This window comes from Phoenix dactylifera, chromosome 1 (assembly GCF_009389715.1).
Source record: "Phoenix dactylifera cultivar Barhee BC4 chromosome 1, palm_55x_up_171113_PBpolish2nd_filt_p, whole genome shotgun sequence".
Lineage (NCBI taxonomy): Eukaryota > Viridiplantae > Streptophyta > Magnoliopsida > Arecales > Arecaceae > Phoenix > Phoenix dactylifera.
The window spans coordinates 3,240,573-3,311,278 of NC_052392.1; the positions used below are offsets into that span (position 1 = coordinate 3,240,573).

The window sequence follows — 70,706 nt, forward strand, 5'->3', positions numbered from 1 at the left end:
GTTTAAGCATAGGGTCGGTTCGGTTTTGGTTCTGGTTTTAGAAAACCGATATAAATCGGTATGATTTAAAAAATATCTCTATACCAACCTGATCCGAACTGTGCACACCCCCACCTATGACGGGGCAATCAATAATAATGAGATCAACCCAGAGTCCAAGCTCACCAAACATATTCACATGCACATATCCCATATTTTAGCTTTAGACTAACCATGGTTACTGTTGGGGGAAAAATGAGTCGCTCCAAAACATATGGGCGCATGGCCGGCACGTGCCTGGAGGCGCCCGACCTGGAGGCGTCTAACTTTAAGACATGCAGCCGGGCCCGACGTCCGACCGGGCGCTCGACTCCGAGACGCCCCATCCGAGCACTCGACCTCAGCATCCTCGACTTCGGAAGCCCGACCTCACCATTCACCTGCTGCGGTCACATTCTTCTGCAGCTCGACCAGGGACCATGTCCTGCTACCGCTGTCAACAATTAATGCGCATGGCCTCTGCTGATCTCCGGCTCACTCAACAATTAATGTGCATGGCCTCTGCTGATCTCCGGCTCACTCAACAATTAATACTATCTACGAACCTCAAGCTCTCCACGGCAGATAGTTGAGCTATTCTGCCACGTCCGATCAGCCATGACGACTCACTGACTCCGGCCTGATCTCCCACGGCAATGCATTAATTCACACGACGTGCTCAATCATGACGGTAACCCGTTCGCCCCGTCGCATCACAGGTACACCTGTACCCCTCTATAAAAGAAAAACCCCTCATCCTAAGAAGGGCTGGACTCTGAAACTCTAGAGAAGACTCTCTCTCTTCTTCTACACATTAGCCCCCTCTGACTTAAGCATCGGAGGGCCGGCGCCGGAAACCCCGGCCACCGGCTTTTTGTAGGTCCCCCGGAGGACGCAGTTCGCCGACGGACCGCCACCCGCCATCTCACGCCGAAGCTCCTCCCTCTCAGCCGAGTGGTCACCCCTAGGTCCACTTTCCAGCAACAGTTGGCGCTAGAGGAAGGGCCCGAGTTGTGGCCATGAAGTTGAAAAGCAAAGGAGCCTCCAATGCCTCTCGGTGTCCTCCACCAAGCCCTGGACACTGTCCAGAACTCACCGTCAAGACCTCCGGCGGACCTAGTCCTCCAAGTCCAGCCGGAACAGTTCAACATTCTGGTACAACAAGTTCAAGCCTTGGCCACGGTGGTCCAAGTCCTGCAACGTGTGGAGCCCTTGCCGCCTCCATAAGTCCAGGTCCAGTCAGTACTCCCCCCAGACAGACTGGCGCCCCAAGGCCAAAACCTCCATGGCTCCTCGAGGGCCAACAACGAGGAGCGATGCTGCTGCCAAGGTTCAGCCCGAGCGTCTCCCTGGAGAGAGCCGCCAGGGAGGGGCCTAGGCAATGGGCCGCAGCTATCAGAAGCTGAGTCAGTCCCGGGGCAGCCTGCACCAGAGCAAACTACCGTGGCGATCCCCCAGGGTGGAGAGCTCGACAGGAAGGTCGAGAAGCTTGAGCGCCAGTTTGAGGCGCTCCACAGCAAGAAGGCGAGGTGCGAGGGTGACTTTGAGTTTACCACCAAGTTCCTCTTTTTCCGCCAGATCGAGGACGAGCCGGTCCCACCGAGATTCAAAATGCCCCAAGTGGATCCCTATAATGGAACGACCGACCCCCTCGACCACTTGAAAAGTTACCGAGCCCTCATGGCATTGCAAGGGTCCTCGGAGGCTGTGCTCTGCAAGGCCTTCCCAGCGACTCTTCGGGGAGCGGCTCGGCTCTGGTTCTCTGGGCTGAAGCCGAGCACAGTGTCTTCTTTTGAGCAGCTCGGCAGGCAGTTCGCCACCAACTTCGCTGCTAGCCGACGTCAGCGGCAGACGTCGGACTCCCTCCTTGACATCAAGCAGAGGGAGGGAGAGTCTCTCAAAGACTACCTCGACCATTTTACCGCTGCAACTTGGGAGGTCCGCGAGCTCGACCAGTCGATAGCCATGTCGGCACATAAGACTGGAGCTCGATCCTACAGGTTTCTCTTCTCTATTGAGAAAAGCTTCCCCGCCGACTTTACCGAGATGTTGGTCCGAGCTCGGAAGTATGCGAAGGCCGAAGAGGCCATTGCCTCCAGGCGGAGCGCGACTGAGCAGACCTCCAAGAAGCAGAAAAGACGCCGCGAGGAGCACGGTCGCCCCAAAAGCCCGTCTCCCCGCCAAAACAAGAACTTGCCTCGGCTAAGGAGTCCACCTCGACAGTGGGGACAGCTTCGACCAAGGTCCCCGCCTCGACCGAGATCTCCGCCGCGGCCACGAATGCCCTCGGGGAGGTACGAGAATTATACTCCCCTCAATGCTCCCCGAGCGGAAATCCTAATGGAGATTGAAGGTCGGGATTACTTCCGACCTCCACCCCCGATGCGGGATACCGGAGCTCGGCGCAATCCTAGGAAGTACTGCCACTTCCACCGAGACCACGGCCACGACATGGAGGATTGCTTCCAGCTTCGAAACGAGATCGAGGCACTCATCCGCTGCGGAGTACTCAACCGGTTTGTGCGGAACCGGCGCGAGAAAAGGAGGCTAGTAGAAAATGCCGCACTGCCCGAAGATCCAAACGTCAATAGGCCTATCGCCGGCACCATCAACGCCATTGGTGGAGGAAGCTCAATTGAAGAGCCAGCCGAGGGAAGGATTCCCCCGAAGCGCCCGCGCACCTCTGAAGCTATCTCATTCTCGGACGAGGACTTGGAAGTAGTTGAGACTCCTTACGATGACGCTGTGGTCATCTCTATGATTGTAAATAAGTTTGATGTAAAGCGCGTCTTAGTGGATAATGGAAGCTCGGCAAACATTTTGTACTATGATACCTACCAAAAAATGGGGATGACAGAAAGCCAACTCCGAAGAATGAATGCTCCACTGGTCGGATTTACCGGAGATTCGGTCCCGGTTGAGGGCGAGATCAGCCTTTTGGTTACGGTCGGGCTCGCCCCCCGAGAAAGTATTGTGAGGATGAATTTCCTTATGGTCCGTCTGCCTTCGGCCTACAACGCCATCCTTGGACGACCAGGGCTTAATGTCCTCCGAGCTGTGGTCTCGACTTATCACTTACTCATGTGATTCCCCACCGACCAAGGAGTAGGCGAAGTGCATAGAGACCAGTCAATAGCTAAGCGGTGCTATATGGCAACTCACAAAGCAAAGCAACCGGCCAAAGCACCAAGCCAAGGGGAGCAATCAGCCGAGGCGTCAACTCAAACATCAGATCGGACACTGTCCATCGAAACCTTGGAAGCGCGGGACGACCCCCGAAAGAAACGGGTAGAGCCCGGTGAGCTTCTTACTCAAATTCCATTAAAAGAAAACTGCCCAGAGCTAACTGTGCAGGTCGGCTCCGGCCTGAGCACTCGCGATCAAGACCACCTGATCAAGTTCCTGTGGACCAACATGGACGTCTTCGCCTGGTCGCCCGCCGACATGCCGGGAATAGATCCCGAGGTCATGGTTTACCGACTTCAGGTGAAACCGACTTGCAAACCTGTGCGGCAGAAAAAACAGAGCTCCGTCCCGGAACGACTGCGGGCAGCGGCCGAGGAAGTGGACAAACTTCTCGAGGCCGGCTTCATCCGAGAGGTCTCCTATCCGGATTGGCTCGCCAACGTGATCCTCGTGAAGAAAGCCAATGGAAAGTGGCACATGTATGTGGACTACACCAACCTGAACAAAGCCTGCCCAAAAGACAGCTTCCCACTTCCCAGCATCGACCAGCTCGTTGACTCCACCTCGGGACACCAGTTGCTGACCTTCATGGACGTCTTCTCGGGATATAATCAAATCCGAATGGTGCCAGAAAACGAGGAGAAGACGGCTTTCATCACCGACAAGGGCATTTACTGCAACAAAGTAATGCCTTTTGGGTTGAAAAATGCTGGAGCAACATATCAAAGGCTGGTCAGCCGGATCTTCAAAAACCAAATAGGCCAAAACATGGAGGTCTATATGGACGACATGCTGGTAAAGAGCCGAACAGCGGAGGACCATGTGACTGACCTCAATGAGACGTTCTCCGCACTCAGAAGGTATCGGATGAGCTCAACCCTGCTAAGTGTGCATTTGGAGTCACCTCGGGCCCAGCGTGGAATCGAAGCAAACCCCGAGAAGATCCAAGCACTGCAAGAGATGGCACCACCAAAGACGGTCAAGGAGGTACAGCGGCTCACTGGACGGATCGTAGCCCTGGGAAGGTTCGTTTCCAGGTCTGCCTAGCGGTGCCTCCCCTTCTTCGTAGTCCTCAAGCAACCGAAGAACTTCTTGTGGTCGGAGGAATGTCAGCGAGCTTTCGAAGAGCTTAGGCGCCTTCTTGCTTCCCCTCCGTTACTCACAAAACCCCAGCAGGATAAGCTCCTTTATTTGTACCTGGCTGTCTCCCCGGTTGCAGTAAGCTCGGTCCTGGTTTGAGAAGAGAACAAGCTTCAAAGACCAGTGTATTATACCAGCCGGGTCCTGAAGGATGCCGAGACTCGATATTCCAGATTGGAGAAAACAATCTTTGCTCTGGTCATCTCGGCTCGGAGGCTTCGGCCCTACTTCCAGGCCCACACTGTGGCCATACTGACCGACCAGCCTATGAAGCAAATTCTGCAACGGTCGGATCACGTCGAGAGGATCGCGAAGTGGGCAGTCGAGCTTGGGGAGTTCGACCTCGAATACCGTCCGAGGCTAGCAATCAAAGCCCAGGCGCTCGCTGACTTTATTGTGGAGTGCACCTTGCTAGACGATTCTGAGCTCGCACCCACACCAGCGGAGGAGACCCCGAGGCAACCATGGACTCTACATATGGACGGCTCCTCGACCTCGGGGGGTAGCGGAGCAGGCCTCATTCTCACCAGCCCGGACGGGATGGTTGCAGAGCAGGCTTTACGCCTCGAGTTCCCCGTCTCGAACAATGTGCCAGAATATGAGGTGCTCATTGCCGGGCTCAAACTGGCAAAGGAGCTGAAAGTGGAGGACTTAAAGGTCTTCAGTGACTCCCAACTGGTCGTGAGCCAGATTTTGGGGGACTTTGAAGCCAGAGAGCCATCGATGCAGAAATATCTCCAAAAGGTGCGGGACCTCATATCTACCCTGGGCTCCTTCAACATCCAATATATTCCCAGAACGGAGAATCTAAGGGCAGACCAATTGTCGTAGCTGGCGACTTCCCGCATGAGCGAGCTTCCGAAGACGACGGTACTCGAATACCTCCAAACGCCCAGCACCGAGGAGCCCGAGCCAACCCTTTGCATCGAGGCCGAGCCGAGCTGGTTGGATGAAATCATCAACTATCTGCAGGATGAAATCCTCCTTGACAATGAGCTCGAGGTCCGCCGAATCAGGCGTCAAGCCTCCCGGTACATACTATATGAAGGCAAGCTCTACCGCAGGTCGTTCACCTCTACCCTTCTCAGATGCCTCCGCCCGTCAGAGACGGACTATGCTATGCGAGAGGTTCATGAAGGGATCTGCGGGAACCATTTGGGAGGCCGAGCACTGGCCCATAAAATCCTGCGCTAGGGATACTACTGGCCCACACTTCAGAAGGATGCAACGGACTTCGTCCGAAGGTGCGACCGGTGTCAGCGGAACGCCAACATCCAATGCCGACCTTCGGCTCCGCTGACCTCGATCGTTGCCCCTTGGTCATTTGCCCAATGGGGGATTGACATCCTAGGACCATTCCCCCTGGCCTCCGGACAAAGAAAATTCCTGGTGGTCTCCATCGATTATTTCACCAAATGGGTCGAAGCCGAACCGGTGGCCCGGATTACGGAGCAGAAGATGCGGGATTTTGTCTGGAAGTCAGTAATCTGTAGATTTAGGCTCCCCCGCATCCTTATATCTGATAACGGCCGCCAGTTTGACAACGTCCGTTTCAGAAAATTCTGCTCCGAGCTCGGCATCGACCACCGTTTCACCTCGGTCGCTCATCCACAAACAAATGGAGAAACCGAGGTGACGAATCGCACCATTTTGCAGGGGCTCAAGGCTAGGCTCGACCAATCCAAGGGGCAATGGGTCGAGGACCTATACAATGTTCTCTGGGCTTACAGGACTACGTTCCAACTTCCCACCGGCGAGACCCCCTTCAATTTGGCATATGGAACAGAAGCTGTCATCCCCTTGGAAATCGGACTTCCCTCACCAAGGGTAGAGCACTACGATGCCAACTCCAACTCCTCTCAGCTTAGGAACAATTTGGACCTCGTTGAAGAGGCAAGGGAAGCCGTCCGAGTCCGCATGGCGAGGTACCAACAGAAGACGGCACAATACTACAATTCCAAAGTAAAGGCCAAGTTTTTCAAGATGGAAGATCTCGTCCTCATGAGAACTAAAGCTTCTCAGCCTACCGAGCAGGGGAAGCTAGCCCCGAACTGGGAAGGACCCTACCGGATCGCACGAATCCAGCGGCCCGGAGCATACAAGTTGGAGTCTCTCGAAGGGACCCTCATTCCACGAAGCTGGAATTTCAAAAATCTTCGGATGTATTACCAGTAGAGCCCTAAGGGGTCCTCGACGATTGGGAACACGATTCTCGTCCCCTTTTCATGTTAATTCATCTACAATTCTCCTTTAATTATTCCGTGCTCCTCCTGACATTGGGACACTTGTGATCCTCAGAAAACTCGGCCAAACTCGGATGCCCGACCAAGCTCGGATGCCCGACCAAGTTCGGATTCCCCAGCCAAGTCTGGAACACCTCGCCACGCCGACGTCGAGCTCAGTCTCGATCTCCCTCAAAGATCCCGACCAAGTTCGGGATGCCCCGCTGAGTCGACAGTGAGCCCAAGCTCCCTCGACCTCGGAAAGCGTCACCAGGTCGACAGCGAGCCCAAGCTCCCTCGACCTCATGCTCGATTCCTCGACTAAGGTCGAGATGCCCCGCTGAGTCGACAGTGAGCCCAAGCTCCCTCGACCTCGGAAAGCGTCACCAGGTCGACAGCGAGCCCAAGCTCCCTCGGCCTCGTGCTCGATTCCTCAACTAAGGTCGGGATGCCCCGCTGAGTCGACAGTGAGCCTAAGCTCCCTCGGCCTCGGGAAGACAACGGGGTAGTACCTACTCGGATCCCCGTGGCGCCCGACAACGACAACGGGGTAGTACCTACACGACCCTCCGTGGCGCCCGACGAAGACAACGGGGTAGTACCTACGCGGACCCCCATGGCGTCCGACAACGACAACGGGGTAGTACCTACGCGGCCCCCCGTAGCGCCCGACAAAGACAACGGGGTAGTACCTACGCGGCCCCCCGTGGCGCCCCACGAAGACAACGGGGTAGTACCTACGCGGACCCCCGTGGCGCCCGACAACGACAACGGGGTAGTACCTACGTGGACCCCCGACGACGACAACACCCCCCGATGTGCAGGCGTGCCCGAAGCGGACTACAGGCCAAAGAACGCCCCTAAAAGCTGACTGCAGAGCGGAGTCGCTTACCTCAGCACGGAGTGCCTGGCTCCGACGGTGCGAGAGGTACATTTCACCCAGCACCTACATCCTTGCATCTACTTGTTTATATTACTAGATGGTCGACAAAATCCCGACCAAGCTCAGGACCTCCCCCGACCAAGGTCGGGATGCTCTCCTGAATCAACCATAAGCCGAGGTCCCCTCGACCCTGTGCATGCTCTCCTCACCACTAATCTCCAGTTCAGTCTTCACTTGTTCCGAGCCCCTCTGAATGAGGGCTCGGCCGAGTCCAAACATCGATTTAAGCCGATGACGGCCTGTAGCGACGACCTCGAGCTCCGCCTGATGATACTCTGGCCGAGCTCGGAAGTGCCAAGTCACTCACCGTAAGTTCCGATTTTACTTGTTGTTACTCCGACCAAGTTCGAGATCAAAAAGCACGAAAGCCCCAATGGTAGCCCGACCTCGGTCTACGATCTTTTCGGAGTCCGACCTTAAAGCTTTGACAAGCTTGTTCTGGAAGCCGAGCCCAAGGACTTGGCCAAATTTCCAGAAGGTAAACCTAAAGGCTTAGCGGGACTTCTTCGGAGTCCGAGCTTAAGGACTTAGAGAATTTTCCTAAAGTCTAAACCTGGAGCCTTAACGCGATCTCTATCAGAGCTAGGCCTAACAACTTAGCGAATGCTACCGGAATCTAAGTCTATAAATTTAGCCGAGCCCGAAGACTTGAAGGAATTTGCTGGAGGGGAATTCAACTCAAACAATTAAGGTAAAAGTTTACCTACTATACAAAAAAAAGAGAGAGAGACAAACACAAATTTGGAAAAAGAAAGTTTTTCATTAATGAGAGCCCGAAGGCTTAGTACAAAATCAAGGTTCGGCCGTACAATGATTTCGGAGGCCGACCTCACTTACAAAAAAGAAGAACAAAAAGAGAAAACAAAAAGAAGAGGCTAAGTCCTACGGGGTAGTTGCAACTTCGGCGCCGGCCTCGAGGTCGTCCACGACGATCACCTCGGCATTCTCAGCTGGAGCCTCCCCGGGTTCTTCCGTCGGTCCGGCCGCAGTCATGGAGGCCACAGTCGAGACGTCGCCAGCGGCTTCAAGGGCGGCATCAGGCACTCCTTCGGGAGCTCCCTCGGCGGAAACCTCCCGAGCGGCCTCCTCGGCTGCTTCGACCTCAGCCCCAGCCGGGCCTTCGGGCCCACCGTCGTCCTCATCGATCCCCCCTCCGGGCTGGAGCAGACTGAGATCGAACTCAGGGCAGAGCCGCTTCAGTTGCCTCTGGATGTCTTTGAAGCCGCGGATAAGTCCATCCACAGCCTCTTCCTCCAGCAGCTCGCGGAACTCTTCCGACTCCTGGAAGAGTTGCACCGCATGTTGAGCTTGCTCCAAGGCCCTTTTCTTCCGAGCCTCAAGCTGCTCAACCTTGAGCTAGGCCCCCCTCGCCTCGTGCTGGTGGACAGCGATCGCGGAGCAAGCCTCGGCCAGACGAGCCTCGGCGGCGCGCACCTCCGACCTGGCCAAAGCATGCGCGGCCCTCTCCTCCTCGAGCTCCACAGCCAACGTCCGGAGCTCGGCTTCGCCGGCCTCCACCCTCGCGAGGAGCTCCCTCCGCAAGACCTCGATCTCGCCAAGTCTCCTCTCGGCCTCCTGCTGCCCCCGCAGACATCTTCGGGCCCGGTCCCGATAGTCTGCCGCCACGGAGACCAGCATGTCGACGTCGTGAAGATGCTGCAAGCAGAGCAAATGAAAGAGTAAGCCAAGGCCAAAAATTGAATACAAGAGTTAAAGCCGAAGACAAACTTACCTGGATGGCGGAGCGATAAGTCCCGTCCACAAGACTGTTGAAGTCCGCGGACTGGAACTCGGCCCGATCGGCCGGGAGCAGCGCAATCCGGAAGACCTGATGCGCTACTTTGGCGTCGTTGAGGGCCGAGTCACCCTCGAAGACCACCCACTCGGGGCAGTGGGGCCTCCTCTCCTGCCGGGCCTCACCCCCAGAGGACCCGGAAGACTGGGCCTCGCTGGGCTCGGCGAGGACGACCTCGGAACCCCTTGGCCGCTCCCCAGCTCGGGGATCGAGCGCCGCAGCCGGACGAGCTGCCGACTGGGTCGCTGCGAAATAGGAGCTGGACAAGCGGGGGCCGCAGAAGTCCCAGCAGAGCTTGAGCCCCCGCGGTCGGTGCTCGGAACCTCCTTCCGAGCAGGCCTGGAGGACCCGGCCTTGGGGGCACCCGCTTCAGCGGCCGCGCCCGCTGAAGATCTGGCTTTCTTCCTGGTCTCGGGTGGGGCCCCACCAGCCTCGGCTGCCCTCTTCCGGAATCGGGCACAGAGAGCTACGCTGTTGGTCACCATCTTCGGGACGTCTGAAAAGGCAAAAAAGAAAAGTCCAGATGTCAGGGAAGAGGAGACGAGAAAAGAAGAGAAAGAGTAAAACGAACGAGACAAAAAATGACAACCACCCTTACCCTGGGGGCACGCCGAGCTCAAGCCGACATTGACCAAAGCGACCTCGCTCACGAGGTCATTTAAAAGAATATCTTCCTCGAGGCCGTAAAGAGCGTCGAGGATCCCCTGCTCGTTCTCGGACAGTTTGGGGAGCTTGTAGGCAGTCTTGAGCCGGGCCTGCCCCCACCTGGGGTCAAACCCCCACGCACGCTCGGAGGATAAAAAAAAAAATTTCTCCTTCCACCCATGAATGGATGTAGGAGCACCTCGGAAGAGTGACCGACCGCCCCGAAGGGCAAGGTAAAGCCACTCTCCGTCTGCCGGATTGGGCTTCAGCAAGAAGCACCGCCGGAAGACATTGACCGAAGCCGGTATCCCATGCGCAAGGCAGAGGGACAAAAAACCGACAATGGTCCTCCACGCGTTCGGAGCGAGCTGCGCTGAGACGAGCTGATAGGTCGCCAGGAGCTCGTTCACGAACCCGTGTGAGGGAAACCACGGGCCGGCCCAGAGTGTTTCCACATACACTCCGATCCGACCTGGGGGAGGCCTCGTTACCCGATCCTCCGACCCCGTGGGTTCAAGGCGAAACCCGCACTGAGGGAAAAACCACTCAGCGGCCATTTCCAACTCCTCACTGCTCAAAGTGGACCCGACTTCGTCAGAAAAGGGAAAAAAAGGCAAAAACCCACCGAGCAGACGAGGGGGAGGCACCTATTGAAACTTCCGCCGGAAATGTCGACAATTCGGAGGAGAGAAACCGAAACGATCGCCTGGAAATGCCTCAGAGTGCCGCCGGAAGAAACTGGAGAATAGGAGAACAGGGAGAGGAGCAACAATAGTGGCGGCCAAATAAGAGCCCTTAGGGCCAGGATGAGGGTTTATATAGACCTCTCCGACGGCCCGGATCGGCGAGATAGGATCCCGCCTCCCATCCAGATCATGCCACATGTCGGCCCCGAAGACCGAAGCGGCATATTCAATTCAGATCGACGCTTTGAATGTAGAGTCAAGGCAGCGTCCCGTTGGATCGCGGAGCCCCATCATGAGCCCACGACGCGAGGACGCTTCGAAAGGCGAAAAGGTGTCGCCCCGTCTCCTCTCATTAAGAATGCCTCAAAGCACGAGGAGCGCTGGAATAATTCAAGACTTCCTAGCCCACACCGATACGGTACAGACAACTACTTTCCGCGCCCGAGCTCGCGAGCGGCTCGAACTCGGAAGTCGGGGGTAGTGTTGGGGGAAAAATGAGTCGCTCCGAAACATATGGGCGCATGGCCGGCACGTGCCTGGAGGCGCCCGACCTAGAGGCGTCCGACTTTAAGACATGCAGCCGGGCCCGACGTCCGACCGGGCGCTCGACTCCGAGACGCCCCATCCGAGCACTCGACCTCGGCATCCTCGACTTCGGAAGCCCGACCTCGGAAGCTCGACCTCACCATCCACCTGCTGCGGTCACATCCTTCTGCAGCTCGACCAGGGACCATGTCCTGCTACCGCCGTCAACAATTAATGCGCATGGCCTCTGCTGATCTCCGGCTCACTCAACAATTAATGCGCATGGCCTCTGCTGATCTCCGGCTCACTCAATAATTAATGCGCATGGCCTCTGCTGATCTCCGGCTCACTCAACAATTAATACTATCTACGGACCTCAAGCTCTCCACGGCAGATAGTTGAGCTATTCTGCCACGTCTGATCAGCCACGACGACTCACTGACTCCGGCCTGATCTCCCACGGCAATGCATTAATTCACACGATCGTGCTCAATCATGACGGTAACCCGTTCGCCCCGTCGCATCACAGGTACACCTGTACCCCTCTATAAAAGAAAAACCCCTCACCCTAAGAAGGGGTTGGACTCTGAAACTCTAGAGAAGACTCTTTCTTCTTCTACACATTAGCCCCCTCTGACTTAAGTATCGGAGGGCCGGCGCCAGAAACCCCGGCCATCGGCTTTTTGCAGGTCCCCCGGAGGATGCAGTTCGCCGACGGACCGCCACCCGCCATCTCACGCCAGAGCTCCTCCCTCTCAGCCGAGTGGTCACCCCCGGGTCCACTTTCCAACAACAGTTACATTTCTCATCTATGATAGAACAATCGATAGTGTCATGTTTCCTGCCCATGATAAAGCAATCAATTGTACCCTGTTTCCTGCCCATGGTGAGGCAATCCATAGTACCATATTCCTACTCGTGGCTAGACTATCTACAATATCACGCTACAGCCCATGACTAGCAGTCCAAAATTAATATGGTTATTCTGGAGCTCACACCCACCTATATATTTCAAGAATGCATATTGATTATATTATGTTATCTTTGGCTTTAGACTAAACCACAGTCACATTTTCCGCCTGTGGCAGGCAATTGATCATGCCGATAATACTATATTTCCAGCCTATGACAAGCCAGTCAAATCACCCCACCCAATAATCCAACTAAGCAAGTCTCATTTATTAGTTAAATACCTTGACATTCTTATATCATAGAATGCAAAATATTATCAATTTCTAAGCATAATTGTGAACTCATATTTTCTATAACAGAGACGCACAACATGCTCACATCACAACATGTAAAGAAAATTCACACAAGTATGCAAAGAAAATTCTTACCTCCACCTTCCTATGACAAAACCCAAGCACCCCTAACATATACAATCAATTTGACATTAATTTGTAACATAATTAAGGAATCTAATTACTCCCACGCACCTACGATCTACCACCTGTTGAGCATTTAAATCGATCATTTAATTTATTTTTTTTTTCAAAATTCTGATTTCAAAGTTCTGATTCAAGCATTGGAATTTGGAATACATAGCATGATCGATGTACCAAGCACCATATAAGTCCTGAATCATCAAATGTATGGTAGTACTCTGATATGCATGTCAGAAGAATGCGCATTGCCGACATCAATCACCGTCCATGTGAATAGATGCCATATCCTTAAATGGTCCTACAAACTTTCCATAGCTACAACAACCAAATTAACCCCACCCCCCACCTTATGCTTCAACAACTGAAGGCATATAGATCCTCCCTCTGAACAAAGTGACTGGACCACTACTTGTGAAAACTAGATTTGTGGCAATCTGATGTACTACTAAATGTCTTGAAATGAAGAATTCCAGCCTTATATTATGATACCCTTCCTATTGTCCTTTTACCTGTCCATAACTCCATATCACTTAGACCCGTGAACCAAAAAGACGGCACCAGCATGGGTGGTGGGTGAGAGAGATCAGCTTGGAATTTCAGAATCTTTCATGTGAAGTATGGGAGGAAGAATCTGTTTCTTAAAAAGCTAAGCTTAGAGTTATTAAGTAAAGGAGAGGGAGCCCAACCACCATGACAGCCCATTGGTGATAGCTACACAAGCATTTCCTCAAAAAAAAAGGGTTTGGAAATCACAAGCATCATCCCTAACATCATCTAATTCATCCGTGACCTTCAGAAACAGACACAAACATTAGCTTTTATGCAGCACCTCTAGCATCCGTGAGCAAGACCACACCCATATCTATGGCTACATAAAGAATATGCACCTGACCCCTTCAATTTTTCAAACAAAAGGTGGTGGATGCAGATAGTACTGAAAAATAGTAGTTCTTTCCTCAACAAAAAAAAAAAAATAGTGTTTATGAGAATAAGAATCTTTGCGATCCCAGTGCGTGCTCCTGGACAAGCTTTGATTGAATTAAAGTTAGAAGATATCCACACATCACACTTTGGTTGTAAAATTCATTGTATGTGGCTGCTTCAGTATTATTGTTATCATGTCTACTACTTTAATGAGAGAAATCTATACGATTATATTTTTTTCATATATAGGTAAATATTCTCTCATGATTAACTCTTGGAGTTGAATTGCCTTTCCCCCTTCTCTCTCTTTCTCCAATCTTTTTTTTGTTAATCACGTGTATTACACGTGCTGATTCAAACTGTTATTCTTATTAGTATTTTGTGTCGGCATGCGAGGGGAGGCCAAGGCAAAGGAGTTTTCAGTGGATCTCGTCATGCGGAGACCCCGCCGGCCCGTGACTCGTTAAATTCTGTTGTCTCTTCTTGCCACCTTTTGCTGCGCTCGCGGCCACGAGAGAGGCGGAAGTACGACTTAAGGTCACGGGACTCTTCTTGCCACCACCGTTTCTTCTACAGTGGAATCATCTAAATTCCTACGTTTCTCTTCAAATGACAATACCGACCCTTGAAATATGCTGGATTTTAATAAATCTTTGGTGCATAGCACTATTTCAATAAAAAAAAAATGTTAGGTAATTGCTTCTCAATATATGTCATAGTAATAGCTTCATCAGCAGCAGCAGCATCATACACTGTAATCTCAGTTTATATCAGTGTAATGGGTAATGGGAGGATGATACATGGCCAGACTAAAAAATATTACATGAACTGCAATTTTACAGAAAAACTTAAATACTTATAAGAACTTAAATGGCCGTGCTTGCGAAACTTAAATATTATACATGGCCGTGCTTGCGAAACTTAAATTAAGAACTTCAATTTACAAGAAAAAGAACTTCGCTGCATTGCATTTTAATACTTATCGCTTGCTCTTAAGCATATCCAATTTAACTTGCTCAATTTGTTTCCTAAATTGTAATGAAGGCAGTGCAACTTTAGTGTGTCATGAGCTTTATGTATCTTCTGCTTCCTCTTGAAACATTATTCTAAAATGTGATACTACAAAAAGAAAAACAAAAAAGCCAACTATAATAACCACTTGTGAATCCCTAGAAGCTTCTACCATTCTACTCAAATTTTGAAAATAACCTATATGAGTCGTCTTGTACCACCACTTACTAATAATATAACCTCATGCCCTGTTCTTCAACACAAGTCTATAGTTGGAAAGCGTAGTCTTTTGTCTGGAAGCCAAGAGAATGGCGAATAGTCTTTGTCACATTCAGACCAAGGCCTAAAAGCGCAGAGAGCGAGAGAGATTCTATAGATTCATGTGAAGTGGAGCAGAACATTAGACAATGATGATCCAATCAATAAGACACATGTCGCCCTCTCATGGGGAGTCTTTTGCCCCCTTATAAACCCCAGAGGCATACATAGCACCCTGACCCTGTGATAGCCTTCACCTCTCAGCACTAAACTCCTTCCCTTCAATTTACTCCCCTCTACCAGCTATACTACTTTCTTTCCCTCCTCTCCTTTTCTCTCGTTCAATTCAAATCTTCCAAGTCCCTTAACTATTGTTCCTCTTATTCTCTGAAGCTAATGGCGATATTTCGTGTGTCATTTCCCATTTTGACAGCGATCACATTCCTTCTATTAAGTCTTCAGAGCTCAAGTGGAAGGAAACATTTCCACAAGCAAAAGAAAAGTCATGAAGAGAGTGGAAACTACATCTCTCAGCCCCCTCAGCTCTCCCCTGCTGATCCTCCAACAGCTAGTGATAACTTCTACAATTCTAGTTCAGAGCCATGTGTTTTTGATGTGAGGTCTTTCGGGGCTGCTGGCGATGGATCCACCGATGACACCCAAGCCTTTCGAGCAGCTTGGAAGGCTGCGTGTGCCGCTGAATCCGGCATACTTCTTGTGCCATCAGATGGCGACTTCATGATCACTTCCACAATCTTTTCAGGGCCATGCAAGCCCGGGTTTGTGTTTCAGGTAAGCATATAGACTTTAAGTCCCTCAGCAATGCCTCATTCTCTCTCTCAGATTGAACTGAGTTCTTATAGTAGCTGTACTAGTATAGGTGGATGGAGTACTGATGCCCCCTGATGGTCCTGACTGCTGGCCGGCATCTGATAGCAAGCACCAGTGGCTTGTGTTCTATAAACTCGATGGGTTGACTCTGAGGGGAGAAGGAACCATCGAAGGCAATGGCGAGGATTGGTGGAACCTCCCATGTAAACCTCACAGAGTATGTCACACTCTTGATCTCATGCAAATTATGTAAGTAGGAGTCTAGCCTCGTTGAGAACTAATTCTTTAATCTAATACCAAATCAGGGGCCAGATGGTACTACATTGCCTGGACCTTGCGATAGCCCGGCGGTAAGCACCGATTTCAGTATAATTTGTTTCTGTTTCTTTGGATCTTTCCAATGATATTGGGTTTCATTCTAACAGTGTAAAAAACTCTAACTTTTGGTTTCTCTTTTCCTTTTTACAGTTGATTAGGTTCTTCATGAGCAGTAATCTTACTGTGAAGGACCTACGGATCGAGAACAGCCCTCAATTCCATATCAAATTTGATGGCTGCGAAGGAGTGCACATAGAAGGCATCAAAATAAATTCCCCAGCCCTTAGTCCTAACACTGATGGTATCCACATCGAGAACACAAAGTCTGTCAGCATCTACAATTCCATGATAGGCAATGGTAACAGCTCTCCTTAGCTCAATCACACAATGAATTCATTTCAAGCGGCAAACATTATTTATTAAACAGAGTGTTCGACGATCAAAACAGGTGATGACTGCATTTCCATCGGTACTGGTTGTTCTAATGTCGACATAGAAAATGTTACCTGTGGGCCTAGCCATGGCATAAGGTACTCCAACTTCTCATACAGAATTTAAATTCTTTGCCACCTATCTGTTGCTATGATCTTCTCATTGCAATCCAATTATCCAAATGATATCACACAGTATCGGGAGCCTCGGCGTGCACAACTCGCAGGCTTGCGTTTCGAACATAAGCGTCAAGAATGCAGTGATTAGGAACTCTGATAATGGGGTCAGGATCAAGACATGGCAGGGTGGGATGGGCTCAGTAACAAGCATTAGCTTTGAGAACATCATCATGGAGAATGTAAGGAACTGCATCATCATAGACCAGTATTACTGCCTAACCAAGCAGTGCATGAATCAAACATCGGCGGTCTACGTAACGGACGTCTCGTACATGAACATAAAGGGGACGTATGATGTTCGGAGCCCGCCGATACACTTTGCATGCAGCGACACCGTGCCGTGTACCAACATCACCATGTCTGAGGTGGAGCTGCTCCCATTTGATGGAGAGTTGGTGGATGACCCCTTTTGTTGGAATGCCTATGGGAGCATGGAGACACTAACAATTCCACCTATCTCTTGCTTGCAGGAAGGGGAGCCTCAGTCCGTCAAAGAGAACCTTAGATTAGTTTGCTGAACTTATTAGTGCTTCAGCTATAGCAATTTAGAGACACAATAAACATGGACAGAGCTCAAGACCCATATGGTCAGCCCTTTATTTTTTTCATATGTGTGACTGTTGTGGGGATTTAGTCATGCTTGGGCGCCCTCATGGAGTTCGTTTTCATGTATTGATTGGAACATATTATGTATGGGCTTACTGCAAAGAGTCATGAGTTCAGGTAGTTTGAGCAGCAAATATTTGTGCACCTGTTGAAGGTGCAGAGAAAAGTAGAAGCAACTTCAATCCTCCTATCACAACCCCCGAAAAGAGACTAGCTAGAAGATGTTACTTGGATTCCTTGGCCTTATACAAGTATACAAAATCTATCCAACGTATACCTGATGTAGGACTCCCGCACGGATTCTCACACACTCCTTCCATCTAAATCATGACATCCTCATCTAAAGGCCCAAATCCATTCAAATCTAATCACAAACACCATGATCGGTCTGTGATTAGCTCTCATGAACCCATACTACAGTGTCCCCCAGCCCACATAAGTTATTTGTTACAACCCAGGACCTCATCCGAAAAGATTAGCCGGAAGGTGTTATTTGGGTTCTTTAGCTCTGTAGAAGTATCCAATATCTACTCAGTGCATAGGTAATATGGGACTATATACACGACCGTGAGGATTCTCACACCTAAAGAGGCCCAAGATTCAATTTCTAGCAGAGATTTCCCCATGGTATTTCTCAAGGGAAAAAAAAAGAATAAAATAGAAAAGTAGAAGCAACTCTTGAAGAAACCCATGGTATCATCTAAAATTTTCCTTATCTTAGTGACATGGTTGCATTTAGGGAACTTCTTGCCCTACAGGTTAGTCCATGGTATATATGATTTGATATTTTTAATTCCAATTTTAATTTATTTATTTTGTCTACTAATAGCTGTATTTATGATTGTTGAGTAGTATTGACTGATGATTTTTTTGCCACCCTTCTTTTAACTAGTCCCGGCACTCCGCATGCGAAGGCTAACTCAAGTTCGACAGACCAACTTATTTGTACAATGCATATTCGTTAGGGTTTAATCCATAAAAGGACTCATAAAAAGATTGTGCTAGGCCTGGCAAGCACTAGTTCATATCTAACTCCTTAACTTGTATGCAATATTAACATTCCCTAGCGGGTTATCCATAAAATTAGACCAAAAGCTCGAAGCAGCCTCGGCAATCTGTCTGCCGAGACAAGTTCGAACTTAACGCGAGAACTTTTATGTAAGTCCTCCGATGATAAACTACAACAGCGTCTCCTAACTTTTTGATACTTTAATTATTCAGATAGCTCTGCTATTTTTTGCACATCATTAATTGCTATTCTTTAGCTTGAAGAGTTGACATTATTTTCAAAAATAAAATTCAAAGTAGAAGCAGCTCCAATCACGCACTTTAATCATCTAAAATTAGTCTATGTGTTAGTCCATGGTATATGACTAGTAGTGTTTATTTTTTCTATTTTTTCTGCTCATATATTTGTACATATTGTTACTGATTAATATTGACTGATGGTTCTATTAGCACCCATCTTTGAAACTAGTCTCGGCGCTCTGCATGACGGGACTAGTTCAAATTCAGCAGACTAACTTGTTCATAATGATCACATTCATTAGGGTTTAAGCCTTTAACAATTAAGAAAAAAATAATAGACATAAACAATACTACAACAAATCTTATAGCATTAGCTCCAATCAGTTATTTGGATCCTACCATCAACTGGTAGCTAGCAAATGCCAAGTGTTTGAGGAAAAAGTAAGCAACTTTTAAAAAATAACCAGGAATTATATATATATATATATATATATATATATATATATATATATATATATATATATATTATATATTGTTCGATTCTGTCCTATGCATATATTACAAACAGAAAAAATCACACCTAAGATAAAGAAAGGTACTGCATGTATAGAGCAAACCGAAAAAATCATTTAGAACCACCTTGTACAATTGAGTGCAGGGGCACAAACAGAATGGAAACCAGGAGCTAAGAAACTTAACAGAACCAAAAAGTTACTGAATAACAAAGAGATTAAAGAATTACACCTCCAGAAAAGCACAGAAAATCTAATATGGAAACACATAGAACACACATGCATGCGTGCGCAGAGACAGAGAGAGAGAGAGAGAGAGAGAGAAAGGGGGGGGGGAGGGGAGAGAAAGGGGGGGGGGGGGGGGGAGGGGAGAGAAAGGGGGGGGGGGGGGGGAGGGGAGGGGGAGAGAGAGAGAGAGAGCATAAGTGTTAGAACTTAATGTGGCTCAGTGGAGAAGCACATATAAACAGGCCTAAAACAAATGGGTGACAAAAATCAGACAAGAAGGACAGAGAAGAAACTACTAAGAAAAAAAAAACTGTTGAATGTTATTGAAAACGAATTAAAGAAAGACTCTTGGATTTTTATGATTAATACAAAATTACATGCAGCCTCCTAAAAGGTTGAAAGAATTTTATGCAAGTCAAGGGTCTCTTAAAGTTTTTTTCTTAAGGGGTCCAAATTGGCATTTAAATGTTTTTGAATCCCTCCTTATTCATGAAGTCACCTTTTTTTAAGGTAAACAATTAGATGTCCTATTCTGAACAATAAAGAAAGAAAATAGATCCTAAGGTTATATAAATAAAAATTAATTGCATAATACTGACATATCAATTTAGTATATATCTAAAATAAGAGCCCGTCAAATCTTCTCAAAGATTATTATACCAAAATCCATCAAAACTATAAGCCAATTGATCCTTAGAAAAGAAATTGCCAGTGCTTTCTTTTCATTACCTTATCATGAGATATGAAATAAGTATAAGCCTTTGGCCAATTTCTAAAATGCAAAGGAACTCAGATTCATTATGAAACGAGGCATAGACCTCATGGATTTTCCTGAAAGATTTAAAAAATCTAAAAAGAACACATCAAAAGAAGGGCAGGGTACGGAAAATAGGTGTTGTCGTACACTTGGTTATATGTGACCTAGGACTGATCCTATTGGTAACATCTCTCTGCTTGGCAATTAGAAGTCTCTCTCTATATCTCTTTTAAAAAGAAGAAGACCTCCTAGTGCAAGAGGTTCCTACCACTCCAAGGTCTTGGGAGTGTCAGACGTACGCAGCCTTACCTCCGCATGTGAAAAGATTGTTTTCATGTCTTGAACCCATAATACCTAGGTTGCAGAAACTTTTGTCAAGATCACAAACTACAATGCCCGATGAAAACTGTCATTGTAGACCAACATATATTTTACATCATTAAGTTTGAAACATGAGTCTAGATACAATAATCAAACAAGAATTAAAGTGAGGTGGTTGATGATATCAACTGTTTTACACTACTGTGGATGGAAGTATTTTGCCTTTGGAAAAGGAAGAAGATCCTAGTTTTCAAAAATGCCTATCCCAGACACCTGATTTTTCAGTTCTACTTTATTTTTCTTTTTTCTCCTTTTCAACCTACTGCTAGTCCTGGCCCATACACCAGGACCTTTTGTTCTTAATGCATTGGCAGGTTTGTGGCGTAAGTTTCAATTTATTGACAAATGGTTTGAAGTGCTTCTTCCCATCTTTATTAACAATTGGTTTTATAAGCTTTTTCCCATCTTTGGCATAAAAAAGGGCATGAATGAGAAAACTCCAAGCCTAATGTGCATGCCTCCTCTCATATTACAACAAGACATCAGTCATAATTAGTCTACTAGACATAAATTCACACAAACCTCTCTTATGATATTTATAACTTGCCTTGTATCATTTTTCATAAGCCTCAAGGCATTTTGCAAGAGCCTTGAGCATGACATGAAAAACTTAACTAAAGCTTTTTAAAAATGCCTCATTAAAAAAAAAGAAAAATAAAAAGAATCCTCCACATTATATTTGCCTTCTATAAACAACAGTATTTGAGCAAATTTCCATTACAAGATGGAAGGTAAATTCTGACAATCCTTCTCCATGAGAACATAACAGAATTAATAGATATGATCAAAGAACATAATCTTTTAACGGCAACCATTTGCAATAAGATTCAACAATGATACAAAAACCAAGCATTTGTTCCCATGATGTTATTTAGCCTCCGCTAATTGGTGGAATAATTGCTAACTCATCACTGTTTCTCAAAACTGTTGATTCTGGAGCATACTCTTCATTCAGTGCCACAACCATGGAGTTATATATTTCCTCTAATTTCGGAAACTTATTTAAAAGCTTACTCATACAGTCTCGGGCTGTGCTTCGTGGTGGCATTAGAAGAGATATATCAGTCAATCCAGTAAGTTCTCGAGCTCTCGCAAAGAAGAGGACCTTAACCTGGATCAATGGACCCACTTCCATCTCCGCCATGTCGCTTGTTTTCTGCATCTTGATCACTTCAACAGCTTTATTAGCATCACAAGCATCTGGTTGCATAAATTTAAAGAAGCAACATTAAAGTTGGTAACTTTATCATGTTTCAATCTGATATATCACTAACTTTAAAGAAGAAACATTAAAGTGGATAACTTTCTCATGTTTCAGTCCGTTATATAACTAAATCCATGAACCACGACCTAATAATCCAGATGAAAAAAGGATTAAAAGATCCTACAGCCCAGACAAAGGTCCAGAAGTTAAAACAAAAGCCTGGAATTCATATAATCAAGAACTATCTAACAGAAAGGAAGCTAAAAGATCAGTATAAGAATCACCAAATTGCTTGCACGGATAAATTCCCAATAAAATACGGGAACAAAACAAAAAATGAAGCTAACGGGCAATCAAGATAGATAGAAAAATCTGGAGGCGAGTTACAAGATAAAAAAAAATTGTTAAAAAGACCGTAAAACTGACTGGAAATCAGAAATCAAATGAAAACCCTATAATCCACCGGAAATTCGAAAATCAAATGGAAACCCTAGAATTCGATGGAGACTGGAAACCAAAATGAGAAACTTGATATAGGGGAGAAGGGAAAGACATGGAACCGAAAAACCTAGAATTTGAGCTGAGATAATAGGATAAAAATCTCACCTTTGGATTCTTCTGCCATGGACGCAACCTCCCTCGCTCTTGAAAAGGGGGAATAACCGATGTGATATTTAAATCACGCATATAGCCTTTGTTCCGGTACTCCGCTAGCCGGGTCTAAGTTGAGTATAATATTTATATTCGTAAAAGTACTCCTATAAAGCTCGGGCTAGTACGTCCCACTTATATGTAATTTTTATATGATCGAGGGAGTAAACAATAAAAGTACTCCCATGTAATTCCCACAAGTGCTCCTATCAATGGAACGTTTTAAATATAGCTCCATTTAAAGAGAAAAAATTACAAACACCTCCCTTAGTTTTTCGGTTGGCTCTCTCCATTTCACCCAACTTCGCGTGCCCCTTTTTCTGGGATTCGATTTAGGGCTTTTTCGATGCATTGGAAGGTACAAAATTATCCATTCTAGAGTTTTCTCAATTGAATTCAGGTACTTGTGAGAAATCTTCATTACTCTTTGATTTATATAAAAAGAGAAAATGTCACTAATTTCTGATTTCATGGCTCCTATTTTTGTCCCTTCCTTTGATGTATAAATGTTGATTTATCTATCTAGGTTTTATGCCCCTCCTTTATAATGTTTCTAGTTATCTATGAAAAACTATCGAAATATCGTGTAAGAAGTATAATTCTGAGGTGAATTCATTCATCACCTAAATACCCACATGGTAAAAAAAAATCGTTGTTGGAAAAGCTGGATTTATTAGAGTGCTTTACTTTATTTTAAGTCTTTTGCTTTACTTTAATATGTCCGCTATCATTCATAATGGGAATTTTTGCAACATGCACCACCATATTCACAAGTTTTGTTTTTTGGGAAGAATTCAGCTGAGGGCAAAGATTTGGAGTTCGAATAAAATCTCAAAGTTTCACCAAAGTTTCGAAAAGAAAATTGGATAACAAAGGAAAGAGAATATTAAGAAAAAAAATGTGGGTTCAAATTTCAATTGCATGTTTCTACATTTAGATATTTTGAAAAAATGAAGCAACAACTGAACCACCAACGGTTCAGATAACAGTACAAATTTGTAATCCAAGTGTATCCCTTAAACAAGTCGCAGATAATCCATGGATAAATTGTAAAATTCATAAACCAATTAATAATCCCTGACAATTTCAATTACCAAAGAATAGTTTGGAGAATCACTGGGCCAATGAAAAACTGCTAATAATTTCAGAACATAATCATTGATTCAGGAAAAATGGTTCATATGCTTCCATCACCAGGAATAAAAGCCTTACAACTGATTTCCAGTCTAATATTTTGATATTCAGATGCTGATTGTTCTGCTTCTTGGGATCCATTTGATACTTAATTGTTCAAATAACACCGTATTTTTGCATATCACTGAATTCATGATAAAGATTTCAACATTTTCCTTTTTCCCGAAAGCTATATAGCTCCAATAAACAACTTGAATAAAATCAGCAAAAGATTTTTTTTTTCCCTGTTTTTGGAGAGGGAGAGAGAACTGAACAAAAGAAATTTTTATAACTCCCTTGTTTTAATGGTATCCTTTTGATACTTTAACTGTTCAGGCAGGGGTTCTGGAGTATATTTGATATTTAGATTGCCGCCGTAGATATGCAATCATTCCAAATGAAAGATGAGGGGAATTTTCTCAAACAACAATGAAGCAAGAACTACATCCAACCAGACTTAGTTATACCTGCAGCTCCAAATACACAGGTGTCTCCTTGATAAGTACTGTTTATCACCAAAACTTGAACCACCCAGACACCTACCTTGATGAACTTTCAATGGCAAGTCTGCCAAAGAAGAGCCAAGCATTAAGCAATTGCTCTCAAAGGCAGCAACTCATGAAGAATGACTTGATGTTATAAGCAGTAATCCTGATGTTACTGGATGATTGAAACCTTAGGTCTCCTAGGCAACTGCAGGGGCTTTGTGTTCATAGTTAAGCATTTTTCTCTGCACATGTATTTGATGCACTGCAGTAGGCTGTTAATGTTGAGTATCTCATAAACAACTTATGAAGTCTTGGGTTTGAAGGTTTCATCCAATAATAATCTTCCTAGGATTCCATTACATCTTTTAGAGCTTAACATTCCACTAAGCATTTACCATAAGACAGCAACAAGTCCTAATGAATAAATCAAGCAGAAATTTTTAAATTTGCCAGCTTATAGTTGTCCATGTACATGGAGTTTATTTGACCATATTCACAGGAACAAGTTCGATATGCTTTTGTAAAAGGATTACGAGCAACTGATTTTATTTATTATTATAGTTTATTAATTTAGGATCTGAAATTTCCTCACTTTATTGCTTATAACTTGAAAAAAAACAATAATTTGAGCTCTTAGATGGGAATTCTTAGCACTCATACAAACCATAAGCAGGAACTCAGCAGAAATGACACAACTTGTTCCACATTTGCTTCTGCAAATACAGAGTTCTTTGCAGGATGCACAAACTCGAGCAAAATCTGATCACAAATATATACACCCTCAAGCAACCGTACATTGCTTGTATCAAACATGAATATTCCATTGACCATCTATCCAAGACACATGAGTAGAAGACTGACCAAATCAACCAAATCACGATTATTATATTCAAGAGAGACAATTTTGGTCTAACAAGCAAATGAGCATCCTTACCAATGATGCCTGACACCTTGGTTCGCCATAAATCCCAACAGCTTTGAAGAGGGAACTAATGTTACAGAAGATGATCAAGGTACTAGGGCAAGGAAGCGAGTACTTCCAAAAGGGAAGCAGCAAATTGCATCTGGGTTTCCTTGTTGATTGTCAGAAAAAGAGGAACATGTACAAAAAGAGACTTAATGCCATGTTGTTCTGCGAACTGGAGTGAATGATAGTAAACATAGTTGCACACAAATCGGCCAGCATCATCTGATGGTATCACCAAGTATCCCATTTTTGCCAAGGCTTTGGTAATCTCATTCACTGGAAGAGAAGTCTGCATTTAATTAACAAGAGGTTCACATTGTTAGCTACCAAACAGAAAGAATATTTCACCTGTATGCGAAAGGATGATAAGTATAATCCAATCGAAGCCTAGAATTCACGTGCCGAGATATATTATTGCCAAGTCACTTAAACTACTTGACCCTATTCATAAATAGACAGAACCTGCATTAGATATAAAAAAGAGATGATAACTTAATCTAGACTGAACTATGACAAATGTATTCACATACTTTATTTTAGAATGATACTTCTTAAAGGAACTTTGAGGACTCAAGCCTTACTGAAAACTCTCTTTTCTTTTTTGGTCAAGGAACAAAATTATGCTTGATCCATTCAAATTCATATCTAAAGAAACATTATTTTTATTTTTTTTGCAAAAAAACCAAAGAGACCTTATGTAATGCTTAAGCAGAATACGCATTTCCAAGTTATCCTAAATAATTGCTGACTACCATCTGAAAGAAAGCTACCGCTGTTTCAAAGAAAATAATAGTAAGATAAGAATAATGATAAAACAATAGCGTACTCCCCTTTCCAAGGAAATATTTTATGATCTTAAGCTAGAATCTTCATTCCTTAATAATTCATGAGTTTATAGTGATGAAACATTTAAAATGAGCCGTAATAGCCATCATACCTCTCGTGTTCGTGAAATGTCTCCATCTGAAGGGATAATGGGGACTCTCTGCAAGAAAAAATAAGAGCCAAAGTCCGTATCATAACTGGTGAATTCAATGATAAACCAAAGCAAGATATGCATATCTTACCTGAGGTTTCCATCCTAATTCATCTGGACAACGAAAAGTAGCTTCATTGATTGCTTGGTTCTCAATAGCAAACGTTGTTGAACCACTGTTAACTCCAAAATGGATCTGAAGGATAACCAGTTAATAAGCAAAACATGCATGTGTTAAAATTAAATATATGCATTTTTTTTTTTAAAAAAAAAAAAGAAACTAGATGCACAATGTTAATGTGGGAAACATCATTTGCCGATAGCTATTTAGGAACAAAATTTTCCAATACATAGACAGTGAGAGATTGCAAACGTTAGTTCTTGATTGAAGTTTCCCAGACAACTGAAATAAATCAGATTATCAAGGAATTGCACAGTAAGATGGTATGCTTGATATGTTTGAAGTTCAGCAGGGCAAATAGTATAAAATGGATAAAGAGTGAGCTTGTTTTTTTCCTAAAATTCATCACATTTTGTGTCTTGGAGTTGGAAAAGGTTATAACTTATAAGTACAGGCACAGGTTGTTCTCATATCTTGATTATGGTGGAGAAAATTTCTCAGGGTTGGCCGAACAGTGAAGTAAACTTTCTGAGTGAAGAAGTTAACATGCCAGTATATCCAAAAATTCAGCAGTTAGTTGCATACAGCAATTACTGAAAGTTCTGAGGCTGTAGGACTAAACTGATGACAGAAATTTAAACCCATAGCACCTTCAAATCTTTTTGGAACACAGTTTATGTCAAGCACATTGGCAGGCTTGAAAACATCATGATGCATTAATGAAGCGAAGTAACAAAAGTGATAAATCTTATGCTGTTTGTAATGTTTTCCCATACAGAAGCAAGCAAACAAGCAATTGGGAGGTGGGTCACTTCCCTTCCAAGTAAAGTGTAAAAAATCACTACTGGGTTCAAATGGTAGCAGCCTACCACCAGCTTTTCATGGTGCATAATAACTGTCAAGGTTCTATACCTAATCCTGTTTATTAGGATACACAGTACACCCAGATAAATTATCATGTTTAGATGCAGACAAAATTTCAAACAAACTTCACAGGAAGCAAAAAAAAAAAAAGCTGTCCAAAGTAAAGAAAAACTAAGGGTAATTATTTTCTTTATACTTCATTGGAAAATACTTATTTGCCCAATATCATCATGATCATAGAAAGCCTTAGATCTTACAGAAATAAGAAAGAAAATAGATAACCGACCAAAATAACTCGCCCAGCATTTGAGGATTCACCGTCGCGGCCCGCTGCAGCTGACTCCAAGATATTATAAAGAGGAGCAAGTGCCCCCTCTCCCGCAACCTCGAGAACATTGCAGCTCCCAAGAACAAGGCCTTTTGGCAATCCTTTCTTCTGCATATACCCCTTCAGATTTCTTACAATTGTTTCTGTTGGGTTCTCTGACACCCCATGAAATTGTTTGAATCCAGTAACATGAATTGTTGTCACTGAAGTCCCTTCTGAACCCATTTATCGATAATATTAACTATGCTTGACAGTGTATTTTTTATTCGCAACTTGGTTATAAATGAAAAAAAATCTGTTCCAGCAAATAAAGGAGGAAATCTTAGTATAGCAGTACAAAAATTGTAGTATAGAAATGATATCAAAGAAAAAAATATCATCTGAGAACAGATTGCATTCTCTCAAGCAATAAAACCAAAATGGAGGAGGAATTGGTACACCAGGCTATCTGAAAGGGTAAAAACATTGTTGCCAAGATTGTAAAAAAGAAGGGTCCCAGGTAAACATATAAGTAAAGTGATGGAAAAATATCATTAGAAGAGAAATTTTTTATAAAAAAAAAAAATCCATCATATAAGAATTAAGAATTGCTGAAAGTAATACCAATCATAAAATTCAAGATGTCAGAGGACAGGAAGAACAAGCTAAAATAAGTTTCCCTCACAAGAAAAAAAGAAGAAGATAAATTGTTACCAAAGCCACAATATTTTTCCAAGAAAGGGCTCACTAAGACCATAATCAAAATCTGAAATTGAATTAGTATGTAAGCCTGGCTACACAATAACAGAGCCCAAATTAAGGGATGGCCATTTGAAACCCAGGAATTATTATGCATAATTTTTATCATAGGATGAAAACCCAATCCAGAACAAGAATAACTGAAGAGGACCATAGCCAAAAAATTTCCAAATAATCAGAACGATCCACCGCCCACTGGAATGATGAACCAAATTAGTCCAATGAAAGATCCCAATACCCAAAATTCAAGAAAAAGAAGGCATGAAACAGAACAATTAGCAGCAAAACAACATATAAAAGATGAAAGCTCTCACCTTTCACGATTCAGATGACGGGAAAGAGGTTGGGGGGGAGGGGGTTGGCTGTCAAGGAAGTGAATCCTTTTCAAAGAGATTGGCTTGGTGGGATGATGAGGATAGAGCTTAGAACTGATATATACTATGATGACGGAGGAAAGCAATAATATAAAAGGGAAAGAGATAGAGATGGTAGTGGCTGTGGGCCTCTGCTAGAGACCATTGTAATTGTAAAAAATGATTAATGGATCTTAATAATATAGAAAAGTAAAAAGATGAGGAGAACGGTACAAAACATCCTTTGAGTCAAGTGACTGTTTGGATGACTCCTTTGCTTTATTACTTCCTTTATTTCCTTTCTAGATTTTTTTTTTCATTTTTTATATTTTATGCAAGATTTCTTAGCTTAACTTTAATGAGCATTGATGATTTTACTTCTTTTTTTCTTCACAATGGTTTAATTCTCAGAGGTAGGAGAAGGAGAGTTCTTCAAACAATACAACAGCCAATACTTCATACTCCGTATGTAGCCAGCTGGATTGTGACCTATGCGGCTCATCATTTCGATGGTTTTCTCTACAAGAATTACGTGTTTGTTTTATTTTTTTGTGCCATATTTTTTTTCTAATTTTGTTAACTGTATTCATACTCGTCGTGTGTGATGCGTTATTGAACCTATAAAAAAAGAAAAATTCTATGCGCCATTGAGTGGGTTAGGTTTCAATGGCACCACAGCTACATATATATATATATATATATATATATATATTTTGTGGGGATGCCAATCTAACCACCTTGTTTGCCCACCTACCTCACATCATGCGCCTACAATTCTACACCACATAGTTATTTGATCTCATCTCTCTAATTAAAAAGCTAACACCTATAAATAAATCCAACAGGCCATCAATAATTACGTGTCAAAACTGGTCTCTATTATGACCACTACAAGTTGATTATTTGACAACCAACGTAGGCACGACCTTTTTTATTATTTTCTATCTGTTGACGTGAACTTCACGTTGTTGGGAGGAATAATGCAACTGCTTTCTGGACTTTGGAGGACATGATTGTACACCACGTAGGTTCCCATCCGATGTGGCATGAGAGGATTGGGACTGGAGATTTCATAAGGCAGTGGCATCAATGCCACGTTGTATGGAATTGAAAAGAGGGAAATATAGCGGTGCGGCGTATATAAAATTTTTCTTTATTTCATGTCATGGATTACAAGGGATTAGAAGGGCGCCAGTTTTTGGACCCATGGATTATGACGATGGAATTGGGCCAAAAGGCTCGTGGTTGCAAGCTTACATTACCGCTCTTTGATCATGATGGAATTGATCGCGACTGAGAGAGAAATATTTGTTCTTTTTAGAAATTTCTGGCCAAAAGCTCGTGCAGCAGGAGATTCAATGATGACATCACAAACAACTTTATTAGGTGCTTTATTAGGGGCGGCTTGCGTAGCTCAAGATGGTTGTATGTAGTTTGAAAAATATCAAGAACTATATCAAATTGCACCAATTTATTTAAACCCATGTCCACATCGGACAATATCATGCTCCATTGGACAAAACACAAAGCTAGCTAGCCTGCATTATTTTAATTACATGTGTTGCACTTGCAAGAAAAACTAATGGAGAATCAAATACGGGACCTAATCTTTCAATAGTAAAAATGACTCCATGAAAATCTTATCTCATACATTAAAGGAGGGTGTAGAGCATTCTTAGTGCTTTCATCTCTACAGGCCCCTTCTTCTCTTCTGGTTTGCCACATCATCGTGTCCATATGTCTCCGCACACGAATCCTCACATACTTCTCCGTTCAAGCTCCGACGTCAGTATCCCCTAATCTACATATGTTATTAGCCAGATTCATTCTGATACCATTTGAAATAATCCAAGACTTCACCCAAAATGCTACTCGGAAGGTATTATTTAGATTTTTTCATTCTGTATATATATCTAAGATCTTTTCGGCGAATAACCGATGTGAGACTAAACACACGCTTGTACACAGGTTCTCACAAGAAGTTCGTTGCGCTATGAGGTTCGCCAGCCTGCCCATCTGTGTGCTCCATGAACTAAAAAGAAACAAAAAAAAAAAATGTTAATCCTCCGCCTTCCTTTCAAAGCAGAACTATTTAGATTTAAAAAAATAGTGCATCTAGAAACCCTGCAAGCACATCATCATTAAAAGTCGAAGTATCGTATCGGATCTAAAAACTAAGTACATGAGATCAAAGCAAAACATGCAACTTCGTCTAAAAAAAAGTGGGGGCTCACGAGGTTGGATGAGCAGCACTTAATTCCATTCATACCTTCCTCAGTCAATCAAGTGTACCATAAAGCTATATATCAAACCTCCATTGGAGGAAAGGAGGAAAACCCCTGGGTTGTTATACTCAAGTGACGAGAATAGGGAGCAACAGTCCAAGTCTCTGTCTTGGCCTTGTAAGTCTCCTGCCTAATAAAGAATGGTCATCAAGCATACTAAACCTATCGCCTTGGCTATTTAACATCATCGGAAAGAGTGTTGTGGCCCATACAATTCCCGACATCCTCTCCAAACCCCTCTGGGGGTGTTTGGTAACCCCAACAGAATCACCACGGTGATCTAAATTTCCGATGATCTAAATGCTGGGGTGATTCGATCCCCGGTGATCTAAGATCAATATGTTTGGTAGGCCATGGTCCAGTGATTAAAAATTTCCGGATATCCATGAATAACTTGTTTGGTATGATATGGAGATCCAAGATCACCGACTACATAATACCATAGGATCACTATCCTGGGGTGATCTTGAATTTCCGACTTCAAAGACGGATATCCCATCACCGAGTTGGGCGGTAAGTTGAGAAGTGGAGGTGATTTAGGATCACCGCCACGTAGGATCATCGTGGTGTAGCCAAATACGGTGATCTCATCATCTTCATCCACATCACCGTTGATTCTAGGATGTTCGTCACATACCAAATGCTCCTCTAAGCTTTCGATTACCTTCCCCTCTATTCTTTTTTTTTTTTTTTCCTCAGATAGGTCCATGTGGGTGGCTACTGTCAAGACTCAAGAGTCACAGCCTTCCAATCCCACTTCTGATTTTTTGAAAAGCTAGTAGAGAAAAGGAGAGTATAGATGGTGTGACACGCATCACTCAAGGAGGTGTGACCTTTTTTTTAATAAAAAATATATGAATTTCATAGTGATTTGTCTTCAAGGTGATATTGTGATGTTTTTTTACCAGGTAAAAGAAGAAGAAAAATTACTGGTGAGAAGAGTAGACAGTGGCACACACGTTGCTCAAAATGGCTTTTTTTTATATGAAAAAATTTCAATAAATTTCACTTCAGCAATGGTGAAACTATTTTTTTAACCGATAAAAAAATTTGAGCAGCAGATGGAGAATCTTTTTATTTTTGGACAGATTTTTGAAAAAAAAACAAAAGATGAAAAAAATTTAAAACAAAACCACTAAGTCTTCAACCTTCCTTTCAAATCAGGATTAATTAGATTTAAACAAAATAAAATGTAATCCCATCCGAAAAGGATGGGTCACATGTATTAGTAGCGGATCTTGTCTTTCTGGCGTTGATACAAGAGGGATCAGTGATTGAGGATTCGACGGTGAGTGATGGTGGGAAAAGACAAGAGGGGGCAGAGAGAGACGAGCTGATAGTGAGGGATGGTGATTACCCTATCATTCCGGCTTAGATGGAGAAAATGAACCGAAAAATATAGTGAAAATGGTGAAGGAAATTGAGAGGGACCAAGCAAGGCTGCAAATAAGTCCGGTTGACCTATGACCTGACTTGACTCAACTTGCTTAGACTCGACCTAATATGTTTTAGAGAACCCGTAGGGCCGGGTCGGATCCTAAAATTGGATACGTTCTATTTTCCGAGTTGGATCTAGGAACACTGAATTTAGACCCGACCTGTTCTGCCCCATTTGAAATTTAGATAATTTTATATTTTCAATCTTATGATCCAATCCGACCTAACCCGAATATATAAAATTGTTTGGGCCTGCAGGCCGCAACCCACAGGAGTGCAAACAAATTCTGAAGCCATGAATGGGTTGATCCGAACGGAACCTAAATTTTTTAGATTGGGTCCGAGTTAACATGGACCCGATCCGACCCAAATGATCCGTTGGGTCAAAAATTATAATAGTGGCCTGACCCGACCCTCTATTGGGTTGGATTTGGGTCTAAAATTAGAACCCGAATAAAAAACCGTATTGGATAAAGTTACTCATGACTCAATCCAACTCAACCCATTTGCACCCCTAGGAGGAAAGCAGGATGAATATATCAACTGCGATAGTGGTGGAGAAGCCAAAATAGGAGCATGCAGAGCTGGACGTTGTTGTCATTGTTCTATCACAACTCTAGCATGTTGGAGAGCGGCCGAAAAAAAGGTAGGTTGTGCAAATAGCTGAGCAATGGAGGAGAAGGCTGTCGGATCTAGGTGAACGGCATAGGATCTTCGTGGAAAAAAGGGCTGAATGGCCTATGGTTCCCATTAAAGCCTTCTAGGCCTAGGCCAGAGCTTTCTACAATGAGAATCTCGATGGAGTATTGGTAGAGAAGAGGTGGCCATGGCAAATTGGCAAGTGAGGAAAGAGGAAGGTCGGGGTTTCGGAGGAGGAACAATGGAGCGGCCTAGGGCTTCTAGTCTATTTTCTTTTGAGGGAGCGAGACGCTCCTCTGCGTTTGAGTGGGGCACGCATCGGCCAATGGGTATTGCTCTTCTTCTTCTTCTTCTTTTTTCTAATGTTTGCATAAAAAAAGAAAAAGCATTTGACAATCATAATTTTTTTATGCAAGCATACCGGCATATTTTTTTTATGAGGTTGCTCGCATAAAAAAAGACGTAGATCTTTTTTGTTCTTTTTATGCGGACATCCTCATATTTATTTTTATGCATAAAAAACTCAAAAAAATATATTTAAAAAATCCTAAAAATAAATTAAGAAAGGTAAGATCAATAAAAAATATAGATAAATAATAAAAAAATATAGTATTAATTTAGAGCCTGCATTGCAATGCGACTTTCTTGCTAGTTTTCAGCCCTCTTTTGCTTGCCTGCTCCATTTTAATCTTATAAAAAAATATTTTCTATCCTATTAAAATAGGTAGATAGATTAAGCTCCTTTTACATAAAGAAGGCATTTACTCCTATTAAATCAATAATCAATAATCAATCATCCGGAATGAAAAATCCACATAACTAATAATGATTTATACTACTAAAAATATCTAAAAATAAAAAATAAATCAAATAGATTAAAAAACTAATGATAATACATTAAAAAAAATATAGTAACATCCCTTCAAATTTGTCGATGTAAAACTGATCCCTCTATCTTGAAAAAGTCTTAAAGTGGTCCTCCAACTTATTTTTTTCGTTACAATCTCATCCTTTCATTCAATTTAATTAAATGGATTTTACTAAAAAACTTCAAAGATTGTCTAAATACCTTTGGCATCTAAAGTGAAAATGGATAATGGGAAGTGGGATATTGTCGAACACTTGGCGGGCGGCATCGAGGAGCCCGCAGCGGGCGAAGGCGGAGGCAAGAACGGTGCAGAGGACGAGGTCCGGCTGGGGGAGGCCGGAGAGGAGGAGGAAGGCGTGAAGGCAACTTGACTGGGACGACGACGGTTTCATCACCAGTTCACCACCGCCGAGCTCGGCCAAACCAAGGCGCAAGCTTGGCCACACCCTCACCGCAAAGGAGCTCGTCGGGGTATCAGCTTCGACGAGTTCTCACAACCCATCACTCCTGCCACCTTCGACAATTCCCAGGCTCGATCCTTTGACCTCTTCCGGTAGGCCTCCATTCCATGACGTCTCCATCATGCTTCCTTTATTTCACTTTTCCTCTCTGTGCATGCATGTAAATGGAGTTTGATTGCCCGGGTTTTGAAACGAGAATTTGAGCGGAATCAGTGAGAATGGGCACTGGAGTTTGATTGCATGGTTTTACAAGTCTATTTCTTATCAAAAGCAGCATGTGGGTGCTTCAGAGTCTTGTATGTCTTGCTCGTGAGGGAAGAAAAATGAGTTAGTTTGTTCTTCTTCTTGTTGATGCTGAGTTCTATCCTATGATAGTTAGTATCAGTATGGTTGGAAAACTAATATCGCACCCCAATAAAGGGTTACCGGTGCACATGTTTAGTTCCACATTGATTATTCGCTAAAAAAAATTTAGATACTTATACAGAAATAAAAAGCTAAAAAATTATCTTTCGACTAATTTTTCTACATAAAATTTTGAATTGTGACAAATGGTATCATAACAAACTCGACGCAGCGTTTATAAAATATTAAACATTCTTGCTAATTAAAGTAGAATAAATTGTGCAATCATTTTGAATACAATTGAATTTAAATTTACCGTTTTATTTCATAAGGAGCCTAAGATAGACATTTTGACAGCCGAGTCCAAATGTATTTTGGTCTTGAGAGATGCACCATATTTCTCCTGTCCAAAATGTTCTTAAGCTTGTAGCTCAATGATATACCCTCCGAGCTTATAATTAGAGGGTAAGGTTCGAAACTCCAAAGGTGTTATTCATTTAAAAAAAGAAAACAGAACCTGAGAGATGTTATCCGTCAGGCATTTCAGCCCTCATTTGAGTCTTGTTTGTGTTAGGCTCTATGAGTGGCTTCGGCCTGTTATATATCAGAGATGGAGAGAGAGAGAGAGAGAGAGAGAGAGAGAGAGAGAGAGAGAGAGAATAAGTTCAGAAATCAAAATGAATAATGCATCATACAATCTTACATATCAAGAAGGAAAATCTTGAGACTGATCTAGTTTTCCATTGGAGTTACTAAGAATGAAATCCGAGACATTGAGGCTGGTTCTATCCAATTACCAGACATTCAAATGAATATCACTCAATTCAAGGTCTATCCATTCTCGCAATGGCTCAAATTTAACCACTTACATTATGAATCATAATTATAATATTAAATCTTATTATTTCTTTTATTGTAATTTAAATATTTAGATACAAAATTTTATTTCTTTGGATTTCATATTTTGAATAATTACCAAAAAGCTATCCAACTTTCCACCACATTTCTAAGCAGAGGTGGCAAAACTCAACCCAAAGCCACCAACCCATATGAACCTATCTGAAATAAACAAGTTCAGGTTGATTGTTCTTTAATTCGGGCAGGAAAAAATCAATCAAAAATAACTATTAGGTTTCACTCCTTAACCTGATGGATCATCTAAGTCGAACTAGCTGGAAATTAATCGGCTCCCAAACCTAAGAACCATGTGGAAGATAACTTACTAACTAAATATAGTCTGTTTTTGTTTGTTGATTTACCTTTTAGTTATATATATGATGGATGAATAAAAATTTAAATGGATTGATGGGTAGGTCAGATTTATGTAAATAAATTGGTGGGGTACGGTCCACATTTTCCAGCTTGATTATTAATGGATCAAGAATGGATTGGGAGTTTTTTTTAATCCAGATTTGCTTCGACCTTACCTATTGCAACAATTGCCACGCTATCTCCAAGGTAATACATGTTTTGATTTTTTGTTTCCCTCTTTCTTTTCTTTTTTTGTTTTTTGTTTCCCTCTTTAACAGCCTTCTTCTTTTCTTTTCTTTTCTCTTCTTTTTTTTTGGTCAAAACGGCAAATTATATAGCTCTAAAGTGAGTATATCCTGCCATATCACGAGAAAGTAAAGAGTACAAAAAGGAGGGAATATCTCCTATAGATGTTCAAAGGAACTCTTTAGAGTGCCGGGCGACGAAGGAGACGATCCAGTCTGCTGCCCTGTTCGTCTTCCGAAATACGTGTGCTATCTGGAAGCCACCCAGAAGCATCCACTCGGCACCGAGACTCTTCTCGCATATGACAACTCCTCCCAAGCAGCCCGAAGCTCTGCCCCTACAACTGTAAGTCCCGGCGTGCGCTGATCCCCAGCTGCCATCAGCCTGCCTCAGGAGTCTATGATCACAAATCCAACACCTCCAGAAGCACCATCCACCGGCATGCTCCCGTCGAAATTCACTTTGAGAAAATTTTCTTGGCTTTCTCGATCATCCTGTCTCTTCTTCTACATCCATTTTAATCTGGCTCTAGCTCTCTTCCCCATCTCACCGACCACGGGCCACTTGCCGTTGACTCCATCGCCACCTCCATGATACCCAAAAACATTGATCCGTTAAACTTATCGGCTCTAGTGTTTTTATATCCAAACCCGGTTGTTTTGTGATTATCGGGCCGGATTGTCGTTATTGGATCTCCCCAAGCCCTCTAGTCCGATCACGTGCCGATCACGTGCTTCCCCCCCTCCTCTACTGCAACCCGACCTCTTCACCTCCCCTTCTCCACTCTTCGCTTCGGCCGCCCTCGCCGCCGCCCCGATTCTCGAGGTAATCCCTTTTCTTCTCACTTAGAACTGTGCTTTTGCGATCGTAACAAATCGATTCTTGATCGGATTCCGTTGATATAATCTCACAAAATGAAATCTTGGTCCAAAATCTAGTCTATGACTCGATGTTCTTTGCCTTCTTGATCGAATTCTTGGTATTTTTTCTGAGTGTTCATGATAAATATCTGAATCAAGACATGTATTGATTGGAATTTAGTCACTGTTAGGGTTTTTATAGGTTCTTCGATTATTTAAGGTAGGACTTATGATTGATTGTGATGATTAAATGGCGAATGTTTGATCTCGCAGTGGTTGTTTGCAAGGTTAAGAAGAAAAGGAGATGCCTACGCTGCAGGCAGCATTGCCCCCTGAGATTGCTGATAATGTGATCAGAGTAAGAACTCTGCCTCATTTTTTTTTCCCTCATTCGAGAACTGGAAAAGATTCCTTGATCAGTAGTCTTAAGATTAACTCTTTTTTCTTTCTTGTAGTTGTATCGCGAGTGCCTAAGAAGAGCTCGCTTCATTGGTCATCAGGTTTTTCTTCCCATCTCCTGTTTCTTTTCTTTTCTTGTTTTCCAAGTTTTGGCCTTCTCCCTCTCTTATGATTCATGAAACATGGTTACGACTAAAAAATTGGTTCCCCGTGATAATGAATAATGGCAACCAAGCATCTAAATTATAAATGTTGTTGTGTAGATTGTGGAGCCGACTGATTTCTTTTGTGTGGGAATTAGGTGGTTGGGAGTGGGGCGTGTATATTGTTATATTCAAGATTCCATCTGCTTTCAGTTCACCAAGTAGTGTTGCATTACAAAGAGTAACTTATATCATATTAACATAAAGTAGTATGTTATTGAGCAGAAAACTTAGGGCTTGATGGTATATTAGTTCTAACGTAATCTGATTGCTTTGCTTGCACTATCTCAATTGGGTCAGCATGTGTTTTACTTTTTCAAACTAGTAAATTGGTACATGCAAATGCACATCTTGAAAGGGAAAAAGAAAATATACCTTATGATAAAAAATGCTTATTATATTTGCATTGAAGTGGGTAGGACTTTCGATTCTGTATTAATATCTGGCCTTAGAAAACAATACCTTTCTATTAAGAATGAAAGGAAGATACCACACTAATTTGAAAAAGATAAGTAAAACAAAGGATTTGTGTTAATAAACATGGAAAATTAAAATAGAAAAGAATCAATGGAGAGTTAAAATGTGGGTAGAAGTTAAATCTAAAGGATATATTTTAATTGAAGATCAGACATGTATGTCAATAATAAGTTGAAACTAACGTATGAACTAATTTAATGTGGATCATCAACATGGAGAAGTGAAGAGAGATGAAAGTGCAACCACAAGTATCCAGACTATCCAAAAGTATTATATGTGACCCTCTGCATGATATTATTCTTTTTTTTCTAAAAGAATATTGGAATCAAGGTCTGTTGTGTCGAAACCGGGGCCCGAACTAGTTGCCCGGCAGCATGGATCGGTATGCCTTCATACCATTCTATGCCGGGCCCGTTCTGATACAATAGAGGAGGCAGGGGAGAGGGAGAACGAGAGAGAGAAAAAGAGAGAGAGAAGGGAGAGAGAGGGAGGGAGAGAAAAGAAGGGTGGTGGAGGCCAACGAGCCGTACGGAGGAGGGGCCCCGCTTCTGGGTCCTCTGTTTCGTTCGAAACAGGAAGAAAACAAGGGTCTTGGAGGGGACTCCTTTTTTATTTTGTGATTTTTAAGTGAAGTTGGCAAATCGCGTTGCCAACTTCACTTACAAATCGTGAAATAAAAAAGGGCGAAATAGGGAACCCGGAGGCGGAGCCCCTCCTCCGCCTCCTCTGCACGGCTCGCCGGCCTCCGCAGCCCTCCACCAGCCGGCCTCCACCGCTCTCTCTCTTCCTTCCTCTCCCTTTCCCTCCCCCCTCTCTCTTTTTCTCTCTTTCCTTCTCCCCCTCTGTCAACATCTTTCATTTCAATTGACAAAACCATCCCGTTCCGTCTCCGGTACGGCTCGGTACGCCTCGGGATGCCTGAAACTGTCCGGTTCGGAATGGTTCTACCGACCATAATTGGAACCATGGACCATGTGGTGATTGCAAGGATATTATCTTCTTGGTTAGTTTATAATTTTGGTCCGTTGGGTCACATGATCTGCTAGGTTTCTTGAATAATATTTTGAGAGTGGAGCAGAGAGTTTCTCAGAGAAAAATCAATCCTCATGGAAAGTTTCTTATTAGATTTCTTACAATCTGCTATTCTGATTTGGGTCATGCATTATCATTGGTTTTTTTAAACAATGGTTAGGATTAATTTAACAAAATTGATATGTTGTATTTTAAAAACTAAACCATCGAGTCTGATATTGATAAAAAAAATTCTGCTTTGAGTACAGTCCAGATTAAATTAGGAGACTAATTTTGCGACTTCAGTAGTCAAAATTAACTCAAAAGAAAAATCAAAGGTTGTAATAAGTTGTGTTTTAAAAAGTGACCCTTTGAGTACCTTACTAATAAATTTTTTTTTTTTTGCTGCGAGTAGAGTACATATTAAATTAGGTGACTAATTTTGTGACTTCAGTGGCTGAGATTAACTCAAGAAAAATAAAAGACTGTGTTTTCCTCTGAACAGAAATTATTGGCACTTTTATATGTGATATAGTTATTATGCTTTGTTGTTATAAGTTAATAAAGGCTTCCTACTTCAAGCTTATAGAAATCATAGGTCAGATGGGCATTAGTTAAAGAAACTACCAGTAGGGCTGCAAATGATCCAGCTGCTCATGTGCAGCTTGGGCTCACCTTGACATCAACTTGGTTCAAGCTCAGTTGAGTCAGAAATGAGTGGAGCTAGAACAGATTTCAAAGCTTTGCTTGACTAAAACTTGGCCTAGAGATTAGGGGGGGCCGAGCTTGAACAGGTTTTCTTGAGCTCAATACGAGTTCGATCCAAGCTCGAGCAGCTTATTTATTTTCCAAGTTGAGCCCGAGCAGCCTGCTACTTGGCTCCACTCAGCTCGTTTGCACTCCTAACTACTAGATTGTTGCTTTGGATGGATTATAGCAGCAATGTGTATGGCACCTGATAAAGTTTGACAACCACTTCTTGATGTTTGGTTAATAATAAACATTTTATGATGTTGAATTATCCTTAGGGTATTTAGATACTTGTGTCATTCACAAACAAACAAGGATGCAAAATAGTGGCACAAAAGGTCCTTCCCTTACTAAGAACAGCGAGATTTTACAAGTGTATACTTTATTGTGGTGTATTTTCACATAACTATTTGTTAATTAAACGCCAAGCTTATATTTCCATGAGTACTTATTGTTCGAGATGTTGATGGAAACGATTTTGGGCACCATATTATTTTGAAAATGGTAGCATGTAGTCACATAAATCATCTCATTCACTTCCTTTATCAGAGCTACCTGCACCATCGTAGTTAGCTTCGCTTGTTCTATCCATTCCCATTAGGGAGAAATTCATTCGGTTGAGTGATATTAATGATATGAGATATTTCATACTTCTATCATGAAATCCCTATGCAGTCAGAATAGCATCATTACCTGCCAAATTACATTATCAGGTAATTGGAGATGAATGGGATTTACATGAATTTTGATTGTGGTTCAAGAAATATAGACCTAACAAAGTTAGAATTTACCAAAATATACATAACTATTAAAGATTCAGAAATTGACCATGACATTGAAGGATTCAAAAGGATGAGGTAACTTGCTAATGAGTATACCTTGTGTTCAGTCATGTGTCAACAGATACACCACTGCCTGCAATTAATTGCATGGACTAGCACATGAAAACTTGGTAAAGACTACTGAATTCGTTCGAAACAAGAACTGTTTATGAAGTTCATCTTTTTGTCAAAGAGGATTGGAGGGAACTTTTGGCTTAGGTATGTTCTCGAGGAGATATAGTTTCATGGATCAATGGGCACATTTTTTTAAGCTGGATTTTTATGCTTTTGAAATGCCGCATCAGAAGCCCATTTGTAGCTACTGCTATAGCTGTGTCAGAACAGTTTGTTTTGAAGCATCATTCTTGAATAGTATTGCATGGTTATCAGTTGCCATTGCATACATGTTGGATATCGAAATAGTCTTTTTTTTCTTTTTTTTGGGTTAAATGTATGTGTTTAGTCCCACATCGGTTATTCGCCGAGGAGATCTTGGGTACTTATACAGAAATAAGGAATCCAAAAAATACCTTCTGGATAGCCTTTTTGGGTGAGGTCCTAAGTTGTTACAAATAGTATCAGAGCAAACTCGGCCAATAGCCTATGTGGACTAAGAGATACTGCAATACAAGTTCGTGAAGGTTGATCACGAGCCGATCGTGGTGCTTGTGATTAGATTTAAATGCATTTAAATCCTTAGCCTGACAAGGACGTCAGGACTTGAACGGGGGAAATATATGAGGACCCGTGCGGGCGTGTGTTTAGTCCCGCATCGATTATTCGCCAAGAAAATCTTGGATACTTATACAGAAATAAGGAACCCAAAAAAAATACCTTTCGTCTAGCCTTTTCGGGTGAGGTCCTAGGTTGTTACAACATGGGTGGATGAAGGGTATAGATAGCTATTAAAGCTCTTAGTTTCCAACTTTTGTTCATATCAGTCAGTTTGTAACACATAATTGCTAGTGAGTTCATTTAACAACTAAATACATGTAGTTTATAATAGCTAATTCTGTGTTCTGACTGCAGTGAACTTTTTTTCCTAATACCATTTCCTTCAACCAGCCAAACAACAAATATCAGAGAGAACCTAAGAGAAAGTCTCACCAGGATTGCCTGCAGCATTTTTCAATTCCCACAATTTTTTGTAATACTACAGTAATTGCCTATACATCCAAACTGGATAATTGTAGTTTAATGTTCATAGGAAAATCTTATTCTTATAGGACAATACAGGAGAGCAGCAGACTTAAGTAGCTCATTATCTGATGGATTGTCAATTGATTGAGTATTGAAACAAATTGTTGCTTTAGTTGTATACGGTGTAATTAGCAACCTTTATCCTATCTATAGGGTGCTACCAATGAGTTGGCTTGGGTTTGGAAAAATAGTTACATATAAATCTACAAATGGAAATCAAAAAGGCACATTCAGCCATCTCAGAAGTTATTTTTCCTATTCTTCAGTTCTTGTAAATTCTGCTTTATTCCTATCTGAGGTTGCATCCTCTGAAACAATTAGGATTTTTTAATAATTTCCTAGTGCTTGCCATTACTTCCTTCTGATATCTTGCTTCTTGCTTCTCTTTTTTCAACTATTTAAGTTATGAGTAAGGTTCCCTCCTCACTCCTCAGACTAGGTGTTGCATATGAGACATGCTTCTGAATTCATCATTTATCCACTTATAATTTTTTCCCCATGCGTTCTCTAATAATGTTTTAGGCAGCCTGCTCATGTATTTTTCATATTGTATGCCAAAAATAATTCCAGACTAAATGTTCAGGTATAATTATGGCTTGTTAATGTGAGAGTAGTGGACTTTTCTTGGGATAGTGCTGGCAATAATTCGGTGAAAACAAACTGAGGGAGAAGTGATTAGAACTATTATGTGATAGTCTTACATCGGATAGGTTAAGGACTCTAGTAGTGCTTATATACTAGCTTAAGCTTTCTGGTTGGATTTTAACATGCTACTAGAGCCCACGACCCCGCTTGCCTACTGATGCCTCCACATTCCCACTTACTAATTTTGCCCCTCTTCGAGCTCCATCCCCAGGGCTCAACATGTGAGAGGGGGTGTTGAGAACTGGTCCCACATCAGATAGGTTAAGGACTCTAGTGGTGCTTATATATTCATGGGTGTATCGACCTCCTAGCTTAAGCTTTTGGGTTGGACTTTGACAAGGCCCTTCCATATCTTTTTACTTTCCATTTAGCTTATGTCTAAAGTGCAATCAAAATCTGAAGCCTAATCTGTCAAGTAGCCCTCCTTTGTGGTCTTTGTGGAATATTGCTTGACAAAGTGTTTGTAAGCCATAATCGACACAAACATAGAATGCTTGGGTGAGCATATCATGCTTGGAAAGGCTTGAGTACGAGGTCCAGGAGTCGGATTGAGATGCAGAAAAGATAAACGATTTAACCTATTGTTGTCCCTTATGCAATAAGATATGGAAGTTGTAGACTGTGTTTTCTCTAAAAGTGTCCACTTTTTTAGTTTGCTGTGATAGTAATGTAATCTCATGCTTGGAGTAATGCCTAAACTAGTGATTTTATTCTCCTGCGTTTGTGGTGGCCAATGTATGACAAGCAAGAAATAAAATAAACTTTTATGCTTAAAGTTCATAAAGTGCAGCTCTTCAAAAGGATAACTGTTGAAGTCCAATTGTTTGGGTGGATTGTTCTATACTATAATAGCTAGTTGACTGGTATGAAATTCTTAAAATGGAGGTTACCTGCCATATTATGAAGTTTCTTTAAGCCTGACCATTTTCAAGATGACTGATAGTGACTCGAAGAAAAAAATTTATTAGATGGTTAAGTTGGATAAAAGGAATTTGGTCCATCTGTCTAAGTGAGCCAATCATTAAGAGAGAAGATCATTCTACCAACTTGCCAACTACCTTTCATTTCTTTTTACTATGAAGGAATCAAAGGAAAAACTCTTGATTAAAAGAAAATTAATTTAAGATAGGCAAGGAGGTAATTGTACCATAAAAACCATTGCCAAAATCAAGGTTTATGTTTATATTACTTTATTGCATACTAAAGCTCTATTGTTTACTATGTTTAGACTTAAAAGTTAGACATGCATTTGATTTGAAGTATTGGACAGTTCAGCTAGACTTTTTTTGATAAAAGGGAACCCAAACCTCAGCAAAATCTGAATCTAGGGAATTTACCACCAAGCCAGTTAGCCATAAGTAAATAGAGGAAATGTGATGGACAGTTGGAAGAAGCAGCAAAATTCTGATAACCAATGCAGGCAGCATGGGTCGAGTAGTCAGCTAGTTGAGTTTCTTCTCTGAACACATAGGATACGTGGAGACAAGGTCCGCTAAACCGGTACCGGAACCTGTACCGGTCAATGCCCGATACAGTTCGTTGATCGGTACAGTTTGGACCGGCACGCCCATTTTTTTAAATTTTCAAGAATATTTAATTGGTAATCACTCTTTTTAAACTTTTTCAATGATTTTAAGTCTAATTTGATGTTTTCTTGATTTGTTTTTGATTTGTTTTTATGTTTCTATGATTTCGGTTTAACCTAAATGATACATCTTATTGCTTTAAAATTATACAAATCATAAAATGAACAACATAAAATATTCTCAAATCAAATAGTGACGTAAAAATTAAAAAAATAATACAATCAATTACATACATTTAAAGTCCAACATACATACCGATATCTAAATCCTTCTGATTAGCCTGAATCGGTGTTATTTTTGGAGTATTTAGAAAGGGAAAGCAGCAGAAACGCTTTCAAATGCGGTTAGGAAGTCCACACATATCCAACAGCCACCTGATGCTTTAAAAGCATCAGGTGACAATCATTCAAGGAGGAACAGTGTCAACCCGATTTGAAACTGGGTTGACTCAGTGTGAAACGGTCTGTTTGCACGGAGTCTACACTGAACCGACCACCTACCGGCCGGTTCGGTAGGACTTTTGGCCGGTACGGGGCCGGAACCGAAAATATTAGTCGAACCGACCTGGTTTTGCACCGGGTCGGCTTGGCAGTGCCCGAACCGGGTGGTTTGGCCCAGTTCGGCAGACATTGCTTGGAGGGAATGTATAGATCTCTATAGCCTCATTATATCTTGAAGGAGAGGATTATCATGAGAGGAAGAAGTGGCATTCTTAATCCAAGCAATCACAATGGACGAATCTCCATCAAACCAAACATCACAATCATTGCAGGAGAAGGCAGCTTGACAAAGTCCTTGGATCCTCTCAATTGAGCTTTGGGCACATTGCATGAGGATAAATGAACAGCTCCTGCATAAATTATTTGATCCTCATTATCGCAAAGAATGTACCCAGCTCCAGCAGAGTGATTGTTTTTCAGACCATCAAAATTCACTTTGATAACAACACCAGGTGGTGGGTATTGCCAAGAAACTAAACATGGCGAAGAAGATTAGAGGCTCAAAGAGATAAAATGTCCTAGTTTTCCTAGTGTGGCATTTGTGTTGACAGTGTCAACTAGAAAAGCTACCTGTCATCACAAAAGATTGGTGCATCACCCATAAAAAGGAGATTGCTATTCATAGGTGGAAGGTGATATCCAACTTCCAGAGTCCAACAACTACTTTAAGACCTGGGCACATGTTTTGTAGCAGTTGGATGCATGAGACTTGCAGTAAGCTGCCTATGTGAAAAGATATATTTGATCACTTGGAATAGTTTTTTCAACTGCCCCAAATTCGGTACCGAGTACCGTGCTGATTAGATATGGGTGCGGTGTGGTACCGAACCGAGCCAGCCGTACTAGCACTCGGTGAGCATATGTGTACCAGTTCGCTACTACTTTATTTTTTTTTTTCATTTTTTTTATTTTGAAGATTATTTTGAGGTTTGCTGATCTTGAGTTATGATTTAAGGATGTTTTAATGTTGTTTGATTTCATATTGATCCCAAGAGACCATATGATTGCTCAATAGATGCAATTGTAATCATCAAACAACTATTTTAGCTCGGTAGGTAGATATATATTATTTTATGCTCTAGTTTTCATCATCTACATCTTTCTTTCAATCGTTACCTTCTTTTTGAACTCTTGCTTTTGATTTTTATTATTCTTCTCTTACTTTTAACTCTATTGGTTTTGCCTTCAGTTTATAGATTTACATAGGCTATATTAGCCTGATATATAGGTAGACATGACACCTAAAATTCTCGTTATGGTCTTGTTCATAGGCTTATGGATGCACCTCTCTATATCTCTATCTAATTGTTGCTGCCTGATTTACAATCAGTATCTACTAGAAAAGCATTGGTCTTTTTCTAATTTGCTTTTATATTGTGTTTAGTGCACGAGTTAGGGGTCATATTTTATATATGTACTCCAAGTTACAAAATATCTAAAAAATTAATTTCAATTCGAATTTTAATGTAAAACCCTTCTAGGATTACTACAAAATTTTGGCATAATATCTGTTGATTTTACCACTTTTTGGCATATATTAGGCATAAAAATGGGAAAAAAAGAGAAGAATGAAAAGAAAATACCTGATTTGGCTTGGCTTGAGGCTGAAAATCTGCAGTTCTTCCGCTTTCCTGAATTTTCTCCACAAAATCCACTTTCTTTTTGAAGGACAAAAAAGGAGAAGGCCACAAGATGCATTCTCCTCTATTATTAGGGTCGGTAAGGGGCCAAATCGCCCAAATCGCTCCAAACCATTTTGCTCGGTTCATGCTAGTTCGGGCCCCTTACTGACCCGACTTGCCTTTTCGACCCAATACTGCACCAATTCAGGTCAGTTTGGCATATCTTTTTGCTCGGTTCTGCTTGATTCATGCCAATTGGGCTTCTTACTGAACTGACCTGCATGTTCGACCCAATACTGCAAGGTTTTTAAATCACTTAGAATGGGCTTGTCCCAGTTTTCCCATAGAATGGGATGTGCCACCATGTGGCCTTGCCTGTTTCTCCTGTCTAGGGTTGTAGATCCATATTTAGTCATACCCATGCAGGATCTTTATCTGGCATGCATTTGTCTCTTTATGTCGGAATTTAGAATGCGACTTAAGCAGTGCTAGATTTGTTGCATTATCAATATTGGCTCAAATGCTCTTGGGGTCTACCTAACTTCACCACATTAAATCCTTGTAGTCTGATCTCCTCTAGTTTTTCCTCCATGCCTGTCAAAACTTTTTCATAGTAAAAATTGAGACATAATCAAATAAGGAATTAAAGAGGTTGTATTGGTTGATGCCAGCGCAGAAAGTTTTATAGGAAAGCGATGTCCTTGGACATATGAATGAGCTCCCTTGCCTCCACCACAGAAGCAATTGAGATTCAGTTGCCCTTTTCTACATTCTTCTCCACGTTGTTTGTTCTCCACTCCTTTGTGGTTGTTCTGCAGTTCAAACTGATTCCTGATTTTATGTAGGATGAGATGGGTTTACTCACCAGACTTAAGCTTGTTTGGATTTAAATATTTAGCACCCCTTTTCTTAATGTCCTACTATTCTAAGTGTTGCAGATGGTCATTATATAATAATTTTTTTTTTTTTTTTGCAGCAACACAACACTGAGCTTGTCGTTGGCATGGTGAGGCAGCAATTCAAGAAACACATGCATGAAACTGACCCTGAGAAGATACAGAAATTAAAGGATGAGTAAGTTGCTGCAGAACATCACTATTCCTTTTCCTAATTTTATTCTTTGCCACTGAAATTTGTGATACATTCTCTGTAGCGCTGCTAGAGGCCTTATCAATCACGTCCTTTATGAGTCCGAGAAGATGACGGGCCGCAAGTTTTCTGGTTCTAAATGATTGGCCAAAAAATTTGGCATGTTCCTTTATTAATCTCTGGGTGGGGATAGAGGTGCTTGGTCATAAATTTAATGTATCTTAAATGTTAAGTTCATATTCCAGTCTGAATAATGTAATTTTAAAGTGATAAACTTGCAAGAGTTAACAACTATGATAACTCAATTTGACTTGAAATTTGGTCAGTTCAGGTATGAAAGTACAACTTTATTCTTTGTGCCTGTCAGTTCAAGGTACTTTGCTAAATCTGCAATTTCTTAAGGGAAATTTATTTTCCTTGCTCTGTTTCCACGTCATTTATGATCAGGCCCATAGGGCAAAAATATTTACTTCTCGGTCCTTTGCTCTATTGCTGCATATCTTTTAGTCTCTGGCCTACCTCCAAGATAAGGTACAAATGGAAATATGGTATAACTATTTATGAAACTGGTACTCTGTATAACAGACATTAGATCAACTTGTAAGTGGGAGATTAAAATAAAGCCATGAAATAGTAGGTTCATCCAGTGTCTGTTCTCTCATACTGCCTTTGAAACTGCAAGAGTTAGCCCTGTTATGATCCTGTAGGCTTGGTCCTCCAAAATCCTGAACTCCTTTCATTTATGGGAAGGATTTGAACAATTCATTGAGACTCAAAATGTATGCATTCTCTTCGACCAATGGATACCAGAGTGTTGATTTCTTTCTTTTTTTTTTGTTAATCAGATCCTTACTGCAAGCGTGGTTACCAAAACATTGTGATCTCACTGCTGACATACAAACCAAAACCTCTGAGGATTCTGGGCAGACCTCTTTCCTTTTGATTCTATGCAACTCCATGTCAATCCAAAATCTCCCAATTCTAGGCCTTGATTGTACCTAAGTCCATTGACCTTCCTCTCCGCGCAACTACAAGCTGCAAGAGTTATATCTGCTGAAATTGTCAGTGGCCTTGGTCTGCCTAATGGTGTAAACTGAATTCCACTAAATAAATTCTAAATACAATTACCACAAAGGGCTCCAAGGGCTTAAATCCCACTGAAGCTCATTGCCATATTTTTCTCTGCAACCTCTCTGAAATCGGTGAACACTAATTATCTTAATGACTCTGTGTAAGGTACATAATAACTAAACAGGATTTGTTTTTCAGAGATCGCCATTCAATAGAACCTGTCGGATATTCAAATTTCCACCTAATCCATATCTGTAAGCCCTAAATCTGCTTTACGAGACTGGCACCACATTTAATTTTTGGTATTAGATTTTAGTATCTTTTTTTTTTAATGTTTTGGAGCTGGTATCTGCTGGAAGTGGACTTTTAGTTCGTTATTCTGTATCAATATTGGCATCGTATTTCTCCACGACCCCTTCATGCGTCATAATGGCTTTGTTGTTTCTCTTCATTTTATGAGCTTCTTAATGTTCTCAGTATTAGCTTTCTTTTGGTGCTCTTTTTGAACAAAGTCAACCCAAAGTAGCACGCAGTATGCATTTAATGAAGGCACTCAAGTATTCAACATTAGCATCTCTTGATGAAAAGATTTTTTTTTTTTTTTTCAACTTGAAATACCCAAAACTAGAAAAATTATGACACACCTGAAAGATCATAATTTAACAGAGAGGCAACCAAACAAAGAAGAGTGCTAAAGAGTCAGGAACAGTACTCTGCACTCATTGCTGGATTGCCTAGAGTTTTCCCAGTCGAAACTTTAATCTTAAACTGGGAGACTCCAATGTTAGTGGTTTTTCTCTAAAAAAAATTTGTTTGTTTCCAGAGTTTTTATTTATTATTTACAATGGGCATGCACATGTACATGGCTCCTAATAAAGATTTTAAATACTGGATAATTATTATGAACACTGAAAAGTTGGAAAATTAAGCTGCTTTTATAGTGTTGAGATTAGGATTAAAATTAAGATGCTAATGTTCTTTTGAAGGAGTGTTATGCTGAATGTTTTGATGTAATAGAGGGCTATTTTCTCGATCAGATCTCCATATTTTTGTGGATAAAATCAGATTTCCAGTTTCAATGCTACAAACTTGAATAATCACTCTCTCACACATGCATGCGCACACGCGCGCGCGCGCGCGCGCAGAGAGAGAGAGAGAGAGAGAGATGGTCAACTCTACTCCAATGATGACCTTGGAGAATCAAGAAAATTGTAAAAAGCTAGAAGAGACCCCTCGGGTTTTCAGAAGGTTCCCACTGCATTCAAGTCAATGACAGGAAAACTACAACTCCTACATTCAGAAGCCTTGGACACCCAGATCACTGATCCATTGGACACACATGAAGTATTCCCCATCAAGAGAGGCTTCTTTCCTTCTCTCATGTCCCAAAGAAACCACAACCACTGCTTTCTCCTACGCTGTCCCCTATTTTTTCAATGCACTGTGCTCTCAAAAGCCATAGTTTCTGTTGAAGAAAGCATCACGCACTTATTTTTGTATGGTGCCAGCTCTTCTTCTTTGTCGTCTTCAAACATGGGGATTCTCTTGAGCTCAATGTCTGGTAGGATGACAGAGTGTCTATAAAGCAATGCCTTCTCAACTCTCATCAGTATGTCGTCAAAAAGGAACTTATGATGTATAAGATGGTTGGTGGAATAAATAATAGTGATATGACAGAAGCATAATTCTATCATAGAATGCCTTGTGAAAAGGGTAGATGACATGGTCGTAAGCATCTCAAGCAGAGATACTGAGGCATCTTGAATTCTGGCTATGAATACTATTCCAAAATTATCAAACTAAATCCTTCCAGATGCTGTAGCTCTGAAATTGTGAGATGCTTAAGGAGGGCTGCTGGCTATGTTTTGGCCATCTTCCTGAACTGTTCAAGTTCTTGGTGTATTTCTAAGCGAACTTAACCTTATGTTTGATTTCATGCAACTTTTTCAGCAATTCATATTGGGAACATGGATGAGATGGCGAAGACTCACCGGGATGATGGGGATTGGATATCGAAAATAAGATTAGCATCAGTAACTTGTCAAGCCTTTTGTTCTATCAGTATCTGTTCTTTTACCTACCTCGAATTCTCCCTATGTTTCCTTTAAATCAGAAAAAGGAAAGTGATATAATTAATGTAGTAAACAAGGTTTTATCTAGTTCTTTTAGATGATTGCAAGAACACTTATTTCCTTTGATGCAAAGTTAGCCTTTTATATTTTATAACCAGATCTTATCGATCGGCAAAAGTTTGACTTCAGTTATTTGGGAGTGAATGTGCTGCAACTGGATGTGCATGAAAAGAATAACTTGGACCCAGATGAAATAAAACTGACCTGGATCATTTGGAAGCATGAATGTATGTCTATTTTCTTGCTGTTGAACATTTTTTAGATCTTTTTAGGGAATGTAATTTTTTGCACCAACGAAATTAACCTTGTAACCTGTATCTCAGGTCCAATAGGAATCCTTGTAAGCTAAAAATAAAGATAATTTTATGGATTTGTATGTTTAAAACATGAAATTCCTTGCTTCAATGAGTCCTTGTGACCAACATAATCACTTAAAGCACCAAGAGGGGATAATCATCATTCCTTCATAACCCTCATTACAGTACTCATTTCTAGTAATACCATTCGTCCACAACCTGCATAACTATCCTGGGTGACACCAGATAATTTGAGAACCACAATGACAACCAGAGGCCTTACTTGGATGATGGAACTTAGGTTTTGTTGCGGGGTTTCACCTCGGCAGCAGCCCACACACCAGCCGAGCAGAGAAAGCATCTGCGTCCCTCTCGAGGTATTGTCCGCTCTGGGATTGCCGCTTCGGGTCTCCGGGAGGTCGCCCAGGGTCTTTGCCCAATGACAGTCCCGAGCCCTAACGGCGCGGGGGTCTGCGGAGGTACTACCCCTACCCTCACGGTTTTGTCCTACAAAAGGGCCCTCGGTAAGGAGAGGTTATTGAGCCCCCCATTTAAGGCACAGATCTTTCCGCTGATTAGCCGATGTGGGACTAAACTGGGAACCCCATCCCACAACACAGCCCTCCCAGCGGGAAGGTCTGTGCGTGGCCGGGGCCCTTCCTCTAGCGCCAACTGTTGCGGGGTTTCACCCCGGCAGCAGCCCACACACCAGCCGAGCAGGGAAAGCATCTGCGTCCCTCCCGAGGTATTGTCCACTCTGGGATTGCCGCTTCGGGTCTCCGGGAGGTCGCCCAAGGTCTTTGCCCAATGACAGTTCCGAGCCCTAACGGCGCGGGGGTCCGCGGAGGTACTACCCCTACCCTCACGGTTTTGTCCTACAAAAGGGCCCTCGGTAAGAAGAGGTTATTGAGCCCCCCATTTAAGGCACAGATCTTTCCGCTGATTAGCCGATGTGGGACTAAACTGGGAATCCCATCCCACAACAGGTTTGATATTGGAAATCATGCCAATCTATTAGCTTAGTGACAAGAATGTGCTACTTGGTTACTGATGTGAGAATTAAAGTGACAACTGCAAAAGGATTTTGCTCGTAACATTCAAGCTCGTTTGTTCATTGGATAAACTTGATAAATTGAGGGTTTCTAGAAGTGCACTTGGTTTTGGTACCGTGATGGTAAAATTTTGAAGCCTGTACATGCAATACCTGCATTTTTATTTTGATACGATAAAATTACATCTTCTAGAAAAATTTACATCATGGAAAAAGGAAGGGAGATTTCACGGATTAATGTTTTTATGCTTGAATTTAAATGGCCATCATAATTCATTCTTAGGCTCTTGTTGTTTCATCATTGTATGACCAACTAGAAATTCAACACCTTACACAGATGGAATAAGACTTGCTGATCTATGTTCAATAAAATGTCAACACAACATCTTCATAATTAAAGACAAACACAGAACAGGCGAAGCACGGATGGAGGAAACTTGTGAAGTAATTTTTTTATATATATAGACAAAGAAAACTATATGCTGAATCGAAAACGATTCTTGTACTATTAGGGCAATTCCAATATTACAAGAAGCTCCCCTACTCGGAGGATAGCAGGAAAAATGGAGGCTAGAGATTTTACACAATGCATTGCAGTCTACAGCAGCCAACATGGTGAAATAGAAAGTGGTAATATTTTATCCAGCAGAGGCACAAGCATAGTTATATGAACATATCAGCAACATTGAAAACAACCAGAGAGAAAGACACTGTAAATCCATTCCCTCTTAACTACTTTGAAATGGAGCCCCGAGCACCCTCTCCCAACTTAGATGGTCTGATTTCACCTGTTCTTGGACTAAATGGCCCTCTTCCACCGAGACGAGGACTATGCTCCTGTCTGAGTTCACTCACACGGGGGCTAGATGCCTTCTCTGATAACCGGGGGCTATGAATGCTCTTGATTTCAGTGACTGGTGTTCCACTTGAACTTGTCACTTTAGGACTATAGATATGCTTAATTTCACCACGGCTTCTTGTGACTAACTCATCTAAAATCTCCCTGTTCTCTGCCAAGGAGTGTCTTATGCCCGACTCGATCTCCTGCTAGAAGAACAATTACATAACCAGTATAACATAAAATCGCATATGGTAATTGTTGAGATAATATGAATGGTTGAACTAACCGTTTCCAAGTTAAATTGTATAGCTGGTAATTCTTCGTATTCTGCTGCATCTAAATCTGTAAGATGAGCTCCTTTGAAGAGCTTGGGAAGAACGTACTGTCTCACAGGAACCAAAAGCATGATCATCAATGGAAAAAGGACCCCTGCTATAGGAATCCACGTTATTCCGAAACACAATAGCAAGTAAGCAGTCTGGAAAAGCGTAAAAGCAGCGATTGTCTTGAAAGGTACAGTCTCGACGAAGGTGGCATGGTACTCTTCAAGCACTCTGCAAGAATGAAGTTTGTTGTGATAATAGTGTCCACTATTGATTAATTAGAGTTGTTAAGTGAGAGCAGAGAATAAGATTTAAGTGGAATGTACTTGTATCTTCTGCTCGGTGCAGTGAAGAGCAAGAGAATCCTCTCCCAGAACTGGTTTCCAGGTAAGCTTTCTATGGCCATGAAGGCAAAGTAACCCCAAAGAACAGAGGTTGGAATTTTCTTAAGAAATGGCATCGCTGCAACACACCCTGCTACCATCATAGACTGAAGCAGGTTGCTTAGACGCTGTTCTTTGACTTCAACTGGTAAAAGGTCATCAATTTCTTTTTCAATATCAAACACAGACTCATCAACCGGTGCATCAATATTTCCCATGCTTGAAGCTAATTGGATTGTGGAATCCTTTAATTCCTTCAATCCCTGCATTAGGAAAAAATCACCATATATTTAGAGGAACAATAACACTGAGAGCAGCTAGTAATAAATGCTAAGAAAAATGTATCATACTCGAGCAGACTGCTCTTGATAAATCAGTGGAGTCTGCATTTGCCGATAAGCATCTTGCATATTTTCATAAAGTTGGCTCAAGCTTGAATTTTGCCGCATACTTTGGCGTGCGGTGGCTACTAGCCGATTACGAAGGAGCTGCAAAGATACTGTCAGGACATGGTACCAAACTTACAGCATGAAAATTTTAGTATTTCCATTTAATTGGACAATAGGACTTTGGTAGCTTACCTGATGTTTGAGAGTAGCCAAACTCTTTGTGTGCATTGGAGATTGTGGTATGACACCATTTGATGGGGGGACCCCAATAAGCCCACATAGTAGGGTCTTCCATGCAAAAACAAGGACATAGAATCAGAGGACATGAGTTATCAATAAAGATTAATATCACTTATGGAGCATCACTGTCTTCCCTCTATATGAAACATAGTTTAAGAAACGATCTTGATGTGTTGTACGTGGTTGAGAGGAAACATACCAAAAAGCCCAAGAGAAGTAAATCATAATGAAATGATTGTGGCTTTCTCAAATTGAACTCCTTCTGCTGAGCAAGTTGAGAGGCTACACTGTGATCAAAATAATAAAGCACTGCTATCATTGTGGCAGGTATAAAAGCTCCGAGTATGTACATGAAGGGTACATTCAGCATGTCCTGTTGGTATATGGACGAATCAAGATAGCTTGTTAGTTATGCTTGCACTACTTAAGACTGGAGGTCCAATAAAGAAAAGCCAACTTCTGTACAACTTGGAAGTACAGTTTATCTTTGTTTTAAAGTGAAAAACTTTTATTAATTGAGGGTAGAAGGATAATGATAACATTATTTAGGAAAAATATGTTTGATGATCACGTATCAGTTTGTTAAAACAATACCAAAATGTTCAGAAAAATAAAACATGGGAAGACATGCCTTAATGACTGTCCAGTTTTCATATGCTCCAGGTGACCATGGATTGGGGCTAAAAAGGCGCCTTGGAATCCCTTTAGGAATGCTACCAGAAGGCATATAAGAAATTCCAGTCCACACAAGGACCATTAGTGGTACCCCATAGTCTGCAATCAAACCTCGTAACCAGCCTGCAAATATTTGATAATTTTAAGCTCAATGTTGAATAACCATTGAAATAAAAATTAATCTGCAGTTGAAAAGGAAAAAGCACTTAATCAATAAAACATCCACATATAATGAGATTTTCTATAGAAAATTCGGAAAAACATCATCTGCAACAAAACCTGTAAAAAAATTGCAGTTTATTTTCTTCGAAAAAATTTATATTTTCACAGATGCAAAATAACAATTATTGCTAGTGAATTAAGATAGATGATAATGAATTTTTTTTCCCCTGTCTATGCTATCATGAGAAACTGCAAGCTACATAACATTTCAACTTTTAATTTTGTGTACCACTTCCATAGCGCCAGGATCTTGCCTTCCTACTTCTTAGTGCAGTGAGCAGCAGACCAAATGATAGGACAAGAGCAAACATCCCATTGGCGAACCTCCAAGATGGAATAAACTCCAAAGACTTTGGGTCTTCTCTTTCAGGTATGCGGAACTCATCAACAAGCCCCTATATCACAAAACACATCATGAAATCATGCTATATGATTTTTGTGCTGAAAAGTTCATTATGCACACAAAATAATCTATCAGAAATTTCCTAATCGAGGCATGAAAAATATGATTATCCTGACTTTGTCCACTTTTTTTTTCACGTAAAAAACAATAGAGAATTACTTTATTCAAACTTTTCCCTAGTTTTGACAGAACATAACTTGCTCATTTCATTAATTTAATGAAGCTTCTACCAGTTTTCTCACAAAAAAAAGGTTTACTTTTATTATAGACCTCCTTTTCTCATAACTTGTTAAGTAATATGCATTAAAAGAAATCGGTTGTGCAGAATTATGCACATTAGTATATTCAATGCACCAAGCCACCCTTTCCTTTTCTTTTGTGAAACTACAACCATAAAGGCAAAAAAGAGCCAATCCTTCAAGTGCTCACCTTAATAGCCTGCTGCATAAACAGCATAGCAATAAGAAGACCAAATAGCTCGCCCGCTACGCGAGTGAATCTATTGATAATAGAACATGCGCCTAAAATAGACAGCAAGAACAGCAAGAAGGCAGTCCAAACGCATACCCTGCAAAAGCAAACAACAAGACACACATATGATAGAAAGCCTGATCTACAATTGTCGACAAAACTTGTTATTATTTTGCTTAAACAACGTATCGGATGACCTACCATCCGGTCCATGCTAAAAACAGCTTTCGACCCAAATCATCTCTATCCTTGGCAAAGTTAAACATGAATGTGTACATAAGCACTGTGGGCTCTGCAACTCCAAGAATCAGCAGAGGCTGACCTCCTATTATTGAATGTATGATCCCACAAAGTCCAGTAGATGCCAATGTTTGTACTGCTGTTATAAGTCCATCTGCCAATATACACATTTTTTTTCCATATGATCAGTGATTGTTGATTACTTTATGGTGCATGAAACTTCTTGCAACGAGGAAATAAAATTCAGATATAGCACATAGTAACAATTCTCAAGAATGCCTTTCCAAACAACATCCCAAAGGCAAAAGGAGTAACTCGCAGCAGTAAAAAAGCAAACTAATACCATAATTTAGCTTTTATTACCAGTATTTCTCTCCAGTTGCTCTCCAAATGATATGACTGGAATTGCCGATGCAAAGAATATATATGTAGTTGGAGCTAAAATCCTGAACAAATGGAAATCGAACGATGACGATGTTCGCATCATGATATATCAAATCTAATGCCAAAAAATAATTAAGTAAAGAATTGGGTCGAACCTTCTGGCATGGAACCTTGAAAAAAAAAAGGATAATATGTGCTTGTATAATCATCAAAATGTTACCTGATTCCTGCGCAGAAGCCACTAGTCCAATCTTGCTTGTAGAACATCAACCTCCCTTGGAGGTCATTCTTGATTCCACGCAAAGGTACAAATGTTTCCTCCATACTTATGTTGATCAGTGAAAATGAATGGTCTCTATCTCAATTACATCAAAAGAAAGAACGCACAAAGAAGAGGTGCTAAAGGCACTCACAATGAATATTCTGCCCCCAAAAATGAGGCAGATATAGAATGATAGAATCAAGAAACTACGACTACATGATTTGGGAACTGTGTCAACTACAAAAATACAAGGGTCCAACACTCTGGTCTGGAAAAGAGCCTTAGGTTCTGCCTGGCTAACGGAGATCCATGAAGAAACTGGTATTAATCCTTTCACAAGGTTAAATAACACATGGAGAAACAAAACAAGGAAAATGCCCAGGTGGAGATGGCTTTTTTCATATCAAGAAACAAACCAAACACTAGATAGAACTCACAGTTAAAGGTAAAATTACATCTTTCAAACCCAAGAACAGTGAGCTCAGCTGCAAGATTCAATATCCACAATAGGAATACTAAGGAAAACTAAAGAGGACCAAGACCATCACATCATCCAAGACAAGAGAAGCCACCCCTTTTGCTTGCATTGGAAATTCTACCATGAAAGGAGTTGAGGGAAGCTGAGAAGGCTTGAGGGGGGAAGGGCCCAAATATATAAGACTTGCAGGGGGTTGAGAAGGGAAATGTACAAATGATGCACAGCAATGAGGTCAAAATGGGGGCAATATTAGAACATCACTGTCAGTGCCTAAAAGCTTCAAATAATATATAGTACTTGAAAAAGAGTACAAATCCAAGGAGAAGGTCTGCATACAAAGAAACCATAACATGGATTTAATGTAGCAAAGCTAAGAGTATATGCATGGCAAATGGAAGAGGAGGTGGATCCCTACTGGGTATGGCTTTTGGAGAGAGAGAGAGAGAGAGAGAGAGAGAGAGAGAGGAAAAAGGGTGGGCACAAAGGGGATCCCTTTTTTTGGGGTCATTTCCATTGCACTGCCAGTCCATACCAAGCTGGCTGGTTGGAAAGTGCCAAGGAGCTTCTAATCTATATCTTTATGCTTATTTTAGCTGTAATATGGGCAGTGCTGTGTTTCTGAACCGCACACAGGCACTACTATGTATAGAATCTTGCGTGTGAAGCGTATAAGACTTTCTGGAAATAACAAGCGAGTATAAAATGACAAAATTGGCCTCAGGAACCCTAAGGTTCCCTTCATTGATTTGAGGGTATTTTGGGACTTAACAGGAATAGGGTTAAGAGTATGTGGTGTCCTATGAGTTAAAATTTATACTTTTTGTGCTAGCTATATGACTATAATATAATCACTTGTAAAGAAGTACCAACCTAATGCATGGACACTAGAAGGATTCTTGAATTATTAAAGTGTAGATATTTGGTAGTTCAAACCAAGATTGACTACTTAAGTGTGAATTATTTATAGTCCATAACTTTTTGCCCGTACGTGAAAATTAAGACCTTAAATAGTTTTAAAAGATTGCGGTTTGGTGCATGCACCGCAATTAAAAAAGAAAAAAGAATAAGAAAGAAAAAATACTGTAGCGGAAAAGTGTTAAAAAGAAGGTCATGTGGTCATGATTATGACTGCAAATGGGTCCAGTTGACCCAGGACTTAATTTGCTTAGCCCCGACCCGATCCGTTTTGGATGACCCATAGGGCCGGGTCAGATCCCAAAATTGGATACCTATTTTTCGGGTCAGGTTTGGGTTATTGAATTTAGACCCAACACAATCCGATCCGACCAATTTGAAATTTAGATAATTATGAGTTTTCAATCCTACAACCCGGCCCAACCTGAATTTGTAAAGTTATTTGAGCTCGCGGGTGCGCAAACAAGTTCTAAAATGGATGGGTTGATTCGAATCGGATCCGAACTGGATCCAAATTTTTTGGATTAGGTCCAGGTTATACATGGATTCGACAGGTTGTGCAAATAAGTTCTGAAATGGATGGGTTGATCCAAACAAGACCCGAATTTTTTGGGTTGAATCCGGTTATACATGGATCCGATCCGACCCGAATGACCCGTTGGGTTAAAAATTGTAGCGGTGGACCTAATCCAACCCAATGGGTCCAATATTAGAATCCAAACAAGAAACTGGATTGGATTGAGGTCACTCATGACCCTCGACCCGAACCGACTTATTTGCACCCTGAATCATGATCAAACTATGCCGTTGAACTACAAAATTTGAAACTAGGTAATAATAACATGACGTAAACAAACGAGAAATATGATCAAGTGTAGTAATTAGTGGAGGCCTCGTAGAGATTGAAGAAAGAACAAAAATAAATGTTAATAAATGATGCAGGACCAGTTGCATATGTGCTTTGTTGAAAGAACTAGACCATGGCAGCATGCAGTTGGAGGATCCTGCCCTGCCATTTCTCTATTTTTATGACTAGTCTCTTTTATTATGTAAGCTAAAATATCTTACTGGCTCTCTAAAATTAGTAAATTGGGCATATGTTCCCTAAAATTAGCGAGACATTATGTAAGATCTAATTGCCCTCTCCTTGAGGGCTTGTCTTGTATCAAGTATGGCAATAATATCTCCCTTCCAATCAGGAGGAAAAAACCACACAAAAATCTCACTCAATAGATAAACTCTTGCTGCTGATCATATCATATATAAAAGAAACTCTATCCACGGTATCCTCTTTGGATGCTCCATGCTTTCCTCACAAGACAATCATAGACAAAATGTAGTGCCATTCCAAGTGTGCCAAACACTAGATAATTTCTTACTTTAGAGCCTCAATTCATAAACCTAATTGATAATCTACAGAACGGTTGCTTTCTAAAAGGTATGTACTACTCCCAATTGATATATTAAAAAAAGCATCGCATGCGTCAAAATCTAATCTCTATCGCCGTATAAAACATTTGGCTATTGCGGACATTCTACCATGCCCTTGGCCTTTCGATTCTTGTAAATATAATCGGAGGAGCTAATTCTCATCTTCTATTCTATACCCATCTCACCCCTCGAGGGTCGATGACGACCGAATCATACCTTCACTATTAAAATCACCACTTGTCCCATAAAGCTTTTGGGACAATCGGTGATTCTAACATAGTATCAGAGTAGAAATCCTGAGTTCGAATCCTGTCTCCACACTCTTTAGCCTCATTATTAAAAAAATTTCACATATTGGGCTCACCCATTAAAAAAAAGTCCGGCCCACATGTGAGAGAGGAGAGTAAGAAAATATAAAATATATTAATACTTCTACTTTATTCCATTAATTTAAGCTTTTGGGACAAGTGATTTTAACATGGTAAGTTTTTAGAATAAGTAGTAATTTTAACATAGTATCAGGGCAGAGGTTCTGAGTTCGAACTCTCTGTCTTCACACTCTTTAACCCCATTATTAAAAATTTAACTCTCTGTTTTCACACTCTTTAACCCCATTATTAAAAATTTCACATGTTAGAGCCCACATGTGAGGGAGACTGTAAGAAAATAAATAAATAAATCTACCTCATCCTATCAAATGGTAATTTTCACACTTACCCTCTTGACCAAGTGGAAAGGGTCGATACCATTTGATCGTGCCCACTGCGGTTTCGAGATATGGTTTGTCTGGAATCATTCTTGTTGGAAAGAGTAACACCACATGGCTACCTTTCATAAAGAAGATGAAACCCAAGCGAGCATTTTAACGGTTGGTCTTATAAATGCCCTAAGAAAAGGTCAAATTGTACTCACATTTATTCACAAAATGTCTTCACCGTATGATGTTTTTGAACTATAGGCGAACTATATTGCAATGCTTGGAGCTCTCTAACGTGGTCCGGCTGCTGCTATTCCTCCATGAGTAGGATTCCTCCATCAAAAAAAGGATTCCATTTGGTGTTCTTGTCAGTGTGATGGATATAGGATTGCTCAGACTTTTTCTAGTGAAATCCCATCACCATTCCAAGCCAGACCTCACTGATTGCCTCCCCTTTTAATTGGTGGGCGTTGTCCAAAAAGCTAAAGTCTACTACCCCCAGGCTTGGTGAGATTCCAACTCCGCAGCTGTTCAGAGTGTTCACTTCGTATTTGGGAAACATTGACAATGAAGTTAAACTGATTTTGGAGATGTGTCACATTCTCGGCCATCTGATACAGTTCAAAAGATCAGGACTCTGACAAGCCCAGCCAAATGGCTTAGCCTACACTCGAGTGTCACAACTCTAGCTAAAACCAAGTTTCACAACCCTGGATACTTTGTCTAGAAGGATCAGGGTTGTATCTTTCACACGGAAAAAGAATTCACCTTCCTTCATGTGAATCTACCTCTAGATCACCCATCGCACAAATCTCAAAGCACTTCGAACCCCATCATTTATTTGTCTGCATATATCTCAGAGCGATCGGCGGATGATTCAACCTTGGATTTGCGCAAAGGAAGGTGAATCCTTCTTTCGTGCGAAGGATACACCCCTAACCCTATCTAGAATAGAGGGGAAAAGAACTAAGGTAGGCAAGTTGAAATCTTTATGCAGGTGAGTGTCGCTCTACATGCATGCAACACCATATTCAGGCAACAAGGATAGCTTCTTCGGCGACATGGATGGTAAATCAGTTGCATACATACACAAATTTATATTTGCAAATGAATGATGACCTTGGAGCGAAATTGCAATATGGGCTCCACCAATATTCAAAAAAAAAAAAAAAATCTGAGTCCAAGGCTCTTTTTCTATATAAATGCATGCAATGTTCCCAAACCCTTTTTAGTTCTTTGGTTAACTTAAGCTCTAGTATGTTCTGGAGGAAGGCTGGAAATAGGCACTCTTTTGGCCTCCCTTACCCACGCTTCTAAGATATTAAATGCATTAGGCCAAGAAGAGACCAAAGCATCATTTGTTGGGGTTGGCAACAAAGGCTAGTGCCCTTACAAAGAACTAAACTAACCACTTGCTGATCTTGTAAGCTAGTGAGTTCCAGTTCAGATAGTAGACCCAAGGCCGAAGAAATAATCTTCATCATTACCATACCATATTTACCAGTTAGATGGGTCCTTTGTCGCAAATATATTTGACACAAAGGTCTTTATCAGTTATATACTTGAAGGAGGCAGCTAGTCCTAGTAAATCCTTAGCAAGCCTTTTATTTATACCTAAAACCAAGTTCCATATTCTTCGCCTTTCTCTGAGGAGGAAAACAAGGACGTTGTTGGAACATGCCAAGCTTCTATTTTCCTTATGGTTAGAATTTATCAATCATCCGCCCCATATTTATGATTTCAATCAACATCCGTTCATGCTTCACTTAGTCTAGTCCAACAAATCTTTCTAGTGTCATTTATAAAGCACGATGAAAGGCGAGGTCTCCAAATAGTTGGGACTAGGCTTGACGAATTATACACTAGGTCTAGATTGGTAACTCGATCTGTTTCTTTGTTTTGAAACGATAATTTACAGCATGCACATTATGAAACTATAGGTGTTGATCGTATAATTCTTTTCCCGAGAAGATCGATTGCATACTTAATTAGAGGGAAAACCTTGTACATAATGATTGATCTACTCGGTATATCAACCTTATGATTCGTAGATTTAGAGCAAATAAAAAAAGAAATTTAAGATATGAAAGATTATTCAAGGTTGAGTGTCATCTTGGAAGATCTATTTTTTAAAAGGGTCATTATTAATTTGACCTAAAGTTGTTCATGCGCCATGAGCTCCAATCCCTTTAAAGTCACCCAAACCTAGCACAAAAGACAAATAGATGTCATCACATATGGGCATCTTTCTCACTGTTCAAAACCCTTGACCCCCCCAATATACTAACCAATCTTATCTCCAGAGCATTCGTAAGCTTTTTTTGCTGATGAGCTCATGTCACCTTAGCCTTTCATCTCATCTTAAAGAAGCTAGCATTTTCTAAAAGAAGAGATGAAGAAGATAACATACTCAATCCAAATGCTGTTAAGATAATTTTATTTTTTTCATTGATGAGCTAATTGTAACCCATGCCAGCCAATAGAACTTTTGAAGTGTGTATTTATTGAGCACAAGAAAAATTCTCCAACTAAGCATGAATTGTAACCTTGCATGATATGGCTGGGAAAATGGATCTAGTCCTTGCTCAAAAGCAATTAGGTTGGAGTCTGCCTCCCCCAAATGAATTTGATTCCTATCTTAAAGGTAGTATGCTATGATTGGTAGGTGCAAAATACCAGTCATAATTCTTCATCAGCACTAGACATGCTTGAAAGGTTGGCCAATCAAGGTCAAGTAGAACATTTGAATAAGCTCTTGGTGCATGCATGATTTTTATATTGAAATTTTCAGACCATGTCACCATATGCAGACCATCAAGGTGTTCACAAACACCTTGAGCCAAAAAAAAAAGTATTAGCTCCAGGATATGACTTCCCTAGAGGAAACCAAGACACACCCATGTGGCATTAAATTCAAAGTATGGATGCATTCTTCATTGGAAAGTATGGAATCCTTAGAACATGGCATTCATTATCTTACATGAATATCTGAATTCTACTACTATGTGTAATGAGGAAGGCTTGGAGTCCAACATGCGAAATCAGATATGGAGCCTCTCACTTTTTTGGGATGACTAGATGGGCACCATAATCTCCATTCATCTTATTTTTCATCATTTTTATTTATCTTTATAAATTAAAGTCAAATATAATTAGAACCATCTCTTTATCTTTCTCAAGATGCATCCATGTGGAACCCTCTTCTCTACCTTCTACAGTTTTATGTATATTTTATTTTGGCCAGATTTACTCTTGGTTTCTGTTGGTCTTTGATAAGAGAAACAAGAAGAGTGCACTAATAAAATTAAGGATGTATTCACTGAATTACTAATAAAGAAATAAAGGTTTATTTTAAAACAAAACCAGTCAACTGTTGCGGTGGTTGGTTGGTTGGTGACTTTTCGTCATCCTCTTTTCAAGCTTTCCATATTTCTTCCCCCTTGCTTCCAAAATAATAGGTCGCATCCATCCATATATTCCAGCCGTTTCTTTCTAATCTTCTTTAAAGCTATTACTCTTATAAAAAGAAGATTTGGTTGCAAATATCATTCACCTCGATCTGCATCATAAAAAGAAAAAAGAAACATATATTCACCTCGGTCAAAAAGTCAAGGAAGCACCCCTCATGTTTAATTCTTTATAATTTTAGCGAACTTGATCTTATAGCTTGAAGGGAATACTTGCCTCCCAAATTATAGGAAAAAAAATCATTAAACATTATTATTTCGTGAAATTGGAAAGAAGACAAAGCTATAATTACTGGTATTACTGGTTAGCAATCCAAATTAGAAGGGAATAAGAAGTCTAAAAATGAGTCAGATGGAGATAATTGGCTAAAAAGCTTTATCAGCAATGGGAAATCCATTTTTCTCAAAACACAGATTTGTCAGACTTTTTTTAGGAGGATTAGACTTTTGATGAATATCATGAGAACATGCAGTGCCTATAAATACCTCTATTCTTTTCATATCAATCTTTATAACCCTAGTGGAATGATCAGACTCCACTTGATCTTCTTACATGATATTCTTATGCAACACTTTTCTGATTAGCTTGCAGCAATATTTTCCTTGATGGAGCAGCAAGCACATGCATTAGTGATGCCGGACAGCAAGAAAGAGGGAGAAGGAGAGAAAGAATGAAGGAGAAGGGGAGGAAGGGAAAGAAGGAAACTGGCTTCGATTCACACCTAGCTTAGGCTCTTGGCTTCACACCAGGGATTAAAAAAACAGAGAACCAATTCTTCATTCATAGCATCCCCCATACAAGCGTATGGTCCAACATATATACAAGACCAAAAATACAAACCCCCTCCCCCCTACAAAGAAACCAATCTCACAAAAGGCCCTCAAAGATAAAAATACATAAGTAAGCCCAAAGGCCATCAAAATGAGACAAAATCACTCTAACCACAATGAAACTGGCTGGACCATCCTTCTACGGCGACGATAGACCTGAGTGATGGGTGGTCTAGTACTGGTGCCTGCACCAACTCGCCCGGGTGGGAAGAAGTAGATCCCAACAAGCGCGGCCCGGTGTGACTCTACTAGTACTCCAACAGGTCTGGGTCAATCTGTTGGAGCTCATCTTGCATGATCCAAGTGGAATCGGACTCTGGTCGTCCTCTCCAACAAACCAAAAAGGGTTAGATGCCTCCATCACTGGTAAAAACTGTCTGATCGTCTAAAATGGCATCAATTTGCTCTTTTTGTGCTGGTGGAAGGTTCAAAGAGAGCGAAACTAGTATGGGATCAGGAGTAGGGAGATCATCAGGCTTAGGAGAGAGCTCATCAAAAGGGTCATCGGGGATTGTTGGTGGGCTTTTGTAAGCAACTAAATCTTCAACGTTAAAAGTTGGGTTAATGCCAAAATTAAATGGGGGATCAATGACATAGGCATTAGTGTCAACCCTGTGCAATACTTGAAATGGCCCAGCACTATGAGCCTGCAATTTCTTAACGGTTCCAAATGGAAACCGTTCAGACCGAATACGTATTATAACATAATCCCCAGTGTGAAATTCCTTTTCATGCTTGTGGGAATCAGCTTGCAGTTTATAGTAAGCATTACTCGCATGAATGTGCTTGTGGATCTCCTGATGCAACTCATGAATATGGTGTGCAAATGCATGTGCAGATTCAAAAATCCTATCATGGGGTGACATGGGGCAAAAGATCTAGAGGTTTTCTAGTCTTGTAACCATGCACTACCTCAAATGGACTCATGCCTATGGACCTGTTGACTGAGTTATTGTATGTAAATTGAGCTATAGAAAGGATTGAATCCCAATTGCGGTTGTGTTCGCCCACAAGTCACCTCAAGAGGTTACCAAGACTTTAGTTCACCACTTTTGTTTGGCCATCCGTTGTGGATGATAAGCAGTGAAAAATTTGAGTTTAGTGCCAATCATGTGCCATAACATTTTTTGGAAGTAACACATGAAGCGGACATCTCTATTAAACACGATGGTTTTTGGAAGTCCATACAGTTTGACGATCTCATCAAAAAAGATTTTAGCTACTTTGGAGGCATCAAAAGATTTGAAACAAGGGAGAAAGTTGGCCATTTTAGAAAAACAGTCCACAACCACAAGAATAAAATCGTATTTTCTAAAGGTACGAGAAAGACCAAGCACGAAGTCCAAACTAATGTTGTGCCAAGGACACTCTGGCATAGGCAAAGGGGTGTAAAGGCTAGTGTTCTGTTTTCTGTGTTTGGCTAATTGGAAAGTTCGACATTAGCCAATGATTTTGGCAATGTCCCATTTTAGACTTGGCCAGAAGAATTGATGCTCCACCTCTTCAATAGACTTGTCTCATCCAAAATACCCTAAAAGGCCACCTGCATGCACTTCCTACACTAAGAAATCTCTGCGAGTCGAAGAATGCAGAGCTTAGTTACCTTGAACAAATAACCATCTTGAAGTTGAAAACCATCTATCAAGGGTCCTTGTCCATCAGCAAGGGCCTTGTAGAGTTTTCCAAAATTAGGGCAAGATAAGTAGTCCTCTTTGAGTCTGTCAAAACTCGTGATGTTACCAGACATAGTCGAGAGCAGAGCTACATGATGACTCAGTGCATCAGCAGCTTGTTTGTAGCACCTGATGTGTGTTTCAGGACAAAAGTGTAGTCCTGGAGGAACTCAACCCATTTGGCATGTCGAGAATTCAACTTCTTCTGAGAATTGAGGTAGCAAAGAGTTTTATGATCAAAGTAGAGGACAAATTCATTGGGAAGCAGATAATGGTGCCAATACTGTAGAGCCTGAACTGCGGCGTAAAATTTCTTGTCATAGGTAGAATACTTCTGCTTAGCCTCATTTAGTTTCTCACTAAAATAGGTTATGGGATGGCATTCTTGGCTGAGTACTCCACCTATACCAAGGCCAGATGCGTCACACTCCACTTCAAAGGCCTTGCTGAAGTTAGGGAGTCGCATAACTGGCACCTTAGTCACCCTCTTCTTGATGTCGCCAAATGCTTTGGTAGTAGCGGCAGTCCAATGGAAGTCGCCTTTCTTAAGGCAATTAGGGATTGGTGACATAATCGTGCTAAACCCCTTAATGAAACGACAGTAGAAAGTAGCAAGCCCATAAAAACTGCGAATCTCACTGAAGGTTTTAGGCTCGGGCCACTCTACTATCGCTGTGACTTTCTCAGGATCAACAGACAAGCCCATTGAGAAAACAATATAACCTAAGAAGTTGACATGAGTAGTGAAGAATGAACACTTTTTGAGATTGGCATACAGATTCTCATTCCTCAGAGTTGTGCAAACCTTTCTCAAATGGGCCAAGTGTTGCTCCTTTGTTTGACTGTAAATAAGGATATCATCGAAGTACATGACCAAAAATTTACCCATAAAAGATCGCAGTACTTGAGTCATCACCCGCATAAAAGTACTGGAGGTATTTGAGAGGCCAAAAGGCATCACCAACCATTCGTACAGGCTATCTTCTGTCTTGAACGAAGTTTTCTATTCATCCTCAAGGCGAATTTGGATTTGATGATAGCCACTTTTCAAATCAATCTTAGAGAAGATCGTGGTGCTGGCCATCATGTCCAACATGTCATCAAGTCGAGGAATGGAAAATCGGTACTTGACCGTAATTATGTTGATGGCCCAACTGTCAACGCACATTCTCCACGAGCCATCTTTCTTTGGGGTGAGGAGTGCGGGTATGGCACAAGGACTTAAACTCTCGCAAACAAACTCTTTGCGTACAAGCTCATTGACTTGCCGTTGTAGCTTAGCATGCTCAGAAAGATTTGTTCAGTAGTAGGGCAGGTTAGGAAGAGCGCTCCTAGAACCAAGTCGATGGCGTGCTGGATGTCACACAGAGGTGGCAAATGATCCGAGAGGTCTTCAAGAAAACATCTTGAAACTCCTCAGGGAAATAGAGGGCTTCACCTGGTAGTTCACTCTAACTGTCTGGGTGAACTTCTTTGGCAAGTAGAATGAACACCAAAGATTCATTGGACACTGCCCGCTCAAATTCAGAGGGACTAAGGAGGTGGAGATCCTTGGCCTTCTTTTTTCTTGCTCTTTTCAGGTGCCTTGGGCCTCAAAGGATTGAGTTTGATTTTTTTGCCCTCGAACGCAAAAGAACAAGAGTTGGATCGACCATGAATAGTGACATTAAGGTCGAACAACTAAGGTCTCCCCAAAATTAAATGTATCACATCAATCGAGATTACGTCATACCAGATAGTGTCTTTGTAAGAAAGGATGTGATGGAAAATGTGTCAATCCAAGAGACTAATAAGGTTGGGGTTGGAGAACAGGAGTCAAACCCAAGCAGAAGACGATATTAGAAGATATTGCTTTAATGGAACTCCCGCTGTCGATGATGACCTTACAATCTTTCTCTCCTCACTTAATATAAGTGTGGAAGATTGATGTCCTTCTCCAGTCATTAGTTTCTTTGGATTGGGCGAGGGCACACCTGACTACACTCATGGTGGACTGGTTAGACTCTCTCTGAAGGTGCAAATGGTAGAGGTGTAGTCCGGATGCACCCTAAAGGTTTGGTCCTCATCAATATCTTGAATGTCATCATGCTCCTCATCAATATCCTGAATGTCATCGAGGTTTGGTTCATAGACTTGCTCCTCCAAGTCATTTGCATCACCTCCCTATTTATGATTACCAATAACGAGAGATTTGTTGGCACATTGGGAGGCAACGTGACCAAAATCTTGGCATTTTTAGTACTGAATTCTGAAATTTGGTTTGGGAAGCTCATCAAGGACTCCCTTGTCTTTGGCGTCTCAGCTTGGGGTAGGGGTAGTAGAAGGGGATATAGGAAAAGAGGACCCCACAGAAGGTCTGGGCCCAGAAGAAGAAAAATTAGCAGAAGTGCCTCGAATGTCAAAGCGTCTCACAAACATGGACTTGAAAACCTGCTCATAGTTCTACACGAATATATAAACCTAGTCTAACGTGGACACCTCTCGGAGGACAAATTTCTTTCTGAGCTCATCGTTGAGACCTCTTCAGAACTAGCTCAGGACTATCCTCTCATCCTCAATCACATTACATCACATTATGAGTTTATCAAATTGGACAATGTAGTCAGTAGCTGATCGATTGCCTTGTTTCAAGTTGTTCTATCGGTCAAGGAGATCATCTTGGTAACTGAGGGGCAGATATTTTTTTTTGAGTTTTTCTTTCATCTCTATGTAGTCAGTTATGGTAGGTTGATGTCTTCTAGCCAGAAGTTGTTCGGTGCTTTGCCAGAAAAGTTTAGCTCGACCAATGAGCTTAATTCTGGCAAACTAAACCTTCTTTTCTTCAGACAAATTATACCACTCAAAGAAGTGGTTCATCTTGTGCAACCAGTCTGAAAAGACCTTTGGGTCCAAGCGACCATCAAAGGTGGAGGCTTCAACCCAAATGCCTCTCATCACATCTTCATCATGGTCACGACGCTCTCTGGGTTCTACATTGTGTCGATAACTCCTATCGACATTAGGGAATGAACCCGGATTTCTGTGATAAGGGTAGGCTTGAGGATGGTCTGGAAAAGAATTAGTGTCGAAGTTGCCCTATCTAACAGATCTTTGATGTTCTAAGGTTTCATCCTCAACCTTTGGGCCTTCCAAGTGGAAGACATTGTGATAGGGACATCAGAGCCCCTCATTCAGATAATGGAGTCAATTAGTTGCTTTTGTTATTGGTCGAGTCAGTTTGGTTAGTTTTTATTTAGTCAAGTCAATTAGGTTAGCTGTTGAGTCAAGTGATTGGATCAATTGATCAATATAAGACCTAATATAAAGGTCCAATTTTGGGTGTGATCAATTGGTTTAATAGTCTAATGTTCGTAAGGTTTAATTTGGTATGTAATCAATTAATTGACTTAGTTAATTAATTAAAGGATCCAAGTTTGGTTAGTTTTTAATTGTTTAACTTGGTCCATTTATGATGTAAGGCCTATATAAGGGCCATCCCGCTTATGAATTAGGAGTTAAATGATTGAATAAACCCTAGCCTATTTTCTTCTTCTTCTTCCTCCTCTCTTTCTCTTCTTCTTCCTCCTCCTCTCTTTTCCTTCTTCTCCTCCTTCCCTATCCTCCCTGCAATGGTCTGCCATCATACTACCTTCTTTGGATCCAATAATCCTCTGAAGGGAAACCTCAACTAAGTCTAATCGGGCATTGACTTGGGTAGACATTGTGGTCAAGTTTTAGACGGCCTTCAGCAAGGCTTCTATGTTGGAATCCATGGCAAGTTGAGATTCTGAATAAGAGACAACAAGACCACTATGAAGGTGCATGTAATAGGTGTGCAAAGTTGTGCATGACCTTACAATACCAAGATAGTGGTGGTTCCTTGGCAAACCTAATGCATGAAAATGATGCCTAGAGATCAATGTATATGCTCGACATAAACTGAAAGCTAATCCCTAACAAATAAATTCAAGCAGGGGATCATGTAAGAGATACAAGCAAGTAACTGCAATCAGATAGTTCCAGCATTCCGTGTGTTATAGGGTAACATGGGGCCTCGAAGGACTCCCAAAGATTAGGCAGCCCAATGATTAATAGCAAAGATAGGCCCACTACAAGGGATTCTTAGTGCTGTGGTAGTAGCAAGATAATGGAAGGGTATTTCACGTTATTTGGATGTATGTGTTGAATTCACAGTAGGATAAGCCAACCAACTACAAAAGAGTTCATAGATGCTGAATTTTAAATATACATATAGATTTTCCAGGAAGGGAAGGGATCTAACCTGGGTTTTCTGGTGTCCGCTGCACTTTAGAGTTTGATTTGAATTGGTTACTGCTGTGGTTAGAGCCAGAAGTCCTCGCTTTCTTCTTTACACTCACAACTTCATATACCATAGGCAGATCATTTAGCATACCAAACACAAGGCGCTTCTTGGATTGGAGACGACAATCAAAAATAAGGTCGCAGCAATAGAAGTAGGAGTCTGGTGGTAGCGTCAGAGGGCCGCACGGAGCATGGGCGGTTGCGACGAGTCATCGGCAAGAAGGAACAGAGACGTGCGAGGATGAAGCACTTCTCTAACAAGCCCCGCTCCCCCTTGAGAAAAGGCTTCAATGGAACCAGTCTTCGTAACAACAAGCTGGTGAAGCGAGTACCTTGGGGATGTCGTCTTGCTCTACGCTTCGAGGAAAGTCGAATGCGAGAAACAGCGAAGCAAAAGCGACTCCAGGAGAGGGAGGAACTCCTGCAACCCAGGCCTGCCAGCCGGAGCTTTCGGTCGGGGACTCTGGCCCTGCATGAGATCTGAAAGTTGTAGAAGATGTAGGGGAAGAAGAAGAATGGGGCGACGACAAAAGCGGTGAGTATCGCGTGTTCAAGCCGCATTTGGTGCTGCCAGCGATGCAGGGGAGATCATGTGCATGACTTAAGGGTTATGTGTGGGCGGGTGCAGTCGGTTACTCCTATTTCTGCGGCGACATATTGTGTGGAGCACGGCGACGCCCAGACGAGGAGATGCAGGTGGCGATGGTTGGATGCAGGACGATAAGACTATCACGATCG

General features: G+C 41.7%; 5 protein-coding genes across 8 annotated transcripts; 2 read left to right on the plus strand and 3 right to left on the minus strand.

Annotated features, from left to right (window-relative positions):
* The first annotated feature begins 14,596 nt into the window (after positions 1–14,596).
* Positions 14,597–17,289, plus strand: LOC103722672 (polygalacturonase At1g48100-like). The gene is made up of 6 exons (XM_008813314.4): positions 14,597–15,533; positions 15,622–15,789; positions 15,878–15,922; positions 16,041–16,248; positions 16,339–16,420; positions 16,518–17,289. The coding sequence occupies exons 1-6, from the start codon at positions 15,138–15,140 to the stop codon at positions 17,017–17,019; spliced, it is 1,401 nt and encodes a 466-aa protein (XP_008811536.2). The 5' UTR covers positions 14,597–15,137; the 3' UTR covers positions 17,020–17,289.
* Positions 17,290–20,882: 3,593 nt separating this feature from the next.
* On the minus strand, positions 20,883–22,367 carry LOC103722671 (molybdopterin synthase sulfur carrier subunit). 2 transcript variants are annotated; one of them, XM_008813310.4, is made up of 2 exons: positions 22,044–22,367; positions 20,883–21,389 (listed from the first exon to the last, which is right to left on the minus strand). In XM_008813310.4, the coding sequence occupies exons 1-2, from the start codon at positions 22,122–22,124 to the stop codon at positions 21,105–21,107; spliced, it is 366 nt and encodes a 121-aa protein (XP_008811532.1). In that variant the 5' UTR covers positions 22,125–22,367; the 3' UTR covers positions 20,883–21,104. The 2 variants fall into 2 exon arrangements, with proteins under 2 accessions (XP_008811532.1, XP_008811534.1); XM_008813312.3 differs by having other exon boundaries at positions 20,883–21,433; positions 22,044–22,207.
* Positions 22,368–24,426: 2,059 nt separating this feature from the next.
* Positions 24,427–28,196, minus strand: LOC103722670 (pyrrolidone-carboxylate peptidase-like). Its single transcript, XM_008813307.4, has 5 exons — positions 28,058–28,196; positions 26,964–27,300; positions 25,784–25,888; positions 25,654–25,701; positions 24,427–25,005 (listed from the first exon to the last, which is right to left on the minus strand). The coding sequence occupies exons 2-5, from the start codon at positions 27,228–27,230 to the stop codon at positions 24,766–24,768; spliced, it is 660 nt and encodes a 219-aa protein (XP_008811529.1). The 5' UTR covers positions 27,231–27,300; positions 28,058–28,196; the 3' UTR covers positions 24,427–24,765.
* Positions 28,197–36,352: 8,156 nt separating this feature from the next.
* On the plus strand, positions 36,353–47,144 carry LOC103722669. 2 transcript variants are annotated; one of them, XM_008813305.4, is made up of 5 exons: positions 36,353–36,453; positions 36,762–36,846; positions 36,944–36,988; positions 46,679–46,776; positions 46,856–47,144. In XM_008813305.4, the coding sequence occupies exons 2-5, from the start codon at positions 36,793–36,795 to the stop codon at positions 46,932–46,934; spliced, it is 276 nt and encodes a 91-aa protein (XP_008811527.2). In that variant the 5' UTR covers positions 36,353–36,453; positions 36,762–36,792; the 3' UTR covers positions 46,935–47,144. The 2 variants fall into 2 exon arrangements, with proteins under 2 accessions (XP_008811527.2, XP_008811528.2); XM_008813306.3 differs by having other exon boundaries at positions 36,365–36,453; positions 36,776–36,846.
* A 4,677-nt stretch (positions 47,145–51,821) lies between these two features.
* LOC103722668 (probable boron transporter 2) lies at positions 51,822–57,000 on the minus strand. Of its 2 annotated transcripts, none has more exons than XM_008813303.4 (12): positions 56,133–57,000; positions 55,892–55,974; positions 55,490–55,682; positions 55,247–55,385; positions 54,644–54,809; positions 54,149–54,315; positions 53,717–53,890; positions 53,470–53,565; positions 53,239–53,376; positions 52,832–53,151; positions 52,469–52,736; positions 51,822–52,388 (listed from the first exon to the last, which is right to left on the minus strand). In XM_008813303.4, exons 1-12 carry the CDS (start codon positions 56,234–56,236, stop codon positions 52,074–52,076), a joined length of 2,163 nt encoding a protein of 720 aa, XP_008811525.1. In that variant the 5' UTR covers positions 56,237–57,000; the 3' UTR covers positions 51,822–52,073. The 2 variants fall into 2 exon arrangements, with proteins under 2 accessions (XP_008811525.1, XP_008811526.1); XM_008813304.3 differs by having other exon boundaries at positions 51,822–52,385; positions 56,133–56,978.
* Between the last annotated feature and the right edge of the window lie 13,706 nt (positions 57,001–70,706).

Excerpts from the sequence above, each read along its gene's own strand:
- LOC103722672 (XM_008813314.4), top strand. The coding sequence starts at position 15,138 with ATGGCGATATTTCGTGTGTCATTTCCCATTTTGACAGCGATCACATTC. Across the intron at positions 16,249-16,338 it reads CAATTCCATGATAGGCAATG|GTGATGACTGCATTTCCATC; the intron begins GTAACAGCTCTC and ends CGATCAAAACAG. Across the intron at positions 16,421-16,517 it reads GGGCCTAGCCATGGCATAAG|TATCGGGAGCCTCGGCGTGC; the intron begins GTACTCCAACTT and ends GATATCACACAG.
- LOC103722671 (XM_008813310.4), bottom strand. The coding sequence starts at position 22,124 with ATGCGTGATTTAAATATCACATCGGTTATTCCCCCTTTTCAAGAGCGA. Across the intron at positions 21,390-22,043 it reads CATGGCAGAAGAATCCAAAG|AAAACAAGCGACATGGCGGA; the intron begins GTGAGATTTTTA and ends ATCAAGATGCAG.
- LOC103722670 (XM_008813307.4), bottom strand. The coding sequence starts at position 27,230 with ATGGGTTCAGAAGGGACTTCAGTGACAACAATTCATGTTACTGGATTC. Across the intron at positions 25,889-26,963 it reads ATGCTGGGCGAGTTATTTTG|ATCCATTTTGGAGTTAACAG; the intron begins GTCGGTTATCTA and ends GTTATCCTTCAG. Across the intron at positions 25,006-25,653 it reads ACATTTCACGAACACGAGAG|ACTTCTCTTCCAGTGAATGA; the intron begins GTATGATGGCTA and ends AATTAAATGCAG.
- LOC103722669 (XM_008813305.4), top strand. The coding sequence starts at position 36,793 with ATGCCTACGCTGCAGGCAGCATTGCCCCCTGAGATTGCTGATAATGTG. Across the intron at positions 36,989-46,678 it reads CTCGCTTCATTGGTCATCAG|CAACACAACACTGAGCTTGT; the intron begins GTTTTTCTTCCC and ends TTTTTTTTGCAG. Across the intron at positions 46,777-46,855 it reads ATACAGAAATTAAAGGATGA|CGCTGCTAGAGGCCTTATCA; the intron begins GTAAGTTGCTGC and ends CATTCTCTGTAG.
- LOC103722668 (XM_008813303.4), bottom strand. The coding sequence starts at position 56,236 with ATGGAGGAAACATTTGTACCTTTGCGTGGAATCAAGAATGACCTCCAA. Across the intron at positions 54,810-55,246 it reads TTATGCAGCAGGCTATTAAG|GGGCTTGTTGATGAGTTCCG; the intron begins GTGAGCACTTGA and ends TTTGTGATATAG. Across the intron at positions 53,152-53,238 it reads ATCAAGAGCAGTCTGCTCGA|GGATTGAAGGAATTAAAGGA; the intron begins GTATGATACATT and ends TTCCTAATGCAG.